The 72,089-nt window shown below is 43.4% G+C and overlaps 1 protein-coding gene across 4 annotated transcripts; it reads right to left on the reverse strand.

Annotated features, from left to right (window-relative positions):
- Positions 1-47,405: 47,405 nt before the first annotated feature.
- MID1IP1 (MID1 interacting protein 1) lies at positions 47,406-53,362 on the reverse strand. 4 transcript variants are annotated; one of them, XM_032220055.1, is made up of 4 exons: positions 53,013-53,213; positions 51,552-51,629; positions 51,241-51,362; positions 47,406-50,394 (listed from the first exon to the last, which is right to left on the reverse strand). In XM_032220055.1, exon 4 carries the CDS (start codon positions 50,113-50,115, stop codon positions 49,600-49,602), a length of 516 nt encoding a protein of 171 aa, XP_032075946.1. In that variant the 5' UTR covers positions 50,116-50,394; positions 51,241-51,362; positions 51,552-51,629; positions 53,013-53,213; the 3' UTR covers positions 47,406-49,599. The 4 variants fall into 4 exon arrangements, with proteins under 4 accessions (XP_032075946.1, XP_032075948.1, XP_032075950.1 ...); XM_032220057.1 differs by lacking the exon at positions 51,552-51,629; XM_032220059.1 differs by lacking the exons at positions 51,241-51,362; positions 51,552-51,629; positions 53,013-53,213 and adding an exon at positions 53,272-53,362.
- Between the last annotated feature and the right edge of the window lie 18,727 nt (positions 53,363-72,089).

The raw sequence follows: 72,089 nt of genomic DNA on the forward strand, positions 1-72,089 counted from the left end.
ATAAGCAAACAGAAGAAGTTTATTTGCCAAATAAACAAAGAATATTAATTGTGAGATTGATAATGGGCCTAGTCTCTCTTTCAGGTTCCCTTGCTTTGCATACTGCATGGAACAGCACAAATGCATTGATGCTATTATGATAGTAATGCTAGATTATAATTACCATCATGATTAGTTCAAAGTACTTACAATTCCAATTAATATTGTCTCTGCCAATTACTTATCATTTTAACAAGCAAAACTCAGAAAAGAAATTAAGTGGGAAAATAAATACATGAGAATAATAGTTCATTGTCTCAAAAAGCTGGGGAAAGTAAAGAATCTTAGAAACAATGACATAAGAGCATAAGAGATCTTGGAAGACATTTGCTTGCATGTGGGGAGAAGAAGCTATGTAAGCACTGCTCACTCTTGCATTTCTTGTATAGACCACAAAAGCATATTCTAAGCAAAATTGGACAACTCGCATAACCAACTTGCCACAGCCAACTCACTGCAGGACAATTCGCCATGAGACAATTCAACAATTCAATTTAATTATTTAAAATTATTTAAAAATTATTTTAATTTTTGTCATTTATATTTTATTTTGTCCCTCCTTTGGTATCCTTTCTTTAATGATTCTATTCCACTGTTTCTATGATATTAGTGTAACTTTTGTTCTGCAGTGAGTTGGCCATGACAAGTTAGCAGCAGCAATTTGACTGTGGTGAGTTGGTCATGGTAAGTTGGTTGTGGCAAGTTGATTGTGGCCAAAATTGTGGAAACCTTTTGGGAAAAGTGTACAGTATTTTGAGGTTTGATGGATAATAACATCACTTTTTTTTGGAGCAGTACCATAATATATATATATATATATATATATATATATATATATATATATATATATATATATATATATATATATATTATAATATATATATATATTATATACATACATATTATAATATATATACATACATATTATAATATATATATATATATTATATACATACATACATACATACATACATACATACATACATACATACATATGGTTCCACCACAAAACCGCGGACGACAAAATCGCGGTCGACGAAAGCGCGTATGTGACGTCATCACAGTGCGACGAAAAAGATCGAAAAATGTAAAAATAAAGCGAAAACCTTACCCTAACCCCCCCAAACCTAACCCTAAACCTAACCCTAAACCTAACCCTTAACCTAATCCTAAACCTAACCCTAAACCTAACCCTAAACCTAACCCTTAACCTAACGAAAAACCTAATGCTAACCCTTAACCTAACGCTAAACGTAACGCTAACGCTCTAAACCTAACCCTAACCCTTAACCTAACCCTAACCATTAACCTAACCCTTACCTTTATGTGAATCGGCTTGCTGTAATTTAATTTTTATTTCAATTTTTCGATCTTTTTCATCGCGTTGTGATGACGTCACATACGCGATTTCGTCGACCGCGCTTTTGTGGAATGCGGTTTTGACGGGTCACGTGTGTGTATATATACATATACATATACATATACATATACATATACATATACATATACATATACATATACATATACATATACATATACATATACATATACATATACATATACATATACATATACATATACATATACATATACATATACATATACATATACATATACATATATATATATATATATATATATATATATATATATATATATCCTCTGTCCAGGTAATATGCGTCCAGTTTAGTATAGGCTTTTTTTGTGGAATTCTAGATTTTAGGCCAAATTCCTGCAGTCTGCACTCAACAGTCCTAGCAGTGCGCCATTTCATCTTGTATACACCCAGATGATTTTCTTCTGTCACGTAGGCACAGTCTCTTAATTCTTTTATCATCACTTGCTGTTGTGTACCTTTTCCTGCCTTTACAAGTGTGGTTTTGTAGTGACTGAGTCTCTTTATACCTCTTCAAAAACTTAGAAATGCCAGCTTTGGTTAAGTTTCCATCAATTTTTCTTCTAATTTCTTTATAATTGTACCTTTGTTCACTTAATAATTCTATTTTACTTTGCTTTCTAGGTGACCAGTCAACTCTTTGCACCATTACTTTAATTTTATTATGTTTTACAAGCTCACTAAATGAAAGAACACACACAAAAACCCAACCAACTTGATAGCGATCACATAACACACTGACAAATGTCCTTCTCTCAGCTTCAATACATGACATCAATAACTGAATCCTACTGTGATTTGATTGGCTCATTGCCAAAACAAGATGACACCTGATTGGCTCTCTAAACACTCATGCTTATTGGCCACAATCAGATGAAGGAAAGTTACCTGATATCAACCTAAGCAAGTTGTGCTTCCTTTTTCTGGTTATTTGGCTATAACCTTTCATAGAATACAGATAATTGAACAAATTTTGTTACATAACCTTCTTGATTAAATTATCTTTCCATTGATATATACTTTTATGGTACTACTCAAAAAAAGTGCCGTTATCAGCCATCAAACCTCAAAAATACACTTTTCCCAAAAGGTTCCCACAATTTTGGCCACTATTGTAGATCCTATTCTAAATGCGTTTAACTAAGTTCATTTAGCAGAGACCCCACAATTTGGTATTTTTAAAAAAGATGTGATTTATAGTCTCTATGTTCTTCTAGTCCAAGGACTGACAATGTTCTGCCCTCCAGAGATTTTAGATTTCAACTTACACCATCCCCTCATCCTTGGTAATGGTGGCTGGGGCTGATGAGAGTTGAAGTATCAGGTAAATTGAAAGGTTGCCATGTTGCAGAAAATGACAGGCTTTAGACTTCTCAGGATACAGGAAAAGTTTATTTGGCAGCCAGGTTCAGAAAGCTCGCCCATGGCTAGCATTGCAAGTTCTGAACAACCTTTATTATCGAAGCACGCATTCTTATACATTCTCAACCTTTTGACACAGGTTTTGACATAGGTTTTGACATGGGGACATTGGCTTAGAACATCTTGTGGTTAAGCACTGGCTTCCTGTTCTTTTGCAAGCTCCAACTCTTGTCTATGTGTGTCAGGGCTGCTTCACTTAATAACCAAGAAAGAAACCACTCAATTCCATTTTGCAGAATTAAGAGCACATTTACTGGCTATAAGTAAATAGTAGCTAAGCACAGCTGGATCTGAGGCAAAAGTGCGTGCAAGCATAGATATCAATGTATGACCCATTCCCCTCCCCTTGGTAACCCCAGCCCACAATCCAATCTAACTTCTCCACAGATGTCATGTGGGAGACATCTTCAAAGATCATCATCAGGTCGGTATGCCGGACAGTTGGCCTTGGCGGGAAACTCCTCTCCCTGCCACATGCGCAGTCCTCCTGTACAGAATATTTCCCACACCCAAATATCATGCCCCCCCTCCCCGTTTCAATGGCAGCCGAAAAGCAAGCAGCAAAACAGAGGCTGACATCCATCCCTCCTTCAGGAAAAGGACATCATCCCTGCAGAAACAAAAGAAAACAGACAAATAGACAAACAACACAACAAGAGAAAGGAGGAAAAGGGAGGAAAGGACAAAATCAATCAAGGTCAAGGCTTGTCAGGGTAGGTAGAGTAGAATTTACGTAGAAGCCAAGGAGCCTGCACATGGGACTTATCGACCCATTCAGCATGGGAGGGAGGAAAAGGCTTCCATGAAACAAGATACTGAATGCGGTTTCTCTGTTTCCTAGAGTCCAAAATCTCTTTAATCTCAAAATGTTGCTCTCCCTCAATCAGAAGAAGGGCAGGTGGAGCTGCCAAAGGGGCACGCAACGGAGAAGTGTGTTCCGGTTTCAGAAGGTTGACATGAAACATCGGGTAGACACAGTTAAGATACTTAGGCAACTCCAAACGTACGGACACATGATTTATGACCTTTACAATCGGGAATGGGCCGACATACTTGGGACCCAATTTCTTAGACTTCTGGGAGGTTTGGAGAAACTTGGTAGACAAATACACTCGATCACCAACTTTGTAGTCCCTCAGTTTCGTTCTCTTTTTATCAGCCTGTTTCTTTTTTTTTCTTTTTTTTCTTTATGTTTTTTTAGTTTTTTCTTTTTCTTTTTCTTTTTTTTAAACATATTTTTTAATTTCCATTTTCACAACATACAATCACATGTATACTATACATACCCAGTATCATATAGTAACAAATAATGATCACATCAGTTCCTCTTGTCATCAACACCAAAAAAAAAAAAAAAAACCCATTATTAGCTCTTCTGCTCTCCATACACCTCCCTCTTCTACCTCTCTCCTACTTCCTATCTTCCCTCCATCATCCCTTCCCACTCTACTTCCCCTCTCCCTCTCCTCTCCCTACATTCCACTCCTCCCTATCCTCATCCTCCTCATCCTCCCCCCTCCCCCTCTCTCCTATCCCTCTCTTCCCATCTTTCTCTCTACATTCCACTCCTCCTTATCCTCCTCATCTTCCCCCCTCACCCTCTCCCCTCCCTCTCTTCCCATCTCCCCTCTATTTCCCACTCTTCCTCTCATTGGTGTATTTCCGCTTCTGAGCAAACTCCAATCTATGTTGATAGTATTTAACAATATACTTAACATATCGTAGTTATAAAGAAAAAATAAGAGAAACCAGTATACATGTGCAATCATAATACATTAAAGTCTAACACCCCTCGTAAAACCTCCCTCCCTCCTACCCTCCCCCCCAACCCCCCCTCAGCCTTCCCTCCCCCAACTTCCCGGAACCCATACACGGTATAAATCTTTAACAAAAACAGTCTAAAATATATTGGAAAAAAGAGTAAAAAAAATTTGATAACTTCTTTACATTGAGCTTAGCTCCTCCTTGCTAAACTAACTTTAAACAATTTATATCAGTCCTGGTGTTAATCATAAGCTATCTGGAATTTCTTTGTCCCGTATTTATTTTGAATATATAATCAATCCGTTTTTCCCCATCTCGTTTATCCATATTTATTTTGTATATAATCAATCCATTTTGCCCACTCTCATTTATATCTCTCGTTTAATTGGTGCTTAAGATATGCAGGTATTTTAGCCATCTCGGCTAAATTTGTGACTTTCAGTGTCCTTTCTTGAATTATAGGCAAATCTTCCTTCTTCCATTATTGCACCACCGAGAGTCTAACTAAAGTTATTAAGTGCAAAGTCAATTTAATCTCTACAGCTGTACATTCAGTCCATAGATGTACCCTTATTCATATTAAAAACAAAATATTCTAATGAATTTTTACATTCATTAGTATATTTCTCATTCTAAATAAATTTTCCTTCAATCTCCCAACCCCTTCTTGATTGCATCACCCCTCCCAACTCCATCCAAACTGGGTTATGAACTGATGAAACTCTGGCACATATCTTTATCTTCTTCACCCTAGAAAACAAATCATTGGTAATTAGTTGAATGTTGTTTTTTTAATTGTTGACCCATTCGTCTGGTAATCACACGGTTTTGACTTTGTTCCTTGGCGCCTTGTACTTCTGAAGAAGAGAGATGATCCATCCTTGTTGGTAGTTGTGTAGTTTGCTGTCTATCTTGTCCTTCTTGTTCTCTTTCTCTAGGTCCAGGTGGGGCAGGATGTCCGGCCTTCAAGATATTATGGTAAAAGTCTCGAGCTTCTCCTACTGATTTAAGATGGCATCTTTGCCCCTCAAAGATGAATGATAGTCCAACTGGTGCCTCCCATCTGAACTGTAGCTGACAATTTTTAAGCTCTTCAACTAAAAAAACATAGTCTTTCCTAGATCTTAACATTTGAGGTGGTATCTCTTTCAGAACAATCACTTCCTGACCCCCAATTTGAAGTTTAATACATATTGCAATATCATATTCCTCATGTCTCTTGTAGTAAAGTAAATCACAATGTCCCTTGGGAGCTGCTTCTGTTTCGCCAGCCAGAAATTAGGACGATAAACCTTATCAATTTGCCAGTCATAATTTCCCCCTGGCCTTCCCAACAGATTATCAAAGGCTTCTGAGAGAGTCTGTTTCAAATTCTCCTGACTGTTTTCATGCAAACCTCTTATTCTTAAAGCAAACTCCATTTGTCTATACTGTAGCATAATAATTTCTTTTTCAGCATTTCCAACTTTTTATTGCACCACGTCTATTTTCGATACTATATTAGTCTTGGCATCATTAAGATCTTCTAATTTCTCTTCAATTTCCGAGACATATTCTGTTAACAAATTAACAACCCCCAGCATATCATCCCTGATCTTTCAAACCCGAGTCTCAAATTTATCAGACAGATCTTTATGCGCAACCAATATCTTCTCCTTAAGTTTTATTTCCATCGTAGCTGCAAAATTCTTAAATGCCACGGCCAGCTCCTTCTGAAAAAATTCTTTAGTCAGTAGCTCGCCTGCGGGGGGGGGGGGGAGGAAGTGCAAGTAGATATGTGCAAATATTTGCAGTAGAATGTGTTGGTAGACAAGATCAGACTTTTTAAAAAAACAACTTTGTGGAGGAAGATGTTACTGCAATTGATGTTAAACACTGAAAATAGAAGGGTAGGCTTAAACCAGCAGTGCCTCTGCCAGCTAAAATAGAGCTCCTTTTTGGCTGCAACAGCTTCCTGCAGCCCTCTGCCAGGAAAAATGGAGCTCAGGAGAGCTGCGTGCGACCCTCCCAAGCTCCATTTTTATTGGCAGAGGCACCATGGGCTGGTCCTTCACTATTTCCATGGCAATCCCACTGACCAGATCTAAGCATCCCACTCGCCGTATCTGACCAGCGCAAAGCGCATGTGAAGTGAACCAGTACCAACCGGTACAGGAACCCATCCATGGTTCCTTGGCATCTTCATAAGATCCTGGATGAAACAGATTATCTGGATCCTTTCCAGTTAGGATTCAGTTATGGAACAGAAATAACACTAGTCAGACCTGTGGATGATCTCTGGCGACAGTGGGATTGTGTAGTGCAACCATCCTTGCTATCCTTGACCTCTTAGCAGCCTTCAATACCATCAACCCTGGTATCTTTTTGAGCCAGCTACAGGGTCTGGGGATGGGTGGAGCAGCTTTGTGCTGATTTGGCTCTTTTGTCTAAGGCTGGTCCCAATTGATGTTGATAGGGAGTGAGAGATTCAGCCCATAGCCACTGCTTTGCATTCTGCAAGGCTTGGTACTCTCTCCACTCCTTTTTAATATCTAGGTGAAGCCGCTAGGCGAGATCATTCACCACAAAGGGGTTGAGGTATCATCAATATGCTGATGATATCCAACTTCGTATCTCCACCTCTGGTGATCCAAGTGATGCTGTCACTGCACTCTCGTGGTGTCTGGAGACAGTGGAGGCCTGGGTGGGGGAACAACAAACTTCAGCTGAATCCTGGCAAGACCAAATGACTTTGAGTATATGGAGCTTCAAGATCTGGGACTTTAATTTAGATCTGTATGGGATTGCACCACCCCAGACAGACCCAATCCGCAACCTGGGGGGTTCTCCTAGATTTGCAACTCTTGCTTGAAAGAGCAGGTGACAGTCACAGCTAGGAGAGCCTTTATACAACTTGCATGTTAATTGTGGCTTTTGCTAGATTAGGAGTCCTGCACTCACTCACCAGCGATGGCGAAACTTTTTTGGCTCACATGCCATAAAGGGGGAGCGCAGGGGGGGTCGCGCATTGCAGTATGGGTTTGGCACGCCCACGCACGACCCCCCCCTGCACTCCCCCTTTATGGCACATGAGCCAAAAAAGTTTCGCCATTGCTGGGCTAGAGAGTGCTGAGTTTTAGGTTGAATATTAGAAATAGTTTTTAGCAGTCATAGTTTACCATGTGCAGAAAAATAGAGATAGTCCTAATTAGAGTTAGAATTTACTGTAGATGGTTGCAAGAGATAATAATAAGAGAATTTTCTGTTTTTCACTTTTCCCCATAGGATGATTCTTTAGTAACCAAATTCTTATCTGCAACTTCTCATACACATCCAAATTCTAATTAAATCATTATCATCTTTTAAGTGTTATAATCTGTTTCTGTTAGTTCTGTGACTTTAAATTCAAGATAATTTGGAGGATGTGGTTGTAGGGCTAGATCTAGAAAAGAGATGTGAAAGTAAGCAAAAATACCTCCTTACTAAAACTAAGAGGAAATACTCCTGTATCTGGTAATAGAAAATAGAATTTATTATCAATTATACACAAGCACAGCATGCATTGCTCCATAATTACTATTTCCATCTCAAATAACATCTGTAGGAAATTAGCACCCACCTCTCTCCTAGAAAATGAAATATTTTAGGAAATATTAAAGGACATAATATTTCCTCTAAAAGGGGGGCAGAAACTCAGCTCTCCCCCACCTTTGTCAATGGGCCATTAAGGCCTGAGCCAGTCTATTCTACATAACAAAGATCTACCCCCTTCAGGCAGACCCATCCAGCAAACAGAAACTCACCACAAGACATCTGGGAAAATTACATCAGCCAGCAAGACAAACAAGCTTGGGTCTCAGGACAGTCAGCTCTTTTTTTTCCTTCAACATCTTTGAGGCATGTGATTCCCCCTTTTCCCCAGGACCTCAAACTATGTGGTCCTGTTCACCATTAAAATTATCTTTCCAAGCAGCCTCCATGTTTCCAGTGTCCTTTTCCCCACTTGGAACTGAACCCAGAAGGACATTTCTTCCAACACATCAATAGGATATTTATTTTTAAAAACACAGCATTTTTAACAAAAGAATATTTCCATGTAGCTATAGAGCATTAAAATGGATGAAGAAATTATTCCTGTCTTAATATTTACTTTGTACACCCTGTAGAATATCCAACCAAGAATAGAAAATGATAATAATACTAGAAATAGCAAAAATGTTTTGATAAAACAGAAATTCTCTCAGGCTCAAAGTTTCAATCTTATACTGATTACCTGAGAGCAAGTACAGCAGAACTCTGTGGGGTTACACCTATGAGTACACTTCAAAGCAGCGGTTCTCAACCTGTGGGTCGAGACCCCTTTTGGGTTCGAATGACCTTTTCACAAGGGTCGCTGAGGAGCCTCTTGCGGAGAGGCTGGCGAAAAGCCGGCCCGAAGGGAAGGAGTGGCTCGGGTTCCCCGTGCAGCAGAAGGAGAGGTGGGGGGGCAGTAGGAGCCGGAATGGAGGCGAGGAGGGGGAAAAGAGAGACGCATGCAGCACAGAGGATGCTGGGAAAGTTCCGAGTGATGGATGTTGATGCCAAGAGGTACCATTTCTGAGGCGTAAAACAAGGTGGGGAAAATAAAATAAAATAAAGGAACCTGGGATACGCGTACACTGAGATTCCCTATTAACACTGTTACCCATGCTTAGCATGGGTAACAGTCTTAATAGGCTTTGGCCCCTCTCCTGCGGCTCCCTGCTGACCCAATCGTGCAATCTGCTTTCTGCCCCAAGAAGGCACAAGCCTCTCGCCTGCTTTTGCGATTCCGCGTCCTTCGCAGGCAACTCAGTGTCAGGAAGAGGTCCAGCCCTTTTTTTGTGCTCATCTCTTGCACGCATGCCCGCAAGCAAAATACCCTCCTGGGCCAGGATCAAGGTAGAGAGGACAACGACTCTCCTCCCACTGTTGCCACTGCACAATGAGGTGAGTAACTGGGTACGCAGCGCAGGAGACTCCTCAGCACCAGACTCAGGTCACCATGAGCCGCGGTCCCCTTTGTGTTGGCTCAGGAAGGAGGAGAATGGGAGCAGCAGCAGCAGCTGGTTGGGTGCAGGGAGGGAAGAGGTCCAATTCTGCGCTGCACAGGGCTTTCCTTGCGCAGGGCCAAGGTGGCGCAGTGGTTAAATGCAGCACTGCAGGCTACTGCTAGATCAGCAGGTCAGCGGTTCAAATCTCACCGGCTCAGGGTTGACTCAGCCTTCCATCCTTCCGAGGTGGGTAAAATGAGGACCCAGATTGTTGGGGGCAATATGCTGACTCTCTGTAAACCGCTTAGAGAGGCCTGAAAGGCCTATGAAGCGGTATATAAGTCTACTGCTATTGCTATTGCTAACTCTTCCCTCTCTGCATTCAGCGATGGCTGCTCCAGCTCTTTCCTGAGTCAACACAAAGGGGGCCGACCTGAATCTGGCGCTGAGGAGTCTCCTGTGCATCACAGCCAGCTACTCATTTCTCAGTGGTGGCAGCGGAAGGAGCTGCTGTCCCCGCTGCCATGATCCCAGCCCAGTAGGGTATTTTGCTTGCACGTGCAAGAAAGAGAGGAAAGAGAAATGAAAGAGAGCTGGAAGGAGAGAATGGGAAAGAGGGAAAATAGAGGGAAACAAATTAGAGGTAGAAGGGGGAGAGGGAGAAAGAAATGAAAGAGAGCTGAAGGGAGAGAATGAGAGAGAGAGAAAAGAGAGGGAAACAAATCGGGGAAAGAAAGGAAGAGAAAAGAAAGAAAGAAAGAAACTTACTTTCTCAGACCTATGATGAAAGCAATAGCAAGCTATATCTCTTGCAAGAAAACTGCAGTTTGCCAAATTGAAAGCAAGTCTGATTTTTAAAAAAGAAAATAACAGAGATGGCAAAAAATGCATCTGAAAATAAGATTATTTATAATTTTGGATAACATATTATATTACCAAACTCCAGGGGTGGGTTTCAAAAATTGTTCGAACCTACTCTGTAGGCGTGGCCTCCTTTGTGGGAGTGGCCTGCCACCCATGTGACCTGGTGGGAGTGGCCAAGATGATGTTATTACTAGATATTACTAATTACTAGATATTACTAGATCATTATTAATGCGTAGATAACTGCGGGACATTATACACACACACACACACACACACAAACTATGACAGTGCCAGGAAAACACCAAAAAATAAGAATCCCCCCCCCCCAAAAAGACTGCCAATGAAACCAGTTTTTTTTTTTCCTAAGCCTAAGGACAGGAAAGACAAAGTCACTGGAATAAAAACCATCAAGGCAATGTGGAAAATTATAAAGGACAGGCGCTCACAGAACCATCAACTACCTCAGAATTACCTAAACAACGAGGGTGAAACACACAACGCACTAAACGCACTAAATCTGGCAAAGCTGCCTTGCAAGAAACCTGGCCTGCCCATAGAAAAGTAGCCACTTTGAGACACATAAACCTGATCTGAACACTTAAAAGCAACATATTGCATCACAAAGAAAACATTTGCAAAAAGGAATAACATTCCTTGTAGTAAATATATTTTAAAAACAATTAAAAAATAAAATTCCCCAAAAAATAATTTAAAACAGATATTCTATAAATAAAAGAAATCCTTAAAAACCATTGTTAAGTATTACACCAGAAATAATTTACACTGTAACAATTTTAAGTTATTGTACCAGCCATAGTATACTGTAACCATTAGTCCAATCCATCACAATAATTTATACTGTAACCATTTCAAACTATTCCACACACAATAATTTAAAATGAAACCCCATAAAAATATTCCATATACAATAAATTACAACAAAACTAAAAAAAATTTAAAAAAATTCTATGCACAATACATTTCAAAGTATTGAGTATACAATTTTTAAAAATGGTTTATTTTAATTTATTTTGGATAGAACCTTTTTTTAAATAGTCTAAGACAATTTAAAAAAAGAATCCACACACAATAAATTGAAGTAAACCATTTAAAAATATTTTACACTCAATACTTTTAAGTAAAACTATTTTAAAAAATTCTGTGCATTAAATAAAATATTATTTTAAAATACATTAAAAAATGAAAGAAAAAAACCCGGGTCACTTACCAGCAGGCAGAATCAGCAGCATGCCAATGCGATGGATGGATCCTCGTCGCGATGGATGGAAGCAACAGGGAGCAGGCAGGCAGCAGGAACAGGTAAGACACTGGACCCTCAGACAAAGCTAGGGTCAATAAGCAGGTCACCTGGCAGGCTTAGCCAGCCAGGCGAGACTGGAGAGGGGGGGCGGGGGGCTTCCCTTGTGAAAGGTAGGCCGCCTTCACTGCCAGGCCACGGCTTTCTCGAGGGAAGGCCTGGAGGCCTTCCCTTGCGAAAGCTAGGCTGCTGCCCCCCCCCCTCGCCTTCGGCCGCATAGCGTACACAAGCCCGCAGCTTTCACGAGGGAAGACCTGGAGGCCTTCCCTTGCAAAAGCTAGGCCGCCCCCCCCCCCCACTCACCTTCAGCCGTGTAGCATACGCGAGCTCGCAGCTTTCGCGAGGAAAGGCCTGGAGGCCTTCCCTTGTGATAGCTAGGCCGCCACCCCCCCTTCAGCCACTACTGCCGTTACCGCCACTACCACCGCTACTGCCCCCACCCAGCTTCGGCCGCATGACGTGCGCAAGTCCACGGCTTTTGTGAGGGAAGGCCTTCCCTTGCGAAAGCTGGGCCGCCGCCACCCACCTGAAGCCTCCCGAGTCCTGCCGCAGGGGCTTAGTTGCTTACCTGAGGGGCAAGCAGCAAGCTCCTGGAAGGCGAAGGGCGAAGGGAATTTTCAAATGGAGGTCAGGCGCAACACTTTTTTAAAAATATTTTTTTATTTTTGTTACATAGACAACACATACGCACAATAATAAAATAATAATTTAAAAAACCACAAAAAAAACCCCATCATCAGCATGTTGTTTGGTTACAAGTGTTTTAACATTTATCATTCTTATACATTTATTATTTCATTTAATAGATTATAATATACAGTTTGGGTTGCTTTGTTTACCATCCCTTCCTCCTGTTATAACACCACCTTATTTTCCCTTTCTTTTCTCCCTCCCTCCCTTCTCTACTTTCTTCTTTCCTCCTCTCCTTTCCCTTCCTTCTTCCTGTACCTTTCTCCTACTCCTGCTCTTCCTCTTCCCCTTCCTACCCTCTCTCCTCCTCTTTCTCTCCTTTCCATCCTCCTCTCCTTACCTCTTTCTTTTCACCCTCTCTCCCTTCTCTACTTTCTTCCTTCCTCCTCTCCTTCCCCTTCCTTCTTCCCTTCTTCTTCCTCCTCTTCCTTCACCTTTTTTTCTCTGAATCTTGAGTTGAGGTCTTTCCCTCTTGTGCGCATGTGTGAGGAAGATGGCTGCTTGAGCTTTTCGCTTGGGCATGAAGAACAAAACAACTTGGCTGATAACTCGGGTTCTGTTGCAATTTGATGCCGGAGGAGCTAAGCCTGGTAAGAAGAACTTGAGAGGAGCAGGGGACGGTGATTATTAACGAGAAGCCTTCCCGGACAGCCCCAGACGGAGCAACTGTTTGGAGTGGTAGCGAGTGGCAGCGAGAGACTGTGAACGGCCTTCCCCCCCACAGAGACGATACGGGCGGCTTGCAGCCGAAAGAACTGCTGTGCTTTGTTTTGAGCCCTGGGAGGTAGTGGGGAAGAAGCATATGAACGGCTCCCCCCTCCCCCCCACAGAGACTGCGGGCGGCTTGCAGCCGAAAGAACTGCTGCGCTTTGTTTTGAGCCCTGTGAGGTGGTGGGGAAGAAGTATACGAACGGCTCTCCCCCTCCTCCAGACAGCCTGGGTGGTGCGAACGGCGAACAGCGACTGTAGTTATATATGAACGGCCTCTCCCCCCCCCAGGCAAATGGGGGCGGCACGAGGGCTTTTACTTTATGCCGGCTACAGCAAGCCTAAACCTCCTGGCTGCCGGTTTTTGGAGTGTGGAGTGAGGAGTGAGGAGCGCTGAAAGGGGGTCGCCCACGCGGCCCCTGGACACCTTGCATGCTCCGGAAAGTCCCCCCCCCCACGCTGGGTGCAGAAAATGGCGGCGGTGGCACTTTGAATTCCCTTCAGTCTGGCATTTTTCAATGCAACGGTGGTGGCAGGGACGGCGCTAAGATGGCAAGACCACGATAAGACCCTGGCTCTCTAGCTTGGAGGAGAGGAAGTGAGGAGCCTTCACTGTGGGATTGGGAGAAGTGGTGGCGACGGCAATAAGACGGTGTGTGACCAGGAGGGTGTGCAATATTTAATCTTTGCACTGGACTTTAGATCTGGCCACAGACCTGGCTGAGTAACCATGCTGCGCTGGGGCTTGAGGAGGAGCGGTATGTGGTTTGTCACCAACTGGACCATGGCTATCATGGTTGGGTGGGTGATTTGAGTAGAGTAGAGTAATTTATTTATATGCCGCCCTTTTCCCTGGGGGGACTCAGGGCAGCTTACAACTCGAAAAGGGGGGGGAAACAAACAATTAACACATAAGACAGTACATCATTAAAAGCACAACATTCATACTATTCGGGTGGGTTACAGTCTTTAACCCCAGGCCTGACGGGATAGCCAGATTTTAAGGGCTGTGCGGAAGGTCTGGAGGGTGGTGAGGGTACGAATCTCCACGGGGAGATCGTTCCATAGGGTCGGAGCTGCCACCGAGAAGGCTCTCCTCCGCGTAGTTGCCAGTCGACATTGACCGGCAGATGGGACTCGGAGGAGGCCTAATCTATGGGATCTAATTGGTCGGGTGGAGGTAATTGGCAGTAGGCGGTCTCTCAAGTACCCAGATCCACTACTATGAAGGGCTTTGTAGGTGACAAGTAGCACCTTGAAGCGTACCCGGAGATCGACCGGTAGCCAGTGCAGCTCGCGGAGGATAGGTGTTATGTGGGTGAAGCAAGGTGCACCCACAATCGCTCGCGCGGCCGCATTCTGGACTAGCTGAAGTCGCCGAATACTCTTCAAGGGCAGCCCCATGTAGAGCACATTGCAGTACTCCAGCCTAGAGGTCACAAGGGCACGAGTGACTGTTGTGAGAGCCTCCCGGTTCAGGTAGGGGCGCAACTGGTGCACCAGGCGAACCTGGGCAAATGCCCCCCTGGTCACAGCTGACAGATGGTGTTCAAAAGTCAGCTGTGGGTCCAGGGCTGCTGACCTTGCTACCTCAACCTCAGTTGCTTTGACTATCATTATTTGCGTCTGCTTCTGGATTACTATCTTGGACAGCACTTGTTTAATTTCATTCGGACTACTGGTGAGAAACAGAGGGGGGGTGAGGCTTTGGACTGCCTCCTGTTCTAATTTGACATTCCAGGGACATCAGGGACATCATTCCATCTGCCCTCTATTTTACAATCGTCATCCACTCCACCGTCCACCGGACTGGACTTTTTTTGCGAACCCACCTACAACTTTACTCGAATTTGCACATCTTTAATAGCTGCGCAATTTTCTTTTTGTATGGGGAGTGCATGTGGTACGTATGTATTTGATTGAATGATGGCACACTTTTTAACTTTTTAATTTGTGTAATCCCCTTTTTATATTATATTGTTGTATTTTTAAATTTTTGTGGAGGTGTGAGTGAGTGTGTGTTTGAGTGTGTAAGCGAGATTGGGATGGGAACCGAGTTTCCCCCACACTGAGTGCTTGCAGAAGTGTTGGGGGGATCTGGGCCTGTTCCAATCTCAGGATGACTGATTCGAAGGGCCTGTCGGGAAATGCGGGGCCTGTGGGGGTGGGTGGAGGGACTACGAACACGTGAGTGGGCCGGAGCATTACGGTCTTAACAGGGAGGGGCAGATATGGTGGGGACTTTAGGGCTGGCCATTACCAGGGAAGGAGGGCTCGCTACATTACAGAGATCCCTCCTTCCAGCCCTATGAGTCCCACTCCAAGGCCAGATGGCGTGAGTAATCAGGACCCTGGTCTCAGGCTGCTGTCGCTAAATGCCAGGTCTGTATTCACAAGGCTCCCCTCGTCCGGGACCTAATTTTAGATGAGAGGGCAGACCTGGCATGTATTACTGAAACCTGGCTGGGCCCGGAGGGAGGAGTCCCCCTCATAGAGATGTGCCCAGAGGGTTTTCAGGTGGTTCATCAGCCGCGACCCCAGGAAAGGGGTGGGGGTGTGGCTATTGTTATCCGAGAGTCTCTAGTACCTCATAGGATCCCTGCTCCGGAGCTTGTCGGGTGTGAGTCCCTGCTGGTGAAGTTGGACCTCAAGGGTCAAGTGGGCTTGCTGTTAATGTACCTGCCTCCCAACAGCGTTGCAGCAGCCCTCCCCTCGCTCCTCGAGTCAGTAGCTGAGCTGGCAATTGAGTTCCCCAGGCTTATGGTTTTGGGGGATTTCAATTTGCCTTCGCTTGGTGAACACTCTGATGGAGCGCAGGAGTTCATGGCTTCCATGACAGCCATGGGCTTGACCCAAGTAATTCGGGGCCCGACTCACTCGGCGGGTCACACGCTCGACCTCGTATTCCCCTCGGAGCTGTGGAGTTGTGATCTTGGCTTGAGGGGTAGCGAGATCTTACCCCTGTCATGGTCGGACCACTACCTACTGAGGCTTGACTTTTGGAGACCAAACCCCCACTGTAGGGAGGAGGAACCGATTAGGTGGTTCCACCCCAGGCGCCTTATGGACCCTTTGGGCTTTCAGATGGAGCTTGGTGTCATTCCTGATACCCTCACCCGCAGTCCGGTGGAGACTCTGGTCGCTGCCTGGAATTCAGCAGCGGCAGAGGCTCTTAACCAGATTGCGCCTTTACGGCCGATCCGAGGCAGTGGATCCAGGAGGGCTCCTTGGTTTACTGAGGAACTCCGGGAGATGAAGCGCCGAAAGAGACGCCTAGAGCAACGATGGAGATCCAGTAAGTCTGAGTCAGACCGAGCACTTTTAACATCCAGCATCAGAGCTTACCTTCGGGCAATCAGGACGACAAAAAGAACACACATTGCCTCTCTGATAGCTTCCGCTGAGTTGCGCCCAGCCGCCTTGTTCAGGACACCCGTTCCCTCCTAAACAGGAGGGATACGAGCGATCCTTTGCAAAGCAGAGCTGAGGACTAGGTCCAATTCCTCGTGGATAAAGTTGCTCAGCTTCGGACCGACCTGGACTCCAATTGCGCAGAGCCAGCCGAGGCACCAGGGGAGAATCTGGATGGACATCACTGGATTGATTTTCAAGCTGTTACCCCTGAGGACGTGGACAAGGCCATGGGAGCCGTAAGTGCCTCCACATGTGTGCTGGACCCGTGCCCCTCCTGGCTGGTTGCTAAGAGCAGGGAGGTGACACGGGGCTGGATCCAGGCGGTTGTTACTGCCTCCCTTCGGGAGGGGCTCTTTCCCCCTGCTTTAAAGGCGGCGGTGGTGAGACCCCTTCTGAAGAAGCCATCTTTGGATCCAGCCGTTTTAAACAACTATCGTCCTGTCTCCAACCTCCCCTTCGTGGGGAAGGTTGTTGAGAAAGTGGTGGCCTTTCAGCTCCAGCGGTCCTTGGAGGAAACCGATTATCTAGATCCCTTCCAGTCGGGATTTAGGCCTGGCTACAGCACGGAAACCGCTTTGGTCGCGCTGACCGATGATCTCTGGAGAGCCAGGGATGGAGGTTACGCCTCCGTCCTAGTGCTCCTTGACCTCTCAGCGGCCTTCGATACCATCGACCATGGTATCCTTCTGCGACGACTGCGGGAGGTGGGGGTGGGAGGCACTGTTCTACGGTGGTTCTCCTCTTACCTCTCGGACAGGTTGCAGTCGGTGTTGGTCGGAGGGCAGAGATCGACCCCTAGGCCCCTGAATTATGGGATGCCGCAGGTTTCAGTCCTGTTCCCCCCCCTGTTTAATATCTACATGAAGCCGCTGGGTGAGATCATTCGACGGCACGGGATAAAATACCACCAGTATGCGGATGATACACATTGTATCTGTCTGCCCCGTGCCAACTCAGTGAAGCGGTTGACGTGATGTGTCAGTGCCTCGAGGCTGTTAGGGCCTGGATGGGGGTTAACAAGCTTGTACTCAATCCTGATAAGACCGAGTGGCTGGTGTGTTTCCCTCCTACTAATTGGCCAAGTTTTCCATCTCTCAGGCTGGGGGGTCAAACAGTACGCCCCTCAGACAGGGTTCGCAATTTGGGAGTCCTTCTGGACCCACAGCTGACTTTCGAACACCACCTGTCGGCTGTGACCAGGGGGGCATTTGCCCAGGTTCGCCTGGTGCACCAGTTGCGTCCCTACCTGAACCGGGAGGCCCTCACAACAGTCACTCGTGCCCTTGTGACCTCTAGACTGGACTACTGCAACGTGCTCTACATGGGGCAGCCCTTGAAGAGCACTTGGAGACTTCAGCTTGTCCAGAATACAGCCGCGCGAGCGATCGTGGTGTACCTCGGTTCACCCACGTAACACCTATCCTCCGCGAGCTGCACTGGCTGCCTATTGGTCTTTGGATATGCTTCAAGGCGCTAGTCGTCACTTATAAAGCCCTTCATGGTATTGGACCTGGGTACTTGAGAGACCGCCTGCTGCCAATTGCCTCCAATAGACCGATTAGATCCCACAGATTAGGCCTCCTCCGAATTCCATCTGCCGGCCAATGCCGACTGGCAACTACCCGGAGGAGAGCCTTCTCTGTGGCTGCTCCGACCCTCTGGAACGATCTCCCCGTGGAGATTCGAACCCTCACCAGCCTCCAGGCCTTCCGCAAAGCCCTTAAAACCTGGCTGTTCCGACAGGCCTGGGGCTAAAGAGCTTTTGCCCCCCTCCTCGAATGGTATGGTTGTTGTGTGTTTTTAAATTGTGTATTTATGTTTGTCTTTTTATCCCCTGTCTGTACCCCCTTCCCTGACCGAATTGTGAGCCGCCCTGAGTCCCCTTTGGGGAAAAGGGCGGCATATAAATGAAATAAATCCTAATCCTAATCCCTTACCTCTCCATTGCTCCTACTCTTCCTCTTTCCCTTCCTACCCCCTCTCATCCTTTTCTCTCCTTTCCATCTTCCTTTCCTTCCCCTTTCCTTTCTCCCTCCCTCCCTTCTCTACTTTCCTCCTTCCTCCTCTCCTTCCCCTTCCTTCTTCCCGTACCTTTCTCCTACTCCTGCTCTTCCTCTTCCCCTTTCTACCCTCTCTCCTCCTCTTTCTCTCCTTTCCATCCTCCTCTCCTTACCTCTTTCTTCTTTCCCCCGTCTTCCTTTCATTCTCTCCTCTTCTCTCCCTTTCTTTTTCTATTGTTGTTGGTGTGTCTATTTTAAATCTCAGTTTATGTTTCCTTGGGATGGTATTTCTGCCAACCCAGATATAATTTAGTTTCATTTCTTATTCCCTTACCTTTGCTAATCTATCCTAACTATATTTCCCCCCACAGACATAGTTTGTATCTTTCTATTGTATATATACTTATATATTTGATACACACAACAATAAAAAAACACACAAAAAAACCCACAACACACATGTTATAAAAAAGTATATCAGCTGGTTACAAAAAGCTTTTGTGCATCTCTTCCATTAATTCATATTAATTCAAATGTCTTAACTCAAATATTTACTATATTAACATCATCATACCTCCACTTTTAGTTGACTACAGTTATTTAAACATCCTTCATCCTTAAATATACCAAGGTTCAATCCATAACCACATGCTGGCATTTCATTTACTTATTTATAAAATCCTCCATTAACATTAAGTCCTCATATCCTGTTTTAGCTAACCCTCCATAATATTTAATACCAAAGATTTCTAATCCTCCATGTATATAATTTATTATCATTCTCCTTTCTTTATTTAATTATATCCTATATCATAGCATTTTCCCCCTATTAGTTAAGATTTATCTGTATATAGTTTTATTTTATTTTTTATAATTATTGTTATTAATAATCTTTATATATAGTCCAAAGATATTTCTATCCTTCCCTTCTCATATACAATTATTACTTATCATAACAACTCAACATTGTATACATTACAATCATTATCAATTTTTATTTAACTATACCTATTACAAATGGATTTAACTAAGTTTAGCTAATTTTGAATTATACTCTTCCATCTATCAACCTGTATCTCTCCAATAACAGAACAATCTTATATCTGCTGCCATTTGTGGGTCCAATTTTCCAAACATCTTTATAAACAAGTCCATATGAAGAAATCTTTGCACCTTCTTCTCTGTAGTGCCTTTCATATGCCCTCTTTTTGTTTCCTTTATCAGCTTGTCTTTAATTCTCAGCAGTGGTATCAAATGATTTGCAAATAGTATTTCATAAACTATAAATTCTTTGATGTTTTCTTCTCCTCCTGCGTCTTGTCTTTTGAAGTAAATTTTCTCTCCATTTAACTCCTCTTCAAACATTCCATTCTTTCCTCCCTCAGAAGTAAACCAATTGTCATGAATATCAACAAGCTCAGATTCTTTATCTCCGTCATTCTTTTATTGTATTTGAAAAACATCCTTAGTTTTTTCCTCATATTTTGTTGCCAAAAACACCAAATAATCCAATAATCTCTGAATTCTGTCCTCTGTATCAGACAGCATCTTTAAAGCAGAAAGTATCACTTGAAGAGACGCTTGAATAGACGCCATGTTTATACGCAGTTATATTTTTTCTTAAGAGCTCTGAAGTATTTGCAAGTAAAAGCAAACTGAAAGCTGTACAATCTTATCAGATCTTAAGCCAAAACAACCAAGCAATAAAAGTGTCAAGATGTAAACAGCCAAATTATAGTAAATTGGTTTACAGCCGGCTTGCAGAAAATCAGAAGAGATATTGGAGTAACCTATCAATTTGAAAAGATTTTACTTAGAGTCAATCCATGTGAATAACATTTAAAAAGTAAGATAACCACCGTCTAAAACCATTAAAAAGATCAAAATCGCCACTAGATTCTTCTATTCTTTAATTTAAATTAGTTTGAATTTTTAGGCAGTCTGTTTTTCTTTTCTTTAAACAATAAAATGTTCTTACCAGCTGGAAACACTTTCTCTTTCTTTAGGGCTGTCTGCAGCTTCAATAGCCTTATGGCTAATCCGGCAGTCACTGGCAAAGAGGGTTTTTCCTGGGTCCCCAGAGATTTTGCGAACGTCTCTGGGACCACTGGGCCTCCCCCTACCTTTCACTGTCTCTTCGGGACAGCTTGGGTCCAAAAAAGAACCGTCCAGATGCTCCGGTTTAGATGGACATTCAGGAACAGCCTGAAAGTCTGTCTTCACACTGCTAAGCCTCGCCTTCTTCAGGCGCAACACTTTTAAATGCTTCGCTTCGCCTCCAGCCCGCTCACTGATTGGCTGGACTTAGTGCAGGCGGGCGGGGGAGCGAGCAAGTGAGCTGCGGATGGGCAGGGGAGCGAGCGAGCAAGCTGCGACGCGCCGACAAAAGGGCACTTTGCAGCGACAGGGGCCAGGACCGGTACCGGCGTTCCCAGAAGTTAATTACTTCCAGGTTCACCGACCAACTGGTATGCACGAACCAGGACGAACCGGGAGGAACCCACCCCTGCCAAACTCAAAAGAAATCAAAATATATATCCTATTGCTTGCCAGTTTCTATCAACTTAGAGTTCACTATGAAAAGATTACAGAGAAGCAATTTCCTACAATTAATAACTTTATTTTGGATTTGCTATCGTATTCAATGAGAAAGAAAGAAAAAGAAAGAGGGGAAGGGAAGGAAAGAAAGGAAGGAAGGAAGAAGAGAAATGGAGAGGAAAATAGAGAAAAACAGAAATGAGAGGGAGGGGGAGAGAAGAGAGAGAGACCCTATTCCCACAGAAAACACTGAGCCATGAAACCTTGGTGGGCATGTCTGGGAGGGGATGTCATGTGACTGAGTGGGAGTGATGTTCAGTTGGCCACACCCACCCAGGTTTTGTGGCTCCTGGTGTTACATAGTAGCAACAAAAATAATTTTATGGTTGGGAGTCACTACAATATGAGGAACTGTATTAAAGTGTTGCGGCATTAGTAAGGTTGAGAACCATTGCTTTAAAATATGTACTTTAAATCAGTCGCGTAGGTAAGAGAATAGTACTCAGGAAGGAGACTTTTCCCAATACAAACAATTATAAATATATATTATCAGTCTGTCCAAATGACAGTTTGGACAATGTCAGAGAGGCCTATAATAGATATTTGATATGATAATTATACTGATAAAAGGATTAGATGTTATGAAATGGATTAAATATTTTGCTGACTTTGAAATAATGTGTACAAAGCTGCATCTGAATTGGATTTCTTGACTGTGCAGATAGGTAATATATACGTGCTTATGCAGTGGAAATGTTTCGAATCCTTTGAGTTAATTCTGCTAACACATGACTTAGAAGTTACAGGGTTGGGTACAGGAAGTGGATTATACTGCACCACTAGAGTTAACTGTTAACCTTAGACCTGTATGACAAATATGAAAGATTTCTCATTCCCTTCAATTGCTTTATCCAAAATTCATTTGAGTATATTGCACGATCAAACCTAAAATCTGGGCTTTAGTTGACTGTCTAGGAATGACAATCTTCTTATCAACTTTCACATCTAAGAGCAAACAGATTGACCTTTTTTGTTCATCTGTTTTCTTTTTAATATGATCTCATGCAAATTCTCACAGTGTAGTCAGCCAAGCGCAAGACTCAAATCTGAGAAACAGGAAAAGGGGAGAAATTAATTCAAGTTCAGGCTGAAAAAATTGATGTTTATGCTTATGAAAACTTTTCTCTGTGTTCATGTATCTACTGCATGTCTTATGAAATTACACCAGAAGCATCAACTCAGGCACCATCTGAATGCTGAGCTGCTATCTCTTTGGAAAGAGAAATTGTCCACAGTAATGTATTGTATTCAGGCACACTGACTCAATTGTGCATTGTCTGGTTAAGATCAGTTCTTACTCTAGTCTCTCCCACTCCCTTTAAGGTTGACAACACTCTGTTGCAGGTCTCTGCTAAGATCCCATGGCCAGAGAACTTTAGACAATCTTTTAAATAAGCCAGCTAATTTACCAATAGATATGCATGGCATACAAATTCATTAAACAAAGTTTAATGACATATCAGGAAATTCTAGAATATTTGAAAGCCGGAAATAAATTACCCTTTCTTTACAGTATGAGGAGGATGCTCATGTCTCCATCTTATGATTGGCAATTGTCATGGAGGAGGCACTTGCATCAGACCACATTACACATTCACTAAGCCAAAAGCAATCATATGTACCCAGAGCTCTGAGTAAGGATGAACTCAAACTGAGTAAGCACTCATGGCATGTACCTTTACTAGATTCTGCAATGTTGCATTGCTCAAGCAAATGTCACACATGTGTTTGATACAAAAAGAAATAAATTCTTCAATTTACCCTAACCCTAACCATTGTTATGCATTCTACTTGTCATGACAATATCCTCAAGTCATCTTATCTAGATAAATTCAATTTAACTCTAGGTGTGCTTTACTGCTCTTAAAGCCAACCCTGACTATCCTGATATCTGTGGGAGATAAATTCTATCAAACATGGGCTTCTAGAAAAATCTACAAAGCTGCTGGCAACTTTCTCCTTCAGAAGGTAGAGGAACTCATAAAAAGATCACTTATCCTTGATGTTACGCTCATCCAAAGGGAAGAATTAGTCAAAGGGCAAGTCTCAGTAATACCAGAAGTAAAACCATATATTATAATGATTATGTAATCATTTCCTGACATTTTCAGTCCATCTTCGTGTTTATCTTTAAAAATTGATTTTAATTAATTTAGAGCAAAAAGAATGTATAGTAATTTTATTTAAAATTACAGTTAAAAAGATACAAACTAATACAAACTAAAGAGAAAAGAAAAATAGGACGTGTAGAAAATGAAAATTAGAAAAAGGAACATAGTAAAGAAACAGAACTATGTAAAGAAATGACTCCCCCATGATAAATATAATTTCAGTAATTTACCATCTTCTCTTAAAATACAATAATGTATAAACAAATCTTTAAAACCTCACCAGTGAATCCTGATCAGCAAAAGTTCATTAATTGTTATCAGAGAGAACATATCTATTTAAATCTTGATTTAAATAAACCAGTTTTATATTCTTCATTTTACTTTTACAGTCTTGATCTTTAATCTCTTCAAATGATGTCCTAGAACTTGATTTCTTTTCTTTTTTCTTTGTCTTTTCTTACAAACTTCTTCAAAGCTTTAACAAGTCTCTTGTAAATTCAATATAGGAAACTTATCCAGGTCACTATTTATATTTCTATATTCCTTTTATTTATTAAGTTATCAGCTGGTTTCATTTCTATGTCCAGCATAACACCTTTTTCTATATGATTTTTCTAGCCTGACATTTTAAATCCTCTTTCACTGCAGTTTCTCTTTCAGATCAATCTCAGTCTTGACTAGTAATATATATTCCTCTATCATAATATCTTTTAAACATAGTGTATTGATACTGGCAGACATTTTTAAAATTAACTTCCAGGTTCATTTTTCAAAGAATGTCAAAGACATTCTTCAGAATGTCCAATGCTAAAATATTTTGGTCATTCTGAATTAGTAGGTAAAATTACTAAATGTTATTCTCCTTTAATTGTAATCTTCAGTTATTTCTAATTCCCCATGCTGTCCAAAGTCTTATCCTGTCATAGTTTTTTTTAAAGACAATCCAAAACAAAAGCTTTTTGCACAGGAAGGATTCTTATAATTAATTTTATATCTGAAAATTTGAAATTAATTATAGAAATCCTTTCTGTGGGAGTTTTTTTTATTTTGAATTGTTTTTAAGGATTATGTGGTTCCTTAGTCCAGTGGTGGGATTCAAATTTTTTTACTACTGGTTCTGTGGGTGTGGCTTGGTGGGCATGGCTTGTCTTGGTGGGCATGACAGGGGAAGGATACTGTAAAATCTCCATTCCCTTCCCACTCCAAAGAAAGTTTACTGTCAACCTCTACTTTCCTTGCTTGCTATCGGCTGCCATAGAAATGGGGAGGGAGGGGGCTTGAGATATTTCGGAGGGGGAATTACTGGTGCTGGAGGAGTTATGAAGAAGGGAGTTTTGTTCTCACCATCTTCTGCGCATGCTGGTGGCCTTTGTTTGGACTTGGTCAAGGCCAACCGTCTCGCATACCAACTTGATGAGGCTTTTTGAAGATGCACCCCACATGACACCTTAGGGAGTTGCAGATTGGACATTGGGTTGGGGAATTGGGGGGAGGGTGCTGGGTAACATTTGTAGAACCTTACTCTTTTCACCATTGAATTTCATTTTATTAGATAGTGCCCAATGTTCAAGTTTGTCAAGATCCTTCTGTATCTTAAGCCTGTCTTCTGGAGTGTTGGCTATTCCTGCCAGCTTGGTGTCATCTGCAAATTTGATGAGTTCCCCATTTATTTCCTCATCCAAATCATTGATGAAGATGTTGAAGAGTACTGGGCCTAAAACAGAGCTTTGGGATACTCCACTGCATACTTCCCTCCATGAAGATGCAGTTCCATTGAGGACTACACGTTGAGTGCGGTTGGTCAGCCAGTTACGAATCCATCTGATGGTGATGCTGTCTAACCCACATTCTTCTACTTTATCTAGTAGTAGGTTATGGTCTACCTTATCAAATGCCTTACTGAAGTCCAAGTAAACTATATCGATGGCATTCCTCTGGTCCACTAATTTTGTCACATTATCATTAACTGTTTTATTTCATTTTCATTTTCATTTTATACAATCACTTATATACTGTGCAATTAAAAAAACAATAAACACAATTCATCTTCTATTCCACTATAGAAAACCAACATAACACTTCATCCTCCATACACCCTTTCTTCTCCCCCTCCAACTTTCATTTCTCCCCTCCAGCATTCCCCTCTTCTACTTCCCCTCCCCCTCAGACATTCCTTTCTCCCCTTCCCTCCATCTCACCCTCCTTACATTCCCCTCTCACTCCCTCTCTACTCCTCCCTCTTCTTTCCCTCTACTCCTCGCTTCGGTGTATTTCTACTATTCATTAATCTATTCGATTTGTATTTTATACTAAAATTGAAAGAAAAGAAAAAAAAGGAAAATAAAAGGAAAAGAGAAAAAAAAGAAAAAAGAGCAGCAGTATACAAGTGCAATCTTATTGTTTTGGAAGTTGAAACTATATTTCCCCCCTCCCCCCCTCCCCCCAGTAAACCCCCCTCCCAAGCCCCCTTCCGACTTCCCAGATCCCATACCCGGCATAGCTTTTTATCAAACACAGTCTAGAGTATATTAAAAGCAAATAGATTAAAAATTAAAAGATAAGAGATAAAGGAAAAAAAAAAAGGAATAAAAAACAAAAAAAAGGGAAAAATCAATAAACTCTCTACGTTGAGCTCAGCTTCCCATCATTATTAAAACTTAAACAATGTACATCATTCCTAATCTCAATTAATTTATTACTTGCAGGATTTCAAACTATATTGAAACCAAATAGGTTAATCCAATAGAATTCTACTCTAGCTAGGGGCCTTATCTCTTTATCTAAATATCTGTCTATTTCCAAACCTTTAATTTGTCCCTTTTACCTCCTTCTCTAAAAAGCAGTTTAAACACATCTCAAATACTTCTCTCGGTTTCCTTTTCCAACTCTTCTCATCCTACCTCACCCGTGTCCATATATATATATTATTTTCATCTGTACTCCTCTCATATTTGCTCCGCCTTCCTGCACACTCCCTGGATATATCCTTCCAAACATTATATTCCAATAACAGTTTATATAAAAATCAACTTACTTTCTGGCTCAAAATAAGCTCTAATTGAACCTTCACTACCCTCCTGTCTACACCAGGCGTCCCAACTCTATTCAACCTAAACCACAATCCAGGAACATCCCGATCTCCACCCTCCTCACCCTAGAAAATAAATAAACAATTTATATAAAAGTTCAGAATTATCCATCGTCTTTTTTAAGTCCCATACAATATATTTTCCGAGGAAATCAGCGTCCTTCTTTCAGCCTTAATGTCTCTTCATCGGTATACAACTATACCATTTTATACAAGACAGAAGTCACAAAGTATTATTCAAATTAAAATTAAGCAAATGTTTTGGAAGCATAACTAAATCCTTGTTCTCTGCTTTTCTGCCCTTCCGGAGGGGGAAAACGATACCTCCCGCCTTGTAGTTGTGTGTTTTGTTGTTTCTCTTCTACTTCTCCTTGTCTTTGTCCAAGTCCGGGTAATTCAGGAAGTCCCGCCTTTAGGATCTTATAGTAAAAGTCTCGGGCTTCCCAAACAGAGTTGAGGCGGTGTTTTTGGTCATCAAATGTAACTGTAATACCAAATGGCACCTCCCATCTGTACTGTATCTGATTATTTCTGAGTTCTTTAGTTAGAAAAGCATAGTCTCTCCTGGCTCTTAACATTTGGGGTGGTATTTCTTTGAAAACGATCAAGTCCTGTCCATCAATTTGCAGCCTGTTATTGTAAAACTCTTGTAGTATCGCATTTCTGGATTCTCTTGTAGCAAAATATATAATTATATCTCTCGGAAGCTGTCTCTGTTTTGCTGCCCACGAATTATGGCGGTAAATTTTTTGGATCTGCCAATCAAAGTTGAGTCCCGGACTTCCCACCAAACGGCTGAAAGCCTCAAAAAAGGTCTGTTTCAAATTCTCCTGTTCATTTTCATGCATTCCCCTAACTCTTATTGCAAACGCCGTCTTTTTATAATTTGTCATAACAAGTTGTCTTTCTGCGTTTTCAGCTTCCTGTTGCAATATTTCAATTTTAGATGTCAGATTAGAATTAGCTTCCTCCAAAAGCTCCAGTTTATCTTCCATTCCTGCAATATAATCTGTCATTACAGTTATGACCCCGATCATATCCTACTTTGTTTGAGCAATCTTGGCATCAAGCTTGTCACATAAGTCCGAAATAAGTTGCTTCATTTCCTCTCTAAATTCTTTAAGAGTTTCAAAAAGAAATTCTTTCGTTAACAAATCTCCAGAAGAGGGCATAGAAGGCAAGAGCTGCGGCTTTATAGCAATTGCTTGGGATGTATTGTTAAAAAAATGTTTAGACTGCTTTGATTTGGGAGCCATTATAAAAAGGAAACAAACAAAGTCTCTGCTCACCTTGATTTAAGATAAAATACTTTCAATAAACTTTTGGCAATTAGTAAAGAGAAGTCTTCAAGAAAACAGGGCTGATTAAATATATCATATATCAAATGCGGAAGCTATAAAATCGCCATTTTGAAAAGCAGTTAAACAAAGGAGTTTTTTATAAAATTGAAGCTGGTATTTTGAATAATAATAAAAAAAGGGTTCTCAGGAATGGTCGCTGCTTGGATTGATTTTAAATAGCTTAGTTTTGTCCTGAGGGGGGGGGGCGACCTGCCTTGAGCTGAAAAAAAACAGCTGAGAAGATTTGGCCGGAGTAAAAAAAAAAAACCTCAGCTTTTGTTGAACCTCTTCTCCGTTCACAGCTAAAAAAAGCTGTGAACTACAAAGAGGATTCTAACGACTGAGTTCCTCCCTACTTCTTTCTTGCCTGAAAGAACAGATATCTATAGATCTTGTAGATATACGAACCAAAACTCTGAGGGCAGCTCCGTTGAGCCACCGGCGACGGCAGCTCCTCCCCCCGGAAGCCCAATTTTGTCACATTATCAAAGAATGCAATAAGATTAGTCTGGCATGATCTGTTTTTGACAAACCCATGTTGGCTTTTGTCTATTACTTTGTTTGCTTCTAGATGTTCACTAATTCGTTGCTTGATTATCTTTTCCAGAATCTTTCCTGGTGTTGAGGTCAGGCTGATAGGTCTGTAGTTTCCTGGATCTGTTTTTTTCCCTTTTTTGAAGATGGGAACCACATCAGCTCTTTTCCAGTCCTCTGGTAGTTCCCCGATGCTCCAGGATCTCTGAAAGATATAGTTCAGTGGTTCTGAGATCTCGTTTGCCAGTTCCTTCAGAACCCTGGGGTGTAATCCACCCGTTCCTGGTGATTTGAACTCATCTAGGGTAGACAGGTGCTCACTTACCATTTTCTTCCCTATTTCAACTTGGGTTCCTAATCTGATTTTTGTGGTGCTGTTTTTGATAGGTTGGACTATTTTATCCCTTTGTGTAAAGACAGATGCAAAACATGAGTTAAATAGTTCTGCTTTCTCCCTATTGCTTGTCACCTTCTTGCCACTTTCTCCCAGCAAAGGACCAATTGTTTCCTTAACCTTTTTCTTGTTTTTAATATGTTGGAAGAAGCTTTTTTTTGTTATTTTTTACTTTTGTGGCAAGCCTTTCTTCATTGTGAGCCTTAGCTTTCCTCACTTCATCTTTACATGCTCAGGCTATTTGCTGATATTCTGCCTTAGTTTCCACTTTTTATACTTATCTTTTTTGTCTTTCAATTTGTCAGAGAGTTCTTTATGCAGCCATGCTGGTTTCTTTTGGGAGCTGTTATTTTTCTTCTTCATTAGTATTGTGCTAGAATGGGCTTTTATAATCTCATTTTTCAAAATTTCCCAAGCTTCTTGACTTGTTTTCCCCTTGAGGATTCTCATCCATGGAATTTTTTCCCAAGCTCTCTCTAAGTTTATTGAAATTAGTTCTCTTAAAGTCCAAGACTCTAGTTTCACTTTGTTCTACTACTTGTGTTTGCATAATGTTGAATTCCAATATTGCATGGTCACTTGCCCCCAGGGTTCCTGTGGCTTCAATACCTTCTATCATTCCCTCTCTGTTAGTGAGAATTAAGTCCAAAATGGCTGATCCCTTTGTTCCCTTCTCTACTTTTTGGGAAACAAAGTTGTCTGCTAGGTTTGTTAGGAACCTGTTGGATCTTCCACTTGGTGCAGAGTTTGTTTCCCAGTTGATGTCAGGGTAGTTAAAATCCCCCACTACTATTGTGGTGTGCTTCCTACATACCTTAGTTAGCTGACTAGCAAAATGTTCATCTACTTCCTCTGCTTGGTTGGGCGGCCTGTAGTATAGACCTATGGCAATGTCATTCCCCCCCACAACCTTTATTATTGACCCAAATGCATTCAAGATAGTTCTCATTATTGTTGTGCTCTATTTCTGTAGAGAGGTAATTATATCTTATATATAGTGCAACTCCACCTCCTCTTTTATTTGGTCTATTTCTTTTAAATAATTTAAATCCTTCTAGCTGTCGGTTTCATCCCACCAAGTTTCTGTAGTGGCAACAATATAGTATCTGCCCTCTTTTACTTGAATTTCTAATTCACCCCATTTATTCCTCATACTCTGTGCATTGCTGTATAGACATTTGAGTCCATTTTGACTGACCCTGTGTTTACTGTCTACATAACCTGTGTTATGCCTGACTGCCCCTATTTTCTTGCCACTTGTATGATTCATGCACATGGTATGGCACTCACTATTAAATGTTTGGTTTTGCTTGACAGCAGGACTGATAATCTTAACCGCACAAACATCTGTGTTACATGCACTGATAACCCTATGAATTTTAGATTGATGGAGACAGAAATGTTCTGTATCAATTAATTCTCTGTCCCTGCTGTTCAGTTTAAATGTTTATCCAGAAAATCTGTCAATTTAATGCCAAGTAGCTCAATCCCTTTCTTGGATGGGTGCAAATCATCTCTTTTGTACAGTTTTTCATTGGACCAGCTGCAGACATCATGACTAATACAACCAAAGCCTTCCCTTTTACACCACTCCTTTAGCCACACATTAAACTCTGCTACACACTGGACCTTCCCTTTTTGTTCCTTATATACTGGTAAAACCTCTGAAAAGACAAGCCTACAGCCTATACTACTAAGTTCATACCCCAAGCTCTAGAAATCATTCTGCACAGAAAGTACATCTTTTTGGGACAGGCTGTATATTTGTGCCAAGCTGTATAATAGCATCAACATCACAGTCCTTACTTGCATTCTTGACTATCTTAAGAATACTCCTCTTGTCTCTGCTGGCAGTAGCACCTGGCAGACACCTGACCTCTTTTAAAACCTCCATATCCTTTCCTAAATTTACATCCCTTATGATTGAATCACCAACCAGAAGGTGACTTCTCTTTTTGCATACCTTGCTCTTCTTGTGCGACTGATGTGTGATATCTGGTTCCCCATTTCACCTTTCTGAAGTAAGTTCTTCATTTTGGACCACGATCCTCTGCTTATTTGTATTCAAATGGAGTTGAGGTTTTTCTTTCTTGGATATTGAAGGAGGCATGCCTGACATTAAGCAAGATCTCACTTCACACCCATCCCGTAGTTAAAAGCTTCCATGTGGGGAGCACCCAAATGTCTAACCCCTGAAGTGAAAGTGCCTTTCGAAGTTATCTCACACCTGACATTTGGGAGAATTATGATTGGACTGTGCACGGGATGCCAAGGGGAGGGGAATGAATTATACAATATATTATTCGCTTTCGCGCCTAATTAAGCAGATTTAGCTTAGCTTTGCAACTGTTCATTTATAATTAGTAAAAGTACATTTGATTTCAACTAATGGAGTCCAGTGGTTTTCTTTCCTGATTACTGAATGAAGAAATGCTGACAGAATGTCAAGCAGCCTTATAGAAGTTGAAACGGCTGTTTGCCGTTGAACCCATTTTAAAACACCCTGACATGAATGCACCTTTTGTGGTCCAAGCAGATGCAAGTGGTGTGGCGGTGGGGGCAGTGCTGCTCCAGGCAAACACAGGTGGAAAGCTGTAACCTTGCACCTACACGACCCATAAACTAACAGAAACAGAAAGACAATGGGCAATTTGGGAAAAGGAAGCTTTTGCAGTCCGATGGGCTTTGCTAATTTGGCGGCATTTCCTTGAAGGAGCTAAGCACCCATTTGAGGTATGGACTGATCATAAAAACCTTGAAGGGTTGAAAACCCCGCAGAAATTGTCACCTAAACAAATCCGCTGGGCACAACATTTTAACTAGTTTAACTGTACACTAAAATACATCCCTGGGGGAAAGAACTGATGCCTTATCCAGGCTTCCCCAGTACAATGGGGCCAAATTGGTGGTGATTCATACAGTCATTCCAGCCAAACACCTAGCTGCTCCGGTGGTCACCAGGAGCCAGGGAAAAGTGGACTTAGAAGTGCCATCTGATTTGATGAACAGACTGAGGGAAAGCCTTACAACTGATGAATGGTTCAAGTTACACTCCAATGAGTGCACCATGCAGGGTGGCCTTGCTTGGGTTAGAGCCAAACTATATGTTTCTGCTAGTCTAAAAAGTGTTGTCCTTCAGCAGGCCCATGACTCAAAACTGGTGGGGCATTTTGGGTTTGTAAAGACATTACATTTGGTTAAAAGAAAATTCTGGTGGCCTTCGTTGAAAAAAGACATAGAATCTTATATTGCTAGTTGTCCCTTATGTGCAGCTACAAAGAGACCACCAGGGAAACCTCAAGGACTGCTTCAAAGTGTCACCCAACCTGATGCCCCATGGAAGGAGATATCGATGGATTTTATTATTGAGTTACCAGAAAGCCAGGGAAATACTGTGATCTGGGTGATCACCGATTTGTTTTCCAAGCAAGTGCATTTTGTGCCCTGTTTCAAGATTCCTTCAGCAAAAGCACTGGCTAAACTATTTATTTTACATGTGTATAGGTTACATGGAGTTCCTGAATACATTATTTCAGATGGGGGGGTCCAATTCACCTCCTTCTTCTGGAAAGAGTTCCTGAAGCTAGTAGGCTCCACCCAGGGCCTAAACTCTGCCCACCATCTGCAGACTAATGGGGCCTGTGAGAGGGCTAACTCGGTTCTAGAGCAGTATCTTAGGTGCTATGTCAATTATCAATAGGATAATTGGGCCAACCTCTTGCCCCATGCAGAGGTGGCGTACAACAATTTGGCACATAGCAGTACTGGAATGACCCCTTTTAAGATAGTGTTCGGCCAGGAGTTTGTTCCCATTCCTGAACTGCCCCAAGAGAAACCACAAATCTTGTCTCTGTCCAAGTACTTTGCTTAAGCAAAGTAATCTTTGCTTAAGCTTTGTCCGAAGCTGGAGTAATCAGCTTCAAAGTCTATGACTCGCAAAACCTTAGACACAGCTCACAAAGCACACAAAAGACAAGCTGAAAAAAAAAAGGTCAAAGGCAAAAGGATACTAGGTTGGGGATAGGGTATTCTTGTCCATTAGGTTTCTTCAGACTACCCAGAAATCAAAGAAACTTGGTCCTAAATATGTGGGACCTTTCCCTATTATTAAAATTATAAACCCTGTGTCAGTACAATTGGACTTGTTAAAAATCCTTGGGCAAATCCATCCTGTGTTTCATGTGAATTTATTGAAACTGGAACATAAGTATTTAATGCGGTCACCTCAACCCCCGCCCCCTGTTTCTCTCCTCAATGAAGGAGAACAACATTTTGAGGTTAAAGAAATCCTGGATTCTAGGAAACAAAGGGAACGAATTCAATATTTGGTATCTGGAAACATTTCCCTCCATCCCATTCTGAGTTGGTGAATAAGTCTGATGTTAGAGCTCCCACACTCTTGAGAAAATTCCATTCCAAGTATCCTGATAAACCCTAAGTGTGATATATATAATTTGTTATTGCTGTTGATACCTTGTTGACAGGTATACGTGATCTCCCACTCACTATGGAGGCTGGGGGGAAGGGGTGCTTGTCTGCTTGCTTTTGTATGATTTTGCTGCTTTCCGTTAGAGCTCACTTAGTATTCTCCCAGCCCAGCTTCAGCGACTCCATCCATTATCTCAGGGTCATAGACGAGGGTGGCGCTCAGGCATGGGGACAAATTCCATACCACTGGTGATTTAGAAAGGGGTCAACTCAGTGCTACTGTGCACTATGTTGTTCTAAGCCACCTCCACAAAGGGCAGCAAGTCTGCCCAGTTGGACTGTTGATGGTCCACATAGCATCTCAAGTATTGCTCTACCATGACATTCATACGTTTGGATGCAAAACTGAGATTAGCCCCAGGTCGATTCTATCGACCTCAAGAATTCCCTCCAGAACTTTGCTGTGAATTGGAAACACACCAGTGGTGGGATTCAGCCAGTTCGCACCTATTCGGGAGAACCAGTTCTTAACTTTCTAAGAGGTTCAGAGAACTGGTTGTTGGAAGAAATCTTCTTTTGGTTTTTTTCTGTTTTACAGGGCTAATCCTGTAAGGAAGGCAGGAAGGAAACATTCTGGTGTTTTTTCTACCTTAATCTTTATTGCCCTGCTTAGAGAAACTGCCTCTCTGGTTAACCCTTATTACATTGTAACAGCTATGGCAACCTGAGTAATGTTGAGTTGGCCATGGCCACATGGTCACATGACCACTAAGCTCCACCTACCCACCTGGTCATTAGGACAGAGAACCCATTGTTAAATTATTTGAATCCCACCACTGAAACACACACACACTCCAGTCGGAGATGACTCTGCAGGGCACCCCGTGCAGACAGTACACATGCTTTATGAACATCTTGGCTAGTTTTCTGGCTGAGGGCAATCCTGAGCAGGCAGTGAAGTGAGCTTGCTTCAAGAATAGGTCAATCACAGTCCAAATGATTGTGTTTCCTCTAGTCTCCAGGAGCTTGACTATAAAATCCATAGCACTTTCCTCCCACAGCCAGCAGGGGTCCGCCACTGGTTGGAGGAGTCCAGGGGGCTTCCCCGGTGTCAACCTCATGTGCCGTGTGTCATAAGGAGAGTTGTGGCACACATGGCACAACTCTTAATGTAATCCTCTATGTCTGCCTTCATCTTGGGCCACCAGAACTGTCTCCTGATCAGATGAAGGGTCTTTAAGAATCTGAAATGGCCAGCCAGCCTGGAGTCATGGCTGCATTGCAGGACTTAGAGCCTCAGGCTGGTGGGGACATATAATTTAGATCCCTTCCAGGCTAGTCCATCCCTTAATGTCAAGGCACCCTTGTTGTTGGCAAGTCATTGGTCAGCTGGGAGGACAGACTTCAATGTCGATGTCATTTGATCCCCTCTGGGGCCGTCCTGGCATTAGCTTAGCCTGTGGTAGTGACTTGGGCAGCAAGTTGAGAGGGGGGAATGATAGTGAACAACCTCCTCTCAGTGGCTATTAAACTGTGGCTTTCTTCACAAGGCGTCTGAGCAGCTTCTCTCCCTCCCTCCCGATGTATTTTGGCTCAAAGTTGAAACATTTAAAGTACTGCACCCAGAGGACCTATTTAGGAGAGAGTTTTTAGGGGGTCTTTAGGACCTTGGGGTTTTTGTGATCAGTCCAAACCTCAAATGGCACTTTGCTCCCTTCTAGGAAGTGCCACCTGGAGAGGAGTGGCCATCTAACTGTGTAGGCTTCTTTCTCCCACACTGCCCATCATCTCTCTGTGTCAGATGTGCCTCCTTCAATACCTAAGAAAGGAAACCCCCAACTCCATGGTTTTAGAGAAAAGGTATTTTTTTGCTCGATATAAAGTGATAGCCGCAAAAGTAAAGGAAGGTCTGAGGCTAAAGGCGCGAAAACTACAAATTAAAAGTATTCTCAAATTCCTCCCCCCATGGATGTCATGGGGGGTGCATCTTCAGGTGGCTTCATCCATCTGGCATGTAGGGATCGTTGACCTTGACAGGGCATAAACAAGTTCATTCAGCTGCACAGTAGATGATGACAGCAATCCTCCCTCTGTCAGACCTGCAAGCCATCTTTTCTTTTGGACTTCAGGCCTGCCACACTTTCTACTGTGGGAAAATGGGAGAGGGGATTATACGGAGTTGGGTGATATGTAGCCATAATAACATTCTTTCTTAGAAAGTCAAGGTTGCTTTTGTTCCTGCACCTGGCCAGATATGGATGGGAGGAATCTGTCTTTGTGGCAGTGAAAGATTGAACCATGTGATGGACTTGTGGGTATTGGGGCAGGATATTGAACTTTCAACTGGGTGGGAAAACCTGGAAGCTTTCAGCTTCAGGTTTTCCCAGATGTGCCAACATGACATCTCTAATAAAGTGGAACTTTGAGGAAACCTTAGCCTCGGAGTTTTATTTCATTGGGGGTGTTTTTTGGAACCCTGACATTAACCCAAATCTCCCTTAAAATACTTTACCTTGGGATGCTATCCAGGGTCCTGAGCCTCAGCGTTGACCCGAACCCGGACAGCGCAAAGGCTCAGGGAAGATGGAGGAAGAGAAAAAACCCACAGGGGGAACATAGGTGATGGATCAGCGATTTATAACAAGACCATCTACTCTCCTTCCCAAACCATGGTGGAAGCTGAGGAGGCACTGAAAGGGAATGCCAGTTGGAAGCCAGATGCAAAGAGCCTGCTCCTGGGAGAATCTTGCAACCGGACCTGGCTCTGCAAGACGAAGCCATGGCATTAACCTCCCCTCAGGAGATGCTATTGGAACCACAGATGGATGCAGGATCAGCCTCGACCTACGAGTGGAGAATGCCAAAGCAGATGTGAAAAAGGCACTCCAGACAATGGGGATTCCCTCCACGATCACACAGCCAGTTGCTGGCCAGCCTCCTAGACCAGTTCGGACAGCTAAACGTGAATGGGGTGACCACTGCCCTTAGAACCAAGCCACCTAGGTGGACCTTGGCTTAACCAATGTTCACCTTTCTGGGCTGTGACCCCCCCAGCGCAATGGAGTAAAGCTTCAGTTTCTTTTCATTTGGTGCAAAGCTTCCTAGCAGCTGGAATGGGGCCAATTGCAGCCCCGGTCAACCCTGGGGTGCAAGTGATCCAACACTAGGGTTGGGTGAATCAGTCTGGTCTGGTGATGACAGGCCCACAGCAGAGCTTCTGGGGGATTCCAACCCCAATTCTGCAGCCAGCGTTTGGATTACCGCCAACTAGCCAGATCCCACCAAAGTGGGCTTTCTACCCCGGACAAGGATGGGAGCAGTATCAGTGGATGCCAGCCCCAATTCAACAGATGGTGACGGTGCAGCTGCTTGGGATATTCCACCCACAGATTGTGACTCCCCAAGCGATCCTGCTCCAGGCGCAACTGCAAATGCAGCCCCAAGCTGCAATTCTGCAACAAATCCCAGCCCAACAGCAGCAGCGGGTGATATTGCCGCAACAAGTGCCCACCCAACAGCCCACACAAGTCCCTCTGGCTCCAACGCCTCCCTGATTCCAGGAGACATTTAATGGAACACCTGGAAGGCTAGCCTATTTACCTCCACCGAGTCTGGGCACACATTGACAAATATAGCCTATCCCATCCGCTTTAAACAGGTCAACAGGACACTGATTAGGGGAAACCCCCACCAAGCTAATCATAGAACTTGTGAGATTGCAGATAGGCCTTTACTGAGAGCTCCTCAGATTCATCGTAGTGCCAAAAATGAATGAATCAATAATCTTGGGGCTTGCATGGCTAGACAAATGGGGACCCACTATAAAATGGGAAGATGGCTACCGAAGGTTAATCATTAGTGTCAGGCTGCTACCTCCATTGAGGCCAGATCACCATCCAGTGACCACAGCCCCCAACAAGGCAGATGGTCCTGAAACTGCAGCCCCAGTGTCAGATACTAAACTGCCAGGCAGTCAGCAGATACCAAAAGAATACCAAGACCTAGATGAAGTTTTCAGCAAGGAAAATTGTAACTATCTCCCCCCTCATTGACCAACCAACTGTGTGATAGAATTCATGCCTGGGCAAAGCTACCTAAGCCTAAGATGTACTCATGACCCCTAAGGAAATGGCGGGACTAAGGAAATACATTGATACCAATTTAGAGCAAGCTTTCATCCAACCAGCAAAATCCAAGATAGCTGCCTCCGTCCTCTTTAAAGAGAAGAAAAATGAGGGGTGAGGCTGCACATTGACTTTCATGGTAGTAACACGTGAAAACACTTACCCCCTCCCCCTCATGAAGGACATATTAAATCACCTGTCCAAGGGCAAGGTGTTCACAAAATTGGACTTAAGAGAAGCCTATTACCGCATATGAATTTGAGAAGGGGTCGAGTGGAAGACCACTTTCAACTGCCCCCTTGGCAGCTTCCAATTCAAAGTCATGCCGTTTGGCTTACAAGGGGCCCCTGCGGTCTTCATGCAATTAATAAATGAGGTGCTGCGTGAGCACCTTTACAAGGGGGTGCTCATTTACCTGGATGATATTCTCAACTTTACCAAGACCCAAGAAGAACACGTACAGTTAGTGTAGCAAGTTCTGAAGAAACTTCTAGCTGCCAAACTCTACGCAAAACTATCTGTGTGAATTCCACAAAACCTTTTTGGATTACCTCAGATATCAGATTTCCAGTGAGGGGATAGAGATGGACCCAGGAAAAGTGAAAGCTGTGTTTGACTGGCAACTTCCACACATCTGCAGGCAGCTACAGAGTTTCCTGGGGTACACTAACTTTTATTGGCAGTTCATTCTGGCTTTTGTGGAAGTCTCCCAGCCCTGACAGAACTGTTGAAAATGGGGTCTCCTCTGACAAAGCAAAAGCTGACCCAACCAATTGGACAATGGACTGGCAAAAAGCCTTTGAGAAATTGAAACAGCTCTTGGACAATGGACTGCCAAAAGTCTTTGAGAAATTGAAATGGCTCTTTGCCCATGAGCCCATTTTGCAACACCCAGATCCAGAGCAGCAATTTATAATACAGGCAGAGGCCAGTGATGTGGCTGTAACAGCAGTGCTATTGCAAAGAATCCCAAAGGGACAACTCTTGCCTTCTGCTTGTGTTTCCAGGAAACTTACTGACACTGAAAGACGGTGGGCTATTTGGGAGAAAGAAGCCTATGCAGTCCACTGGGTGCTGCTCTCATGGAGACACTACCTAGTGCCGTTATGACTGATCATAAAAACCCCGAAACCCTGAAGACCCCCAGAAAACTGTCTCCAAAACAAGTCCGCTGGGCGCAGTACTTCAGGAGATTTAAATTTGAACTGAAAAACATCCCTGCAGGAAAAGACCTGCTAGGAGATGCCTTGTCAAGAAAGCCGCAGTTTGACAGTTGGAGGAAAGAGGTGGTTCACACCATCATTCCTCCTAAACAAACAGCTGCACAAGTCACCATCAGAAACCAGACTAGACAGCTGACCGATCTCAGCCAGGACAAATTGACAGCCACACTGAAAGCAGTGCTGCCAGCAGACCTCTGGCTCATTGACAACAAAAACGTCTTAACGATGAGAGATGGAGCAGCCTGGAAAAGATCCAAAATTTACATTCCTGCCAGTTTAAGGCTAGATGTGCTACAGCACAGCCATGATGCAAAGTTAGGAGGCCACTTTGGATTCCTAAAGACCCTCCATCTCACCAGGTGTCAATTCTGATGGCCTAAGATGAAAGCTGAAGTGGAGGACTACGTAAAAAGTTGTGCCACTTGTGCAGCCATGAAAATAAGACCAGGCAAGCCCCCTGTGCTACTGCAACAGGTGGCCAGTCCCAGCTGATCCTGGGAAGAGATTGCAATGGATTTCATCATAGAGCTCCCATAAAGCAGTGGAAATACAGTTAGGTGGACAGTCATTGACTTGTTTTCCAAGCAACCCCACTTTATCGCTTGCTCAGGATTACTGTCAGCAAAGAAGCTAGCAAAGATGTTTGTCAAGCACATTTATCACCTACACGGTGTACCATGGAGGGTCATCTCGGACCGACGGGTCCAATTCACTGCCAAGTTCTGGAGGGAGTTTCTGAGGTCCATTAGGTTCATGCAGAGACTTAGCTCAGCTTTCCATCTGAGCACAAACGGGGCAGTAGAATATGCGAACGCAACGGTCAAACAATACATTTATTGTTATGTGGATTACCAACAGGACAATTGATCAGACTTGTTGCCATTCACCAAAGTGTCTTACAACAATGCTGTCCATAGAAGCACTGGATTAACTCCTTTTCAAGTTGCCAGCGGCATGGAATTTGTTCCGATGCCTGAGCTGCCCAAAGAGCCCTCCTCCTCGATGTCTTTGACTAAAAGGATGGATGCTCTCAAAAAGGGGTGGGAGAATACCAAAAAAGCCCTGGCAGACATGTTGGAAGAATATTAAAAACAAGCTGACAAGCAGCTCTTGCTTCAACCCCACCTTCCATGTGAGAGATAAAGTCTTTCTCTCAACCAAATACATAGTTAAGGATGCTTAGCAAGAAATTAGGGCCAAAGTTTTTAGGTACCTTCCCAATAGTCAGAATAATTAACCCAGTGACAGTTCAGCTCAGTCTGCCTAGAATTCTAGGGAAAATACATCCAGTTTTTCATTGTAGCTTGCTGAAACCTGTGATTGGGTCTAGCTTAAGACCTCAAACCCAACCACCCTCTCCACCTGTATTAATACAAGGAAAAACACATTACAAAGTGGGGGGGAAATAGATTCTAGGGTGAATAGAGGTCATTTACAATATTTAGTGCATTGAAAGGGGTACCCTTTGATTGAAGCTACTTGAGTAAAGCAAGATAGAGGCTGACATTCAGCCCTCCTGCAATAGAAGTGTTAGCCCTGGAGGAAAACATAAGACAACACAGACAAAATAGAAACATCTCAAATCTTACAACAATACCATCAAGGCTTATCAGGGTATTTGGAATGAAACAACTGTAAAAGTTTCAGGGCCCTGACATCCCGTTCATTTACCCATTCAGATTGAGAGGGAGGGAAATGTTTCCAAGCAACTAAGTACTCTATTTTCCCCTATGTTTTCTGGAACTGAGGATCTCTTTGACTGCAAAATGCTGCTCTCCCTCGATGAAGAGGGGAATAGGAGGAGGGGGTTGGGCCAGTCAAAGAGAGGAAGTATGTTCAGGTTTCAGTAAGCTAACATGAAATACAGGGTGGATCCTCTTGAGGGTTTGGGGTAACTGTACTGTGACTGGGCTCACAATTCTCACAATGGGGAAAGGACCCACATACTTTGGTCCCAGTTTTTTCGCCTTCTGGGTAGTCTGTAGATACTTAGTGGATAGGAAAACCCTATCTCCAATTTGGTATTCCTTTAGTATAACCCTTTTTTTGTCAGCCTGTCTCTTATGTGCTTGGTGAGCTTTGTCCAGCGCCTTACGAGTAATGAGCCAGATGAACTAAAATTGTTCAATCCAGTCCACCTGGGAAGGGTTTTGAGGCTTCTCCTGGGACAGTTCTGGAATGGGCACAAAGTCCTGACCAGAAACCACTTTGAATGGGATAAAACCTGTGCTTCTATGTATGGAGTTATTATATGTGATCTCTGCAAACGGCAGTAAGTTGGCCCAGTTATCTTGCTGATAGTTTATGGAGCACCTGAGGTACTGGTCTAGAACCGAGTTAGCGCATTCACAGGCCTTGTTAGTCTGTGGGTGATGGGCGGAGCTTAGACCTTGGGCAGAGCCTAATAACTTTAGGAACTCCCTCCAAAAGTGAGTGGTGAACTGGACCCCGGTCCAGAATAATACATTCAGGAACACCGCGTAACCTATACACATGTTCAATAAATAGTTTAACCAATGTTTTTGCTGAAGGGATCTTGGAGCAGGGTACAAAATGTACACGCTTGGAGAACAAATCTGTGACCACCCAAATGACTATGTTTCCACTGCTCTTGGGTAATTCAATGATGTAGTCCATGGATATCTCTTTCCAGGGAGCACCGGTTCTAGCAACGTTCTGGAGTAATCCATGCGGCTTACAAGGTGGTCTCTATGCAGAAGTACATACAGACAACGAGTGACGTAGGCCTCGATGTCCTTTTTCAAAGAGGGCCACCAGAACTGCCGTTTAACTAAATGTAATGTCTTCACAAACCCAAAGTATCCAGCAGTTTTCGAATCATGGGCCTGTTGTAACTCAACTCCCCTAAGCTTGGTGGGAACATATAACTTAGCAGCCACCCAGGTGAAGCCATCATAAACAGTACATTCATTTGAGTGTGACATGAACCAGTCATCAGTTTTTAGCGCTTCCCTCAGCCGCTTGGTCAAATCGGTGGATGTCTAGGTCTCCCTTTGCCTGGGCTCTGGTTACCACAGGAGCAGCCAATTGCTTGGAGGGGATGACTGGATGGATCAGTTCCGGCTGGATGCTATTATATTGGGGCAATCTAGATAGGGCATCTGCCATAAAGATTTTGCCTCCAGGAAGGTAGCACAGAGAAAAATTGAACCAATTAAAGTGCTGTGCCTGGGTGACACTTCCAGGGTGTCTTCAAGGCTTCTAGGTTCTTATGGTCCATCCAAACCTCAAAAGGGTGTTTTGGCCCTTCGAGGAAATGCCTCCAGGTTAACAGGGCCCATCAGACTGCAAAAGCTTCCTTCTCCCAAATTGCCCACCTCCCTTCAGTTTCAGTTAATTTCCAGGAGGTGTAGGCACAAGGTTGTAATGTCCCAGCAGCATTAGCTTGAAGTAGTATCATGTTTCCCTGAAAATAAGACAGGGTCTTATTTTTTTTGACCCACAAAATATGGCCTTGGGCTTATTATAGGGGAGGGTTTATTATTTTCTGGGGCAGGCGAGAGGCCTTTTACCTTTCCAGCTCTGTCGCATTACTCGCCATTGTGTCCAGGGAAGCTGCTGGTAAAAAAAAAAAAACCCTTCTCACGGGTTCTATCAAACTTCTTGAAGTCGCAAGAAGGGTTTCCTTTTTTTTTTACCAGGGGCTTCCCTGGACACAATGGTGAAGAACACGACGGACCTGGAAAGGTAAGAGGCATGCTTCACAGCCCAACACCGCCCACATCGCCCCAATGGTAAAGGCAGCCTGCTTGGTTCCCTTCCCCGCCACCCCTTTAGCGAGGGGTGGCAGGTGGAAGGAGAGAGAAGCGAGGCACGCATCCTAGCACTACCAGACTGACAGCTCCGCTGCGTTCTTTCGTCCAGTGAAGTCCCTTGTAAAAAAACCTCGCAAGTTGAACTTACAAGGTTTTTTTTACAAGGACAAAAAGGCAAGGAGCTGTCAGTCTCCCATAGCACTAGGACATGCGTCTCGCTTCTGCCCCCACTGCTAACCCTCACTAAAGGGACGTCGGGGAAGGGAAGCAGTCATGCCTGCCTTATTATTGGGGCTTTGTGGGAGGTGGTTTTTTTTCATGAGAGGGAATGGGGTGTGAGGTGTGTTGCTGGCCTGCCACCTCCCACCCCACCCGCAATGTAACAGCTGTCTGGCTTCTTCCCTTCCTCAACGTCCCTTTAGCAAGGGCGGGGGGAGAAGCAAGACGCGCGTCCTAACGTGGAATGGGACTGTTCTCCTCCTGCCCTTTGCCCGCCTATTTCGCCCCCAGGGCTTCTCCCCTAGTCATCCACCTCTTATCACTTCGGGGGGATTGCAAAGGATTTATTAGCTATTCCCCAGCATTTTGGGGTGAGGGGAATGCAAAGGATTTATTAGATTTTCTAGCTTGTATCCGAGGCAACTGGAAACTCGACACAAAACACTTTCTCCCCCTCATGCCTCTCTCTTTCTCCCTTCCCTTCCTATGATTGGCTGGCGGCTAGCTTTCTCTTGAGCCCAAAAGGCTGGGGTGAAGAGTATCTCTCCCAAAGGCCCATGAGGAAGGGCTGGGGACATAAGAGAAGGACGAACAGCCAGGTGCCTCACAGCAGAGGCGAAGTGATAAGAGGTGGATAAGGATCAACTGGGGTCTGTGCCTGGGAAACGGGTGCTGGTGCCAGGCACTCTGATGCTCAATGACCCTACTGACTGCACCTGAAGCACTTAATGGCAGATGCAGAGGTCAGTTGCAGCTCACCAGCTTGCTTCACACTGATTCGGCATCCCAGGGACCGCTTTGGGTTTTTCTCTGGCGTGGGTTTCTGTTGCGAGTGGATCTCATGGTCCATGGTCACTGCCATCTGGTGCCACTCCTTAATTGCGATGAGGGACCCCTTGGAAGGTGCAGGCTTGTTGAAGGTCCTGGTCCAGAGCCTCTTTGAAATGGTGGATGAAAAGGCATTCCAGACAGTCTCTTAACTTTCCTGCCACTCTCCAGAATTCCCAGACCAGCTTTTTTGTGAGCATGCCTCTCTGTTTTAGGTCCTTGATTTCGGTCTCTGCCTCTTGCCCCTCAGCAGTGTCTTTGAATCAGGTCCTCAGCAGCTGCAGGAATTCATTGGCATCGTCCAGTTCAGGGGTGCCTTCATGTAATTGAACTATGCATTCTGCTGCCTCACCGTCCATGTTATCCGCTATTGCCAAGATCATCTCCTGGTTGGATTGGTACTGAGCACCATAACGGTCGAGGTGGGTCCTGATTCGGTTCAGAAAATATGCCATCTTTCCAGGCGTCCCATTGAAGATGGCTCAGAAGTGCAGGGGAGCGGTTAGAGGTGATGGGGGCGGCGCTGGGGTCAGCTAAGGAGCCAGCGTTGGCACCCCTTGGCATTGAACCATGACTGGGGTAGAATGTCCATCCAAGGGGTCTGGTCCACAGGAGGCAGCCAAACAGGTGGTTGGTGGGAAGGGCTAGCTTGCCTCTGCATCCCAGGACTGGACTGACCCAGAGGTCCTGGCTGCTGCCTGGCCGCAGCTCCCAGCTGTGCTGTCATCCCAGTAGACTGGGTTTGGCAGGGAAGTTCTAATCACGACCTGCTTTGTGCCAAGTGGAAAGAGGCAGAAGCCCCATTCTGGATTGTCATGTTCCCTTGGCTGGGGAAGTTCAAAGTCACTTTAGCCAAGACCCAGCCTGGCTGGCTGCTAGGAGGGAGCTGGGCCATGCTGCCAACGCTAAGCTGGCCAAATCTTTCCGGGAGACTGGCAAAAGACTGGCTCCTCGAAGGTGGTGGGAGGTCCCACTTCTGGATTCGCTGAGCTCAAGGGGCCTCATGATTCTCCACTCGAAGACTGTAGTACGCTCAGCCTGCGTTCTGGGGTTCTTGGAACACCTGGCCACTTGCCACATCCATCTCAGCTCAATATGGATCCTGAGAGGAATCCGCTTGTGCAAGCGGCCAAGGTATCTACTCCTTGGGTCGGGTGCCTTGCCAGAGCTCAGTCTCTGCTGCCACCACAGCCACCAAGGGGTAGTAGATGCTCCCACAAATGCTCCCTGACCTGCTTTCCACTGCTCCTCCAGTAGTCACAGTCCCACTAACATTGGAAGAATTCTCCTCCGGTCCCTTCTCCATTTTCCCTGAGTCTTCGCGCTACCCAGTAACCTGGGATTGCGGCCAGGACTCCAAACAACTGCCCCACAAGCACGTGGAGCTGCTTGGTTGTTTTAAACAGAGATTTGGGTTAATGTCAGGGTTCAAAGTACCCCCAACAGAATCAAAATTCCGAGGCAGGCATATTCCTCAAAGTACAGATTTATTAGGCATGTCATATAGGCACATCTGGGGAAACCCGAATCTTAACATCCCACAGGTTTCCTCCCAGTGAAATCTAAACTTTTTTCCTCCTCATGCCCCTTCAGACCATCACATTGCCCAAACAGGTCACAGTCCAAAGTTCATTTGGACTTGCATCCCACCTCTTCACATCTGGTAGGAACATCCTTGGTTAAAAAAAAATTGGTTACAAAATCCTCGCTATCTTTACCTCCCCCCCTCCCGGTCCCACAGCTCTCCCAGCCATCACTGTGGCAGCCCTGATGGAAAACAGCTCCAGGGCTGACACATATTTGACTTTAAATGGTTACAATTTAGTCAATCATGATTGAAAGAAATTGTCTATCACATACTAAAATGATCAGGTCATGGAAAACGTTTTGCTCTTAGATTCTTTTTCCTGTTTATTTAGATAAACTGGTTATCTTGCCCTGACTGGTTCTTAATTAAAATAACTTTAAAAAAATCATCTAACAACCTGCTTGCTTAATTGCCAAAAATATGGAAAGCAAGTTTAATGAATTTTCTCTAATCAAAGGCCCTTTCATGATGAAATAATATGATTTATCTGAAACTGCCCAAAGCCCAGGATATTGCAGTGCAAATCTCAATATTAAACATTTTACAGTGTTTAGAAACAGAGGTAAATAACGAATATTCTCCAGGTTACATGGAAATGCATTTAAGATGTTTTCTTTTAATAAAATTTCATAAATATCATATGCAAATCTATTTGACCACGTACTGTATTTTATTAAATGAATTATTTGTATCCCTCTTCTTATGATGAAACTAACTAAATAATTTGAACAACTTAAATCTAGAAAAGCCAATCTTTTTCACTATTGTACCTTGAACTTTCCAGTGGTTGAACTTTTGAGTTTTTGTTAAGAGGTTAAGCCTTGAGGCAAAGACTCCAAGGCGAGAGAAATAGTTTATTTGGCTAACAGCATTGTTATCAGATTATCCACCAGGGAAATAGGTTGAAGTGTGTTACAAATGAAAGTAATTTAGCAGCAGAAACAGGCAAGACTCTTCAGTCAAATCAGAGAACATTCAGGAGGCCGTCTATACATGCCAGATTCAGATTAACGATGCTTATATATGCATGGTTAATTAAAAGTCCAGCTGTACTTACCCTAATGATAGTGATTAGGGATTGGTAGTTTGAAATGGCTACCTGACTTCGATTAATGCTATTATTTTTATATGCAGATTAAAAAAATAATTCCAAGACCTGGAACTGAAATTGTGAAGTTGTCTAAGCCTATACAGCCTATACCTCTTAATATTTTTCAAGGAGGGTACTTTGAGACAAAGACCATAGCACAGTGATATATCACACACACTATATTTGTTTGTGATATATTATAAGCCATAAACAACCAAAATAGACTTTTGTCATAAGGAGTTTCTTATGTTGATATAGTGTACTACATATATAAGCAATTAAGCACATTCATAATGTGCTTACTTTGGAGCTTCCCCTAGGGAACAGCTTATCTTGGGTAAGGAATGGTTATGAACTACCATTTTACCAGTACTTGGAATATTTAATGTAGTTTTGTCCAACGCAATGTATTATGAAATAATGACTACTAAAAGTTCTTACATAATGGCCAGGATATCATAGAAAAAATAAAATAGATTACATTTAAGCAGTAGTTTTAAAAGATTACTGTCCTATCAGCACAATTCTTCAAGGATGCCAGTTACTGAAACTAGGCCTTGGTAAAAATATGAAAAAAATACTTGCCCCAATTCCCAGTGATATACCATTTAATCAGATTATTCTTGACATTTCTAGCTTCAAATACAAGGGCAAATATGAATTCCCCTCAATCATTTAAAGTTTAAATTTCAGAATGTATTAATCTATCGCTGATACCATTTATTTTTTAAAGAATGGAATAATGCTGAGGGGGGGGCGTGTTTAGGGCAAAAAAAGATTTGTAGCATGATCATGCCAACTTAAAAATAATGTACTGCTGGAAACCTGAGTACAAAATTGCAGATTCGAGGATGTTTCATGGAAAGCCATCACATCACTAGTTGTGGTCCTTCTACTTAAAAAGTATGTAAGTTATGTATTTTATACATTTTAGAAATATTGTTGCATGCATGCAACATTATGTATGTTTGTTTGGGATTCTTTTGTGGACTATGAAAAAGGATTAATTTTATAAATATCCCAAACAGATATTACTTAGCATAAAAAAGCTTTGTGTAAAACATTTAAGGATTTGGATTGATGACATAACTGTTTTATTCCACATGCTCCATAAACAGGACAGTAGTATTGTGTTGCTAGTGACATAGATTAGAATCCTGAAAACTCTTAATCTGCTTGCTCTAGGATACAATAGTGTCAAAAATAACAAAATAAATGCATACCTTGTTTTAGTTCTATGGAAAAGTAGCCTGTAAATCAGGGCTGTCAAACTCATGGTCCGTGTGCCGGAATTGTCATGCTCTGGCATGCCCACACCCGTTTTAGTGAAGGGGGAAAAGTCCTAATATGTCACATGATGCCAACATGAGTTTGATACCCCTGCTGTAAGTCAAATGGGCTTGATGGCTCATTCAATTTACTTTAGCTGTAGATTTTTTTAAAATGTTTACAGTAAATCTAAATTTCATTTTATGCCATTTTATTTTTAAAGTAAACTAGAAAGACTCTTCTAAAAAAAATCCACAAAACCTCTTGCTTAGTTTGACAGATTTTATCCATCTTTTTGCTGCCATTGACAACAAAATCCAGGGCAGTACATATGCAATAGTACCGCATTTTAAACAAGTTAAAGGCTATAACTGCATCTTGAAGGGTCCTTCTCTCTCTACATTTAACATTGCATGGTTTAAAAATCGCAATTTAAAGGTAGCCTTGAAAGGACCAATCAATAAGCCTATTGTATAAAGAAGGTATAAGATGATTATGGATTAGTCAGGATCTTAATATAATTACTCTGGCCTGGTTATAAGTCTAGATAGAAGGAAAAATAACTATGCCTATTGTTTCAGTATTACAATTATTTCAAAGACAATATTCAAAATCTTAATTTAAACTCAAATAACTGTTGGTTGTAAAATAAATTATATCTGATAAACCTACGTTTATAGCAAGCACAATTTTGGCAATGTAAATTTGAGTATGTATTAAGTAAATTGGATACCTTTTTAAATAATCAACTTTAGAATATATACTATATGGAAAACTATGTTATATGGAAAGATAATCTTGTATATCTTGAATAATAAAAGGTAAATAATTTTAATCTTGCTTTGATTTACTACAAAATGGGTATTCATTTACAAATTACAATATCTGACCTACTTTGCCTGTGCTCAGAAACCTAAGCAAGGTTGAATCTAACTAGTATGCAGATAGAAAACCAGAAATACATTTCAAGTGCGTAGGACTGATTAGGTAGTCTGAAAAACATCTTAGAATAAGATGACAAGCCACTTTCATTCTACATCAAGAAACAGGAGTTGAGTGTTTACCTTAAAAAAAGTCAACAGCACCAATAAACAGATGATTTCTTGGACATAAATGAGTTCTAAGAAGTGCTGTCTGATACAGAACAGAGGATAGGTGGAAGACACTTTGTGGAAGGTCTGAAAATGTAATGCTTTGATAGAAAAAGCCCTGAGAAACCCTATTTGCTTTGAATTTAATCAAAGAAAGTCAGCATATACATAAATTAAACAATCTAATTTGGAATATAATGCAATTCCATGGATGAGCTGATCCATGGAATAAGAGCTGTGAACAGAGAATACTGCTCCTACAATAAATTTGAATAAATTGATTAAAACAAAGAGTAATTTCTCTTGTAAAGAATACCTAGAGTCCCTGTACTGTAAACATTAGCATTTAATTCAAGTGGAGCCATAGTATACAAACATACATCAACTTTAGTCAATATATCTTATTTTAGAATATATTCCACATCTGAATAAAAAGTTTAAATAATCTTCAATACATGAACAATAATGGAACCCTATCTTTCCAGTGAAATGAGTGCACATTAAGTAATTGGTTTTACTCTCCACTGAAATATGGGTGGACATTAACTGGCTCTATCCACTGCAAAAATAATTTACGTCGCATACTTGCAGTTTCATCTCAACCAATTCTATGCAATATGGAAAGGTAAGTGTTGAATCTAAAGATGAATAATAACTGTTCACCCTGTATATTTAAAAACATATTTAACTAGTGTTAATATAATTTTTGTGTGTTATTAAAAAGATGTCTACAATTCTGAAAGCATGCAGAGAATTCATAGGTTCTTACATATATCCACACATATATTTGTTACAAAATTAGTGCAAAATCAGGAAAGAAGTGATACAATCATCTTTACAATTGCCACCACCACATGCACTTGTGCAGTTTCCCAAGAATTACAACAAACTCTTTCAGTAATTAGCCATGGCCATTATACATCATTCTGAGTCCTCAGAATCTGGAAACTTTATACTTGGCTGCCTAATTATGCCTGCTAGTTGAGGCAGAAATTTATCACTCCGCCTCCCTAAAAGGTTATAGTAAACAGTAAAATTCTAAAATAAAAAGTCCCTTTCACTTTATCTTTGTATTCTTGTCTCCAAGACACAAAATTTTATACTGCACCCTAAGCTTACTACTTGATATACTCCAATTTTTAAATCCCCCCTTCTCTCTCTCTCTCTCACACACACACACACTATTCTTGCTTGCATTCTGCCTTAGCCCTTTCCAAATACCTATTTCCCCTATTTCTGTTTTTTTTTTCTCACCAGAACAGGCAGGCAGTGCTTTCCCCCTCCCTGATTCAGTGCCCCCAGTTGTTGACTCCAATCTCCTGCTTGTAGCGGTTGGTAAGTACATTGGCCTTGCGGGTAAGTTTGGAGAGCACAGTGTGAAGCCCACTCAGGTGATAATGAAATTGCTTCTCTAAATCCTCCTCCACCTCCTCATCTTCAGGGATTCCTCGGCTTATGTCCATGGCACCAGAGCTCCCATTCAGCTTATCCTTCTTCCTTCCAGTGGTTTCCTCATTTGCCTGTTGTAATACACCCCATTCAATGTCATTGCGAATGGATTTGAGCAACATATAGTGACTATACATATCTCTACAAGAACAATAGGTACTGCCATTGGGGGTCAACTGGGGCTCCGTTTCTCCACAACCACCCCCTGAATCCAGTTCATCCAGCATGAGAGGCACATCCCGAAGAAGACTGGGCACCATCACTGTTTGGTCCATGTTGTTAACAGCTCCAATGAAGCGATTCATTGCATTGAAGAGGGAATGTTTTTGGCTGTAAGAGTCACAGATCTGCATCATCTTGATTGCTGGGTAAGGTGCACTGTGAGCAAGCAAATTGTTCAACTGTGATGGAAGCAGGAGAGAAGTGCCTTAAGAGAGCTCAAGCTGTTAAGATGCAATCAGTGAGAAAAACTGCTGCCAAGCAGATAAGTTTATTTTCCAAAAAGAAAACCCACTACTGTTTTCCTTTTCTGTAAATATTCTCCCAAGGATTCAGTGATATTTCTCCAATTTTCTTTCTCAAATATTAGGTACAGTGCAGGTTCAGCGTAAGAAAGCCTCTGCGGCAAGGAGTGGCTGTAAAAGAGAACAAAAGATGGCGATTGAGACCAGTTTGTGTCTTGCCCCAAACCCATGCCACATCAACTCTGGCTGCCTGCTCACTGGTTTGAGCCCTTGCCTTTCATCAAATGCCTTGCTCTTTTAAAATTCACAGCTTTCTTCATAGTGCTCCTTGTCCAATTTTTATATTATTGTTTCTATGTCTAAAATAAACTATTGGAGTTTTTTTTTAAAAAAAAAACCTTTTCATCCCGATCTTCATGTACCATTAATGCAATTCCCTCCCCACAGCTTCCCGAATTAAATTGAGCACATTTCTGTAAATACACCGTTAAAGGAAAGCACTTATAAGCATAACCAAAGCACCGAAATAACCATTGCTGCCATCTCTGTACACGCAGGAACATGCAGCAGAACCGGGTATTTTTCCCCCGTAGACATTTCGCCATGTCACCTCCTACTCCACACTGCTCCAACGCTAGCCCTGTTGTTAACGAGAAGGCAGCGCATTATCTCGCTCTCCTTCGTTTCATGGGAAAATGCGTATATAGCCACACAGACGCGCATCTTTAACAGCGCCTTTGGACTGCCAGCTCCACCCAAAGAGTAGACTCCCGGTTTGGCTCGCATCTGCTTTCCTCCCGTGCAAATGAAACTTCCTTCAATGCAAAAGGTGTGGGGGGATCGGAAGTAACTCTTCTGCCAATCCCAAATGTATTCCTCACAAGCCGAGAGAAAACCCAGGCTTCTACTTCAAAGAATCGCCTCGCCGCCCTTTCCATTCAAAGCAGCAAACGGAAGGCAGCCGAAGAACCGAAATAAGCGCGCTGCCATTCCTGCAAGCTTCAAGAGCTGCCCTACCTAAGGCGATTAACCGGCTCCGCGTGCGTCCTGGTGTCCTCCGCAGTCTTTCGCTCCGTCTCGATCGTAGAGCAGTATTTATAGCCCGAATGTTAAAATAAGGTGTTTCCAAGGGCCACCCACTTGCAGCGAAGCAAGGCAAGGGAAAAGAGAGAGAGGTTTATCTGGGCTTTCCAAGTGACCACATGTAATACCGGATTCTGCTAGCAGGATCGACACGCAGCTCCGCCTCTTCACCAACATCCACACAGGAGGGCCCTATGCGCACTGGTAGATTGGGGGAGGGGAAGTTGTCAAATAGAGGCTCTCACCCGACTATGTGAACCAAGGAAAATCTTTGCAACATCCCCCAAAGCAGGAGTTCCTTTGCTCGTCCTTAGATTCGCAGACTGCCATGGAGGAGTAAATAGAACAAACATGACTAGGTTTCCTCTCCTTTTACAACCCCGCGCAAGGGAGCACCAAGAACTCAATTTTCTTCTATTCCCCCCCTCCAATCCAGAGTAGCAATTTAAAAAAAAACACGTAATTGAAAGCAGCCTCCCAAAAGCTGTGGGGTCGTTGCCAAAAAGCACTCAAAACGACCCAAAATGTTGACAACTGTTAAAGGCGGTTGCCTTAAAATAGAGCAAACAGCAGGACAAATTCCGTAGCAATAGAAGGCGGAACTTTTTCTTTCCCCACTAAAAGCTTCCCCAATCTACCTTTTTCTTGTTCAAAGATTTGAGGAGCGCACCATGTTTGCAGTGGTCTCTTACAGACTTCAGACCCAAAGCTTCTGTTAGGGCCAGTCTTAACAGCTTCTCTAACCCCCAAAAATAAAAAATGCTGAGCCTGTAGTGAGTGACCGATTAATCACACCTGGCTCTTATATAGTGCTAAAGAGCATTGCTGCCTTGAAATTCTGTTTACGTGAAAGGAGCCCATGAATTCCCCCACGAACAATTTCTAGTCTGTAAAAAAAATGTTCTCTAGGCGTGAGGTCATTCCTCTTTCTTCAGGTTCATCTTCAAATAAAACAGGCAGATGTCTGCGGGACTACAATATTTTAAATAAAATGCAACTCTTCTAGGGGATGGCCTAGCCTTACCTAGTAGTAGTTTCCCAAAGCAATTGGCTTCCCGGCGTTTTTTTATCCCGCAGGGGGGGGAAATTAGAATCTGAGTACGAAAAACTCGGGACCAAACTCCCAAGATACGGCCTTAAATGTTTTGAGTGTATTAAATTGCTTTTAGGCAGATTATCTACGGTCAAAAATATCGAGTGGAGCTAGCTTCCGTAGATGAAAAACGTCTGTATAATTATTCCCTTCGCGAGGGGCATATTATATTCAAGTTCGAATAATAGACATCGGATGGGAGAAGAGTGCATATTTTAAGTATGCATTGCTTTACTGGAGAATAAATCTTGTGTCCGTTGGACGTTTTACTCCAATTAAATGTGCCTTAAAAATTAGAATTATTTTTCAAGTTTATAGATATTCTAGAGACAAGGATTCCGATTGTTTTTTTTCCTTTACAATTCTTTCACCTTATTACACCCGAACTGCCCAGGTTTTAGTAACGCATTTAAAAAATATTCCACATCAATTTAACCAGATGAATGAATGAGATATGCGTTATCGGTAATAGCAAGTGGTGGCTAGGTTGTTTGTGTCGAGGACTATTTCGAAGGTCAAAACTATTTGCTCGATTCCTATCACTAGCAGGTTGCTGGCAATAAAAGCATTCAATTGCTTTTCACGCCTCGGATGCGTGAACCACGACTCTTACCGTTGCAGACGTTTTATTTCCGCGAGCAGACCAAAACGGAGCTGTCTGCAAGCGAACGTCTGCAACTTTTCCCCCTTCCGCCACCCAGAATGGAAAAATAAAAGATTATAAAGCCGCGAGAAGACCGGGTTGACGCGCGATACTTTTCCAGGCAAAAGAGGTCACGCGCACGCATAAAACCTCCGCGTGCTGCCTCCCGGAGCTGAGCCTCGTCAATGACCGACAGTTAAGGCCTGCCGGGATCACCCCACAGCCTCACCTCCAGCTTCAGCCAATCACCGTGCGTGCTGCTAGTCAGACTTGTCCGGATATGCTAATAAATTTCGGCAATGCCCGATCACAAATAGCACTTCCTGTCTCTTTCTGCTCCAGCGCCCGTGGCAACAAAGGAGTGGCAGCTGAAAAGAGCAGCGTGAAGATCTCGTGGCAGGGAGGGAGAACGGGAGCGAGTGTGTTGCCATGACAACCTATCAACGACAATAAGCCAAGGCCTTGGGGACATAATGACCCTGTTTTTTGCATAGTTTATGCCGTTTTCTCTGAAAAAAAGGCTCTTGAAGCCTTGCATCATGTTGCACCATGTTGCAATCAGGAAAAAAATGACTAGTAGGTTTCTAGAAAAACTCCTCTGACACATTTTTTTAAAAAAATATTACTGCGAATTTAAGTGTACTGTAGGAAAGTGCAAGCTGTCGAATTTACTAGTTGCTTTAGACCCAAGTAGTTAATTGGGAAGTATCCCTGCACAAATCAAATTGAAATGAAAATAAGTGAAAGCTGGCTGTAATTCATTGTTTTATATTTCATTTTTTATCTTGTGAGTATTTTGACTAAACGTATAACTTATTATTTCAATGAGAACTGCCAAAGCTTATTTTAAAAATGAATCCTGTGTTCCTTTCTGTTTGTTGGATTTGGATTTGTTAAAGTCTGCTACTAGTTCATTTTTTTGAAAGTGCCAAGAACATAAAAAAGGTTTAAGGAAAGCTTAATCAATTATATTATTTCCTGAATAATATACATTTTTAATTTAAATTATACATTAATAAAAGCTTGAGTACATCTTTACAATGAACTAATGGAATTTTAAGAAATCTTTCAAAATGTAAAATATACTGGCAAGGAAAAGATTGTCATCTTAGGGTAATATTTTCTATATTGTCTTTAAAAAAAAGATTACTGTACTAGTGGAACAATTAGAAGCAAAAGCATTCCAATTTGGTAACCTTACCAAGAAGATTGTATGAAAGCAATTACCAGGAGCAAAGACATCTTTACCTTTAATCCAGACAAAAAATAAATTCTTTCTCCTGTCTAAAAATATTTACTATATGTCCACATACTTTTTTTAATCACAGTCTGTATTTCTTCATATAGCTGGGAGAAATAAATGATTTCATTAGCTGCGATCTCATATGAGTATATATAAACTCAAAATGTAGTGACTGAAAAAGATAACCAAGAGCTATTTTGTTTGATTCAATTCCTTATATCCTGTTTTTTTCTCCAAAGGAGCGCAATGCTGAAATGGCATTATATTAAAGGGGTTCGAATAGTTATATACTTCAAAATAAGGAAAAATAGTAAACATAATTTTCTGATCTGAAAAATGGGAACTATTATAATTATGTAGAGATGTTGATGGCCACTTCCTTCTAAAGTTGTCCTACAGAATAGATGAGCTGTGGAAACAGATGCCATACATTTTTGTTAAATTCTTTGACAGAAGAATAACTACGACAATCTTTAATACTTCAAAATAGGAGGTAGTTAGGAAGCTTATATATTAATCGATGAGGAATGCCATTCCTGGAGGCTGAGGGAAGGCAAACACTTTTTCTTACTTACATCTTCGAAATCTTGGTACATCTTATACACCGGTGCCTCTTATAGTCCAAAAAATATGGGATATGAAAGGGTAGAATGACGTTACATTTGTACAGGAGCACATAGCAGTTCCATAACAATGCACAGGAAGCAATCAGAAATAAAAAAGCGATATGAGGATGTAATTGCTATTATGGCGTGCACTCACCAGATTCTCTGCATATTGGGTCAAATCTAGTGTGGTGGACCCCTGCATCTATACATCTGGTTCTTGGTGCCCGTTCTTGTGCTGCTATGATCAGTGTATCAATGTTGTCTTTAGCTCAGCCCTTCCCAGCCACTGATTTCCCAGTGTCTGCCACCTCACCTGTCTGTCAATGGTACATACCATGCAGGGTCTTATCTTGCTATGGCACTTCCTCTGCTTGATCTTCCTTCCACATCTGCTGCTGCCTCAGGCATTCTCTCAGCAGCTCATTTTTCGATGCCATCTTGCTAATGTACTCCCAGATGGTCTGGTTTACATCCAGGCCAGTAACTTTGATAGTCACCAGACAAAAATCTAACAATAATAAATAATAACTGCATTGGAAGATCTACAATAAATACCATTTGTCTGCAAGCAAATACTGGTGGAGTCATAAAATAGACAAAGTAATAGAAAATGAAGAAGCTAAAGTACTCTGGGACTGTAGAATTCAAACAGACAAGCTCCTGCCATAGAACACCCCAGGTTTTATAATTGTTGATATGAAAGAAAGAAAAATCTCTATAATGGATGTGGCAATACTTGGAGACAGCAGAACAGAAGAGAAAGAACTGGAGAAAATAACACAATACAAAGGCCTTCAAATAGAAATAGAATGACACTGACAAATGAAAGCAAAGGTAATACCAATAGTAGTAGGCACCTTGGGTGCAATCCCAAAACAACCGGAGTACCATTTTATTACAATTCAGTTACAAAAGACACCTTTACTCGTAACAGCTTACATCTTGCAATGATACCTTTAATGCCATCAAACATCAATATCTGCCTATCCCAGAGGAAGTTCTTGATAATTGGATAAAAATGCCAAATACAGTCTATACCAGCGATGGTGAACCTTTTTTGGCTCACGTGCCATAAGTGGAAAGAGCGCAGGGGGGTCGTGCATGGGTGTGCCACACTCATAAGGCAATACGCGACACCCCCCCCAGTGCGCATGAGTGCACTACAGGTGCAACCCTCCATTTTTTGCATCCTTTTTTCACCCTCCCCAGGCTCCAGAGGCTTTTTAGGAGCATGGGGAGGGTGAAAAAAGCCCTCCCCGCCCCCCGGAGGCCCTCCGGAGGCTTCAGGGGCCTTCAGGAGGCTTCCTGAAGCCTCCAGAGCACTTAAAACGATCCTTCAAGCAAACCGGAAGTCCGTTCCCAAACTTCCAGTTTGCCCATAGGGCCAGGTTTTTGTGCTCCGGGGCTTCAGGGAAGCTCATGAAGCCTCCGGAGAGACTCCGGGAGGGCAGGGGGGGGCTGTTTTCACCCTCCCCACGCCTCTGGAGCCTGGGGTGGGCAAAAAATGGCTTTAAAAAAGGGTGAACTCAGCTGGCCAGCACACTCATGCGTGCTGGCCAGCTGACAGAAACTTAGAAGTTTAGAAGTTTAATAACATTTATATGCCGCCCAATCCCATAGGACTCCGGGCGGCTGACAATACAATAAATCAAAAAGAAGAGAAGAAAAGAAAAGATAGCTTTAAAAAACATACCATGCACTCCATTTCTGAGTGGGGCTGGACCATATTTTGGGGTCAACAGCCCCAGGCCTGCTGGAACAGCCAGGTTTTAGTGGATTTACGGAAGACCGAGAGAGTGGGAAGGGTCCGGATATCTGCGGGAAGATCATTCCACAGGGCCGGGGCAGCTATATAAAAAGACCTCCCCCGAGTAGTCGCCAACCGGCATTGCCCGGTCGACGGTACCCGAAGGAGGCCCAATCTGTGCGATCTTATAGATTGTTGGGAGGTATGTGGCAGGAGGCGGTCCCGTAGGTATCCAGATCCCAAGCCATGTAGGGCTTTAAAGGTAACGACCAGCACCTTGAAGCGTGTTCGGAGACTGATGGGAAGCCAGTGCAGCTCGCGGAGGATAGGTGTGACATGGGTGTACCTAGGTACACCCGATATCGCTCGCGCGGCTGCATTCTGGACCAATTGTCCGAACACTCTTCAGGGGCAGCCCCAAGTAAAGCGCATTACAGTAATCAAGCCTAGAGGTGATGAGAGCATGAGTGACCATTTGAAGTGCCTCCCGGTCCAGGTAGAGCCGCAACTTGTGCACCAGGCGAACCTGGGCAAAAGCCCCCCTGGTCACAGCCGACAGGTGGTATTCTAATGTCAGCTGAGGATCCAGGGGGACACCCAAGTTAGGGACCCTCTCTGAGGGGCGAAGGGTTTCACCCCCAGGCTAAGAGATGGAATATCTGGTCCATTCTTGGGGGGCAACATCAATAGCCACTCGGTCTTGTCTGGATTGAGTGCCAGCTTATTTACTCCCATCCAGACCCTAACAGCCTCCAGGCACTGGCACATCACTTCTACCGCTTCGCTAAGTTGGCACGGGGCGGACAGATACAACTGGGTATCGTCCGCGTATTGATGATATTTGATCCCATGCCGACGAATGATCTCACCCAGCGGCTTCATGTAGATGTTAAATAGGAGCGGGGACAGGACCGAGCCCTGAGGCACCCCATATGTTAGGGGCCTAGGAGTCGACCTCTGTCCTCCAACCAACACCGACTGCAACCTATCCAAGAGGTAAGAGGAGAACCACCGTAACACGGTGCCTCCCACTCCCACCTCTCCCAATCGTCGCAGAAGGATACCATGGTCGATGGTATCGAAGGCCGCTGAGAGGTCAAGAAGCACCAGGATAGAGGAATGTCCTCTATCCCTGGCCTGCCAGAGATCATCAGTCAGCGCGACCAAAGCAGTTTCAGTGGAGTAACCAGGCCTGAAACCAGACTGAAAGGGATCTAGATAATCTGCTTCATCCAAGGTCCGTCGGAGCTGAAAGGCCCCCACCTTCTCAACAACCTTCCCTAAAAAAAGGGAGGTCAGAGACTGGACGGTAGTTTTTAAGAATAGCTGGATCCAGAGAAGGCTTCTTAAGTAGGGGTCTTACCACCGCGTCCTTTAGGGGCAACGGGAAAGATCCCTCCTGAAGAGAGGTGTTAACAATCCTCTGGAGCCAGCCTCGTGTAACCTCCCTGCTGGTCGAAACCAGCCAGAAGGGACATGGGTCCAGTAAACAGGTGGAGGTACTTACAGCTCCCATGGCCTTGTCCACTTCCTCAGGAGTAACAAGCTGGAACTCGCTCCAAGAAATCCGATCAAGGCCCACTCTCGGCATCTCTGCAGGTACTGTCCAAGTGGAGTCCAGGTCCGTCCGAATCTGAGCAACTTTGTCCAACAGAAACTGAACAAATTCCTCGGCTGTTCCCTGCAAGGGTTCACCTGCATCCCTCCCTTTCAGGAGGGAGCGGGTTATCCTAAACAGGGCGGCCGGGCGTGATTCTGAGGACGCAATGAGAGCGGAGAAATGCGTACATTTAGCCGCCCGAATCGCCACTAGATAAGTCCTAATAAAGGCTCTTAATTGTGTTCGGTCAGATTCGGATTTACTGGCCCTCCAACGTCACTCTAGGCGTCTCTTTTGGTGCTTCATCTCCCGGAATTCCTCGGTAAACCAAGGGGCCCTCCTGGATCCACTGCCGCGGAGAGGCTGCAAAGGCGCAATCCGATCAAGAGCCCCAGCCGCCACTCTGTTCCAAGCAGCGTCCAAGGTCTCCGTCAGACTGTGGGCAAGGGAGTCAGGTATCTCCCCAAGCTCCGTCTGAAATCTCAAGGGATCCATCAGGCACCTGGGACGGAACCATTTAATCGGCTCCACCTACCTGCACTGGGGGAGTAGTTTCAGAAAATCAAGCCTCAGTAGGAAGTGATCTGACCATGACAAGTCTTTATGCCCTTCAATTCCAGATCACATCTCCACTGCCCCGAGAGAAACACAAGGTCAAACGTGTGTCCCACTGTATGAGTCGGACCTTGAATTACCTGGGTCAAGTCCATGGCTGTCATGGAAGCCATGAACTCCTGCGCTCCATTGAAGCGTTCGCTGAGAGATGGCAGGTTAAAGTCCCCCAGTACTAGGGGTGGGTTTCAAAAATTGTTCGAACCTACTCTGTGGGCGTGGCCTCCTTTGTGGGAGTGGCTTGCTGCCCATGTGACCGGATGGGAGTGGCCTGCCACCCATGTGACCTGGTGGGAGTGGCCAAGACGATGTTATTACTAGATATTACTAATTACTAGATATTATTAATATTACTAGATCATTATTAATGCATAGATAACTGTGGGACATTACACACCCACCCACACCCACAAACTATGACAGTGCTAGGAAAACACCAAAAAAATAAAAATCCCCCCCCACCCCCCAAAAAAGACTGCCAATGAAACCAGTTTTTTTTCCTAAGCCTAAGAACAGGAAAGACAAAGTCACTGGAATAAAAACCATCAAGGCAATGTGGAAAATTATAAAGGACAGGAACTCACAGAACCATCAACCACCTCAGAATTACCTAAACAAGGAGGGTGAAACACACTGCCTTGCAACAAACCTGGCCTGCCCATAGAAAAGCAGCCACTTTGAGACACATAAACCTGGTCTAAACACTTAAAAGTAACATATTGCATCACAAATAAAACATTTGCAAACAGGAATAACATTTCTTGTAATAAACATTCTATAAACAATAAATAAATAAAAATTCCCTAAACTAATTAAAAACTACCACATTCAGAGAACACCAAAGGACCCCACAGTCCTCTCCCTCCTTATCTTTTTCTTTTTTGTCCTAACTTTCTCCTCCTCCCCCCCCAACCCCACTCCCTTCTAGCACTGATGATGTTACCAAACTAGGAGTGCTGGAGAGGAGCTCTCACAGGGCGAAGAGCTTCCCGCTACAGGCACAATCTATCTGCAGCCGTAAATGACTGCAAGCAGCAGCTTCAGTCACCTGCTCGCAGCTGACAGTTGCGTTTGGGAGCGGAGGTGGTGGCAGCAGAAGTGGGCACAGATGGGATGTCCCCGCTTGCTGAGTAGAACGAGGCGGCGGGGATGCGTTGTTTCAGGGTGCCCCAAGCGCCAGCTCCTCTGAGTGTAGCCCATTCCCCCTCCCAAGAAGACCATTTTCTTTTTAAAAACGCCTCTGCAGACGATCTTGAAAACCTGCGAGGCATTCCCCCACCACATTCCTGGTTGCCTGTAGCCTTGGAAGCTTCCGAAACTTCACAGTAAAAGCAATTAAGAACTTCTCTCACTTGTGAGATTTTCTTTACTGTGCAAATGCTTGCTTTAAGGCTGCAGGCACCCAGGGAGGGGGGCAGGGGGAAATGCTGCCCATCTGTCCCCTTCCAAAGCAACCTTGCAGGTTTTTAAGATCATCCGGAGAGGCGTTTTTTAAAAAGAAAATCCTGAAAAGCCACAAGATTTGGAGAGATGGGAAGCTGGTCTTTTTTTGGGGGGGGGGAATCCCCAGAACCAGGAGCGCAGCCCATTCCCCCTCCCAAGAAGACCGTTTTCTTTTTAAAAACGCCTCTGCAGACGATCTTGAAAACCTGCAAGGCATTCCCCCACCCCATTCCTTGTTGCCTGTAGCCTTGGAAGCTTCCACAGAGAAGCTTCTGCAGAGGCGTTTTTAAAAAGAAAACGGTCTTCTTGGGAGGGGGAATGGGCTGCGCTCCTGGTTCTGGGGATTCCCCCCCAAAAAAGACCAGCTGCCCATCTCTCCAACTCCTTTTCAGGATTTTCTTTTTAAAAAACGCCTCTCTGCAGAGGCGTTTTTAAAAAGAAAACGGTCTTCTTGGGAGCGGGAATGGGCTGCACTCAGAGGAGCCGGCGGGTTGCGCTTCTGGTTCTGGGGATTCACCCCCCCCCATCTCTCTAAATCCTTTTCAGGATTTTCTTTTTAAAAAACGCCTCTCCGGATGATCTTGAAAACCTGCAAGGTTGCTTTGGAAGAGGTTGCTTTGGGAGGGGGAAGATAGGCAGCATTCCCCCACCCCATCTCTGGTTGCCTGCAGCCTCGGAAGCTTCTGCAACTTCACAGTAAAAGCAATTAAGAACTTCTCTCGCTCGTGAGATTTTCTTTACTGTGCAAAGGCTTGCTTTAAAACTGCAGGCTCCCGGGGAGGGGAGCAGGGGGAAATGCTGCCCATCTGTCCCCTTCCAAAGCAACCTTGCAGGTTTTCAAGATCATCCGGAGAGGCGTTTTTTAAAAAGAAAAACCCTGCAGGCACCCAGCGACAGGGGCTAGGAGCTAGGAACCCGGAAGTTAATTACTTCCGGGTTCACTGACGAACTGGTTCGCAAGAACCGGTGCGAACCGGGAGGAACCCACCCCTGCCCAATACTATAAGTCTGGGGAACTCAACCGCCAGTCCAGCTACTGACTCCAGGAGCGAAGGCAGGGCTGTTGTAACGCAGCTAGGAGGTAGGTACTTTAACAACAGGGCCACTTGACCCCCAAGGTCCAGCTTCACCAGCAGGGACTCACACCCAACAATCTCTGGAGCAGGGATCCCACGAGGTGCTAATGATTTCCGGATGACAACCGCCACAACCGACACCCCTTTCTCTGGTGTCGTGGTTGGTGCAGCACCTGAAACCCTTCTGGGCACATTTCTGAGAGGGGGACTCCTCCCTCATAGCCCAGCCAAGTCTCAGTAATACATGCCAGATCTGCCCCCTTGTCTAATATTAAGTCCCGGATGAGGGGAGCTTTCTGAATCACAGACCTGGCATTTAGCAGCAGCAACCTGAGACCAGGGCCCTGGCATCTCTTGCCACTTGGTCCTAGGGTTGAGTTTTCAGGGCCGGAACGAGGGATCGCTGTAACATAGCGAGCCCTCCTTCCCTGGTAATGGCTAGCCCTGAAACTCCCATCGTACCTGCCTCTCCCAACCATGACCGGAATGCTCCAGCCCGTCCCCGTCGCCATAGACCCCCCTCCCCTCCCACGGCCTCCGTTCTCCCCAGCAGGCCATTCGCATCATACACTCTGGGACGAGAGGCGGGACCGGGCCCCCATCTACTTCTGCTTCTGCACTCAGTGTAGGGGGCTCGCGTGCCCTGACAAATGGCTCCGCGTGCCACCTGTGGTACGCGTGCCATAGGTTTGCCATCCCGGGTCTATACATCTGGCTGATTCAGTGACAGCCATAATAATAATAAAGATTCCAAGGATTTCCTATGTAGTTTTTCCCCTGTATGATATTCTAAACAAGGACTGAAAGAAAAAGGAGACGGGGAGGGAAGGGAAGGGAAGGAAAAGCAAACTGCCCAACATAATAAAATCTTTTCTAATAGGAAGGAGAAAAAGTACATTATTCCTTTATAAGTCAAGAATATTTCTCAGGAAGAAATACAAAAGGGGCTTCATGAGGCAAATACTGTAAGGGAAACTGCAATGATGGTAGACTTAAATTAGGCTTGTGCCTTCAGATGTGTTGGACTCTAATATGCCATAATGACTATGCTTCATTAAACCAGTAGTCAGCTAGATTGATTAGAAATCATGAGTGCATACTAGTCTGGTTTAAGGCAAACAGGCAAACAATAACAGTAGCATCTCACCAATATTTACTAGAATTGTAAGAAATAAAGCTACAAATTCACATCGAGACTAAGGGTAGGTCTTAGGTCAAAAAATGTTGGATATTGTTCTTATGGTTAGAAAAGGGAACTCTGAAGAACATAATAATCCCACTCTTCCAGCTGTTGAATGGATGGTTTCTAAACTTTCCAGAAGCTGAATTCAAATATTTTATAACTGTTTAATACATGTGAGATTAAATAATTTCTTCTAAGTTTGAAATATTATAATATTGTTAATCCCTTTCTCTTTATACCAATCATAAATCCTATAGAGTTTTTTCCATGTTCCACTATCTTTTATTTTTAGAAGAGCAATGTGTAATCTTTTTGGCCAAAAATTATTGTTCATCTTAGGTTTGTGTCCTAGGAGCAACATATGGAAAATGAAAAGATATGGATATGGATGGACACACGCACAGACACACACACACACGCACAGACACAGACACAGACACACACACACACACACACACACACACACACACACGGGGCGGGGATGGTGGGGCTATGATAAAAACTAAATTTTATTTTATTTTTACATTTAATTGAAAAATATTTTAATATCCTCTTCCATGCACTCCTTCCCCCATCACATTTAATCTCACAGTTCAGAAGCAATTTTTAGGCTATTTCTAGAGGATACTCTAAAAACTTTAAAGCTGCAAGTTGAGCAACACATGTCAGAAAGAAAATACTTTTTTTCTATTTCTATCCCTATATATTTCTTAGACATCTTTGAAGATGAGTTTGTAAGAGATGCTGGTAAAAGAATATTTATTTTTAAAAAGTTTTTGAACTTACTTTGATCGCTGTAGTGATGTATATAATGCAACTGACAAATTCCTTTTAGTCTTGATAACAGAAGCTGCTGGGCACTGGGATGGGAATGAAAGATGGGAATAACTGAAACTGACAAAGAAAAAGTAAGTGGCAAATTTTCAGCACAAGCCCAATTCAGTATCTTTTGTTATTTTGAAAAAGTGGGGCTGCATCTTCAAGTAAAGATTTTTTTTTTTTAAAAAAAAGCCAATTATAAAATATGTCCTCTTTTTTTCAGGAGAAAATCACATAGGTCTGTTGTCTCAAAGATGCTTTTCCAAAAGGTAAAGTGGAGAGGGGAGTCCAGTTACCTTTTGGACACGCACCTTTGGGACATTCATGACCTGGATGATTGAGAATCTCCATACAAGTCTGTTTTTTAATTTTTTGGATACGTAGAGCAAAGTTGGTTGTTGGGGACATTTTTGCCTCCCCAGCCTCCAGACGCTTTCCTAAGCCTGGGGAGGCAAAAAACGGCCACAACGAGCCAACAGGAAGTTTGGAAATGATCCATTGCTGGTTTCCAGGGGCCAGGGGAGGCCGTTTATGCCCTCCCCAGGCTTCAGGAAAGCCTCCAGAGCCTGAGGAGGAGTCATACGTGCATGCAGAGGGGGGGAAGGTTGCGCATGCATATGCAGTTGGGCAGGGAATTGAGTGGGCACACGTGCAATTTTGTCACGCCGTAAGAAAAAGGCCTTCAGAAAAAGGCCTTCGGAAATGTGAAAAATCAGCTGGCTGGCACAGCAGAGCTGATGGCTGGCATGCCACCTGTGGCACGCATGCCATGGGTTTGCCATCGTGGTCCTAAGGAAACATTGCTAACGGAGAGGGCACGTGCTAGGACAGAAGTGACTGGAAAGGAGATTGGCTTATGAGCAAACACTCTCAAAACACACCCTTGAACATATTCAGCACCAGTCAACCTACTTTAATCCTAAGGTTTTGGGTGAAAAGGTATAACAGATTTTAAAGCTGTCCAGGTCATCTTCAGATGGAATTGAAATAAATGGGAATACTGTTATGCTTACACAGCTAATGAAGACTTAAGGCTGCCTCACTCATGCCTGGGTGTGAAATAAAGACAACCTTGTAGGCTCAAGAGGGAAAATAGGACATGATTATGCATGGAAAATTACAGCTAAAGAAATGGCCCCAAGTACACCTCATTAAGAAGGGAGTTCCTTGGGGGTAGCTGTCTGGAGGAGTGTTCTGCCTTGCCAAGTCAAGCTGTATCAACTTATCTTTGAAGAAGCAAAAAAAACCTGAAACTTCATGAAATATACTACCACCATTGCCAATTCCTCTCCTGGTTCTGTTGCCTCTTTTCCCAGTTATTGCATGTTATGTAACCTCTTTGGGATAACGAAGAAAAAAAACCCTTTCATGTAATTTATGACATCCCATAATGATTAGTGGTAGAATAAATGAGGTAATATTATTTTAATACTAGCATAGCTAGGGATAATTTTAAGTCTGTTTTATTCAGTGGCTGTGGATGAAGGTAACATCATGGAAACCCAGAGCAAAAAAGATGTTGTAGCACTGTGGAAAAGCTCTTACACAGTGTTGCATGGACAATAACACACATTTAATATGAAGACACAACTGCATATTCTGTGAGAGGTTGTTGTCTAACACAAAATGGATAAGGCAGTAATTGAATTTGTCACATTATAGGAAAGATTGACCTCTTTGATCTTTTATAGATGGAAGTTAAGGAAATAACATGAATGTGATAGATTTAATGCTTCTAGAGAAAATATAAGAAAGGACCTATGGGCTTATCTGCTTTAGCTTTTTTCTCATTGCAATTATTGATGTTTTATTTATGAAAAATAAGCTTTGACTACAAAGAAATTTGAAGAAACTGCAGAACAATACAATATTGTGTATTGTATCAGATGAAGTACTGTAGACTGTTATCTGCAAAATCTTAAACAACAATGTGTTAGTCTTTAAGGTTTCCCAAACCCTTTGCTATTTTAATTACCCTGTTTCCCCAAAAATAAGACCTCCCCAGATAATAAGCCCAATCGGGCTTTTGAGCACATGCGCTAAAATAAGCCCTCCCCAAAAATATTGCAACACAGCAGCAGCCATGAAGTGACCATGCTTTCCGCCTCCTGCCCCTCAAAAATAATAAGATTTCCCTGATTTTGAGGGTCAAAAGAAAATAAGACCCTGTCTTATTTTCAGGGAAACACAGGTATTAATAATCATTCACTTTGATCTTAAGATGTTGGATTGCATTTCCTCCTTTTTTAAAAAAAATCCCTGCATTTTTATTTAAGTGAGTAATATTATGCATGATGTGTGAACATTCCTACAATGAAAATATTTTTATTTGTGGGAAAGGGACTAAGGAATCCACACATCTCCTACTTCCTGATTAGAATAAAGCTCCATAGTACAGTGCAATAAAAATGTTTCCTGAGGAATACTCAGAGTGCCCCCTGCTGGAAAACTCTAGTTCCACTGACTTACTTGGTTATTTTAGTTCAGTTATGATTGTTTTTCAACTATTTTTTTATGAATCTGAAATTTTTATATATTTATATAATTATTTTAAACTTGTAGGAATTTTTGTTTAACTGGTATGAGAACATTGGGAATTTCTTTAATAAGATAAAACTGAATCATTACTTTATTTCTCTTTGGTTTTAAAGACTCGGCCTATTTTTCTTTTTTGGATTAAGTTAAATTGCTACCTCCATAATCTGTAATGAATGATATAGTAATTCATGTAGAACATTTTTATTCAAGTATAGAGAGGCTTGTAATACACAGTTGTGCATGTGTAGAAATTGCTAATTAAAGGGCTGTTGTTTCTGAACAATGGAGCGCATCTGGAAACAAGACATACATTTATTTACCAGTCCTACAAGCAGCATCCTGTATTAGCCACCCCGCAGGGGTGCTAGACTTGATTTTTTCATTCTGTGTATTGTAATGAACCACTTATGATTCAGACCTGAATATTCCAGGTTATGAAGGAAATCAGCACTACAGAAAATAAAGTTAGCAATAATGTTATTGGTAAGGTGACCAGATTTTCAGATTGGAAAAGAGGGACACCCTTGACCGGGGGGGGGGGGGGGGTTGATTAAAAAAAATTTTTTTGTCAAAAGGTCACCCCAGGACACTGAAACCAGCATAAATACGAATCTGTTGCCAAACAAAATTTTGATCACGTGACCATGAGGATGCTGCAACGGTCGCTAAGTGTGAAAAATGGTCGCAACGGTCGCTAAGTGTGAAAAATGGTCATCAGTCACTTTTTTCAATGCCATTGTAACTTTGGTCACTAAATGTTTTCCCCCTCCTCGAGACTCCTCACTTAGCGACCATCAGAAATACGAATCTGTTGCCAAACATCAACATTTTGATCGCGTAACCATGAGGATGCCACAACGGTCGCTAAGTGTGAAAATGGTCGCTAAGTGTGAAAAATGGTCATCAGTCACTTTTTTCAATGCCATTGTATCTTCCTGATTATTAAAAGTGCAAATTCACTCAGTGTCAATCATGACTCCTGAGTCCATTTCAAAGTATTGTGCATAGAAATTTTTAAAATGGCTTGTTTCAATTTATTTTGGATAGAATCTTTTTTTAAATAGTCTAAGACAATTTAAAAAAAGAATCAACACAGAATACCACTATTTTAAAAAATCATATGCACAATAAATAAAATATTATTTTAAAATACATTGAGCCTATACTCCTTACAGTAAATGACTCATCTGGAAACAAGCCAATAGCAGTTTTGTGCTTTAAAATTTACAGATTTTCCAAAATCAGCTTAAAGTCCAAATATTTAAAGACCACCCCCCTCAAAGCTATCTTACCAGAGCTTTAAATATCTTCTGGGGAGGCCCTGCTAGTAATCCCATTCATGACAAAGGTAGGGCTTTCTCAGGAGGAAGGTCTCAGCTGGTGCCCATCCTTTGGAAACCTCCTCCAGAGCAGGGAGCCCTAACCTGCTGTCCATTCAGGAAGGCTGTACAAATTATTCTGTCTTCTAGAATCTAGAGCCATTGGGATTTAATATGGTTTTATCACTGGATTTTCTTTTTATTGTTTTTGTGGAATTGTTACAATGATTTTATAATAATATAATTTTATTTGGCATTTTTGTTGCTGTAAACTGCTGAAAGCCCCTGATAGAATACAAATTATTTAATAATAAATTAGGAAATGTGTAGCTGTTTTCTACACATTGGTTTGTTTGAACAGCTGAAATCAAGCCTGTTCACCCAAGGCAATTCTAGAGTAACATGTGCTTCAGGACAACCTCCCTCTTAGACTGCTTTTTAAAAATGAATTATGCCTTGCTTTTCTATATTATCTTCACTGACACTGTTAGTTTTATTGTTTTCTTGAAGAGATATTTTATTATTCTTTTGTAAATCCTTTTGGATTTTTTCATGAAGAATTCCAGTATAAAAATAAAAAAACAACACCATAGAGTAAGCTATCTTTTTCAAATACACTTGCAGTGGCAACCTATTACATATTACCTGGCAAAAGAAATCAGTGTTTCTTAAAATCTCTCCTTGGAGTCCAGAGGGTCAGACCCAATCAAGGGTACTCAAAATTCAAATTTGCCAGCTATGTTGAAATCCCATCAAACAATTGTGAGAATCCACAGTAGCAGTGAATACTTAGATTTCAATATTTAATGCAATACATATTGATAAATATAACCCATACAAACAAATACCATTTTGGGATCCTGAGAGAAAATTTTTAAAACAAAGACAGTAATATAGATTCAGGCGGCTAACACATACAACTGTAATGTTTTGAACATATTTTTCTCTCTACACTATACAGCCTTCTGATGCATGAAATGAAACTCTTACTCTTAACTCTATAGGCACACAATCTTTCCAGTAGTTCACATACTAGTTGGTAACATCTTAATTTGAGGCTTGATTGGAACATTATACAGTTATTGAAAGACAGTAAAATGGACATCAACAATCTCACACCCTGCTCAAAGTTGTGACAGCAAGTTTAAATTTTTGACCTTAACTATCAAGAAAAAAAACAATTTTAAAACTGGCATGTCAGTGACTTCTTAAAAGTCAGGATGCCTGGTCAAGATTAAATTGCAGGTAGATTTCTTATCACTTTCTAAAAAGAGAAAAATTCAGAACATAACAAATAAAAGGTTGTGAATTTCACAGATGAGACAGAAAACCACAAATGGGCAAATATGACCTACAAAGGCATGAATCTCCCATATTATGGGAATCCCATAAACCCTGCAGATGTTCATAATGAAATTATATTTAACTATTTGGGACAGAAAGACAACACAGACTATTTTTTAAAAAAATTCACCAATATCACACCATAAGATTCTTTATCTTTTCTTTGCAACAATTCCTAATGGCACAAGAAATCTCCATCAATATCTATCCCCAAGAAGAAAACTCTTCTTTAACAGCAAAATAATGTAGAAAAATTACAAACAATAACTCTTTTCAGCTTTATGCACCACCCCAGTAAACACAAATGTTTGATCAGAAAAAATATGTCCAAGATAGGAGCAATAAGCTATACACCATGATTTAGGAGTTTGATTTTTTTCAAAAATAAATGCTAAAATACTAAACTGTATATGCACATTTAGGTAAATAGTGTTCTGTATACCCTCTCGGAGGCGGTGATGGATCCCAATCACGAACGGACGCCGCCAGCAGATAACTTCCACGCGATTCAGGGGCTTTTCCCAGGCGGCGGGACCCCCAAAAGCGAGAGGAAATTGTCTGCGGGCGGCTGGCAGCGCCCCAACCTCTCCTCCTGCCGCGCGGATCCATTTTGATTCACGAACGGATTCCGCGGCGGTTCAAGGGCTTCTGCCGGGCGGCGGGACCCCCGGAAGTGAGAGAGGAAGTTCCGGAAGCAAGAGGCTGCCCCGGCGATCGATCCCAATCACGAACGGACGCCGCCCGCAGATAACTTTCCATAACTTTCCGGGCGGCGGGACCCCCGGAAGCGATAGGATGTTCTGTGCGGGCGGCAGCCGCTGCGCCCATGCTCTCGGAGGCGGCGATCCCATTCACGAAGAGGCAGCTCCTCATGGGCGCAGCGGCTGCCGCCCGCACAGAGTGAATTCAATTGGGATCGCCTGCGGCCGCGAGGACCCCTGCATAAATGGACTCCTCGCGGCCGCAGGTGATCCCAATTCACTCAGCCGGGGCGGGCAATTTCTGCACGAACGGACTACTCCTCGCGGCCGCAGGAGGAGAGGGAGGAGGAGGGGGCAGCCAAGCCGCCCGCACAGAGTGAATTCAATTGGGATCGCCTGCGGCCGCGAGGACTCCTGCACAAATGGAGTATTCCTCGCGGCCGCAGGCGATCCCAATTCACTCAGCCAGGGCGGGCAATTTCTGCACGAATTGCCCACCCCGGCTGAGTGAATTGGGATCGCCTGCGGCCACGAGGAATAGTCCGTTCGTGCAGAAATTGCCCGCCCCGGCTGAGTGAATTCAATTGGGATCGCCTGCGGCCGTGAGGACCCCTACACAAATGGACTCCTCGCGGCCGCAGGCGATCCCAATTCACTCAGCCGGGGCGGGCAATTTCTGCACAAACGGATTACTCCTCGCGGCCGCAGGAGGAGAGGGAGGAGGAGGGGGCAGCCGAGCCGCCCGCACAGAGTGAATTCAATTGGGATCGCCTGCGGCCGCGAGGACTCCTGCACGAACGGAGTATTCCTCGCGGCCGCAGGCGATCCCAATTCACTCAGCCAGGGCGGGCAATTTCTGCACGAATTGCCTGCCCCGGCTGAGTGAATTGGGATCGCCTGCGGCCACGAGGAATAGTCTGTTCGTGCAGAAATTGCCCGCCCCGGCTGAGTGAATTCAATTGGGATCGCCTGCGGCCACGAGGACCCCTACACAAATGGACTCCTCGCGGCTGCAGGCGATCCCAATTCACTCAGCCGGGGCGGGCAATTTCTGCACAAACGGATTACTCCTCGCGGCCGCAGGAGGAGAGGGAGGAGGAGGGGGCAGCCGAGCCGCCCGCACAGAGTGAATTCAATTGGGATCACCTGCGGCCGCGAGGACTCCTGCACAAACGGATTACTCCTCGCGGCCGCAGGAGGAGAGGGAGGAGGAGGGGGCAGCCGAGCCGCCCACACAGAGTGAATTCAATTGGGATCGCCTGCGGCCGCGAGGACTCCTGCACGAACGGAGTATTCCTCGCGGCCGCAGGCGATCCCAATTCACTCAGCCAGGGCGGGCAATTTCTGCACGAATTGCCCGCCCCGGCTGAGTGAATTGGGATCGCCTGCGGCCACGAGGAATAGTCCGTTCGTGCAGAAATTGCCCGCCCCGGCTGAGTGAATTCAATTGGGATCGCCTGCGGCCGTGAGGACTCCTCACAGCCGCAGGCGATCCCAATTCACTCAGCCGGGGCGGGCAATTTCTGCACGAACGGACTACTCCTCGCGGCCGCAGGCGATCCCAATTCACTCAGCCGGGGCGGGCAATTTCTGCACGAACGGACTACTCCTCGCGGCCGCAGGAGGACAGGGAGGAGGAGGGGGCAGCCGCACGCACGCGGTTCAGGGGCTTCTGCCGGGCGGCGGGAGCCCCTGAACCGCGTGGAACTTCTCTGCCGCGGGCGGCTGCAGCTGCCCCCACCCTCTCCTCCTGCCGCGGCGAGCGGAAAATTCGATTAGAATTAGATTACTCACCAGTCAGCGCAGCTGCAACCTCTTTCGTCTTTTGTCGAAAGGAAATGGAAACTCGCGCAAGCGTGCTGAAAATTTCCCATCCCAGCCAGCTCACTGATTGGCTGGAGTCCAGGCCAATCCAATCAGTGAGCGGCAGGCTGGGCTGGCTTAAATTTGTAGGTAGTAGGTAAAAGGCTAAAAGCATGCTTTTTTTGGCGCTCGCAGCTCCCGCCCATCAGCTGCTAGCTTGCTGGGCTGGCTCATCTGGTAGGATAGAGAACAGAACGATGAGCCAGCCCAGCAAGCTAGCAGCTGATGGGCGGGAGCTGCGAGCGCCAAAAAAAGCGTGCCTTTTAAAAAGGCGGGCGGGACGCGGGAAAATGCATTGGAAAGCGGGTGTGTCCCGCCAAAAGCGGGACGTCTGGTCACCTTAGTTATTGGGATAAAGTTAGATTGGGACTAACTTGGAATTAACTTGGTATAAAGTTAGATTCAATAATTAGAATAGGAAAATGGGCCAATTAATTAGGTCCTTTGCTAGAAAAATGTAATCATACAACAGCCCTTTAGTTAGTAATGTCTATATTTGCCTTCATTCATAGTCCTCCATATGTCCTATTTTATACACAGAGTTTTCCTTTGGAGGTGTTTGGCAAGTCAAGATACAATAAAGAAAAAAGCAAAGCACAATTAGCCCTTGACGTAGCCCAGGAATAAGCAGTAAGCAAACACACTGACTTGTGTATGTTTTCTGTTATGTGAAATCTGTTACGTTACTGTTGGAAGAAATGTCCACCTGGGTTCAGTTCCAAGTGGGAAGAAAGACACTGGAAACACAGAGACTGCTTGGAAAGATGGTTTAATGGTAGACAGGATCACATGGTTTAAGGTCCTGGGCAAAAAAAAGCACATGAGTGAGAGGAGGAAAGAGATTTATACCCTCTGTTGAGCTTTGAACTTGCTTCCTGTTCCTGTGGCAAGAAATGTATCCCGATTGGTTGTCGGACTCCCATGGGGCCATGCAGGGGTAACTTTGTAGGT

This window comes from Thamnophis elegans, chromosome 6 (genome assembly GCF_009769535.1).
Source record: "Thamnophis elegans isolate rThaEle1 chromosome 6, rThaEle1.pri, whole genome shotgun sequence".
NCBI classification, from domain to species: Eukaryota; Metazoa; Chordata; class Lepidosauria; order Squamata; family Colubridae; genus Thamnophis; species Thamnophis elegans.

Coding starts and splice junctions, on each gene's coding strand:
- MID1IP1 (XM_032220059.1), bottom strand. CDS start 50,115: ATGATGCAGATCTGTGACTCTTACAGCCAAAAACATTCCCTCTTCAAT.